This window comes from Hypanus sabinus, unplaced genomic scaffold, assembly GCF_030144855.1.
Source record: "Hypanus sabinus isolate sHypSab1 unplaced genomic scaffold, sHypSab1.hap1 scaffold_742, whole genome shotgun sequence".
Classification (NCBI taxonomy): Eukaryota; Metazoa; Chordata; class Chondrichthyes; order Myliobatiformes; family Dasyatidae; genus Hypanus; species Hypanus sabinus.
This window is the reverse complement of record NW_026781593.1, coordinates 157,837-229,925: the sequence shown is the minus strand read 5'-3', so window position 1 is coordinate 229,925 and position 72,089 is coordinate 157,837. Positions and strand designations below refer to the sequence as shown.

At 44.6% G+C, this 72,089-nt stretch overlaps 1 long non-coding RNA gene and 1 other non-coding gene across 2 annotated transcripts; one reads left to right on the top strand and one right to left on the bottom strand.

The window, feature by feature from the left end:
* Positions 1–24,908: 24,908 nt before the first annotated feature.
* Positions 24,909–48,501, top strand: LOC132390028 (uncharacterized). The gene is made up of 5 exons (XR_009510757.1): positions 24,909–25,028; positions 32,686–32,736; positions 38,841–38,876; positions 41,207–41,239; positions 47,779–48,501. It is a non-coding gene; the product is annotated as an uncharacterized LOC132390028 (long non-coding RNA).
* Positions 48,502–62,178: 13,677 nt separating this feature from the next.
* trnaa-cgc (transfer RNA alanine (anticodon CGC)) lies at positions 62,179–62,251 on the bottom strand. Its single transcript has one exon. It is a non-coding gene; the product is annotated as a tRNA-Ala (tRNA).
* Positions 62,252–72,089: the final 9,838 nt, after the last annotated feature.

The following is a 72,089-nucleotide window of genomic DNA, read 5'->3' as shown; positions in this document are numbered from 1 at the left end:
CCAGGTATGGATTAATTTCCCGTCTCAAATTGATCACCAAGGAGGGAGTGTCAAATTTATTGAAAATTGTTATCAGTGGGGCAGTGTCACCTTACTGAAAATGGACAGCCGGTATGAAATGATGTACTCACTAATATGAATTACTATCCTTTATTTCCAGAACGTTTTGATCTTTCGGACTCCTCATGGTCCTATAGTTCACTGTGTAAGACCTATCGAAGAGCAACAGCTCGACCTGTCTGATATTAAATTCTACCACTTATTCGCAGCCCACCTTTCCAGCTGGTCCAGGCCCCACTGCAATCTCTGAAAGTCCTCTTCTCTTTCCTCTACACGCTTTAAGGTCGTCTAATCCGCAAGATTGGAGATCCAGACAACCTGGTCTCGTATCCAATTCACTGTCTCACTTTAAATGCAAAGCGACTGAACTTCCTTTACCGACTTCCCATGGGACAAAATCTCATCCAGAATCTTGTGGATTGTCCACAGCCTTGCCATCAAACGTTCTGATTAACATGAAATTAAAATGAATTATGTACAGTGGATCCAAAGTGTTGCCGTAAAGACATTTATTTCACCAAACCTGACTTACTCCCTGATAGGAGATCTAGTATAACGCAGTCTCTGGATAGGACTTCTCTGCACTGACGAAGGAAATCTTATTGAACGCATTCGACTAACTGTATGCCTTTTGTGGTCTAAGAGTCGCAGTCAATATATAGAGATAAAATTACCAACTATAACCTCATGTGTCTCACAACATGCTACGATTTTACTTCAAATGCGTTCCATCTAAACCTCATGGATTTCTCTATACAGCCTCTCCCACCTATCTCATTTCTATCTCTCCTCTCTCTATCTCCAACCCCCCTGCGACCTTTTGTCTCATTCTCTCTTCTATTCTCTCTTCGCTCTGCCTCGTTGACTTAGCCTATGTCTACACCTCTCTCACTGTCCTCGATCCCTTACGCACTCTCCCTCCCTCTTCCTCTCCATACTCTTACCGTCACGCTCTCTATTCCTCACCATGAACCCTCAATGTTCAACTTCTTCTCATCCGCAGCACCCCAACGCTCTCCCTGCCCATCGCTACCCTGGACCCTGGCCATCACTATCACTTTCCAACTCGATCACACCCTGGCACTCAAACTCACATGCATCCTCCTGCGTCCGTATACCCATCATCTCTTCCCCCGTTCACACGGACTCTCAATCATATTGGCTCTTCTGCATTGCACTACAGCGCAGTCTCACCGTGTCGGCCTGCCTCCCCCTCCCAGCCACTTCCATGCCCTCAGACTCGTTTTACATTCGACTTCCACATCCCCGTGCGCCCTCTTACCCTCACTCTTCCCTTTCACTTCTCCTCGCCATCAACCTCGCTCTCCACTTTCCCTAAACCTCAACTTCAGAATTTCCCTCACCCTCATTCTCCCCATCATCCCTCCCTTATATCAACAACATTTTAAAGGTAATTGGCAATTGTATCTGGGAAATGTTGGAGCTTGAATACTATGAGCAAACTTATTTATTTTGAGAAGTGTCTTTGCTGAGAATGCAATGAGCTGGTTTATTTAGAAGAGTCAGGAGAATTCTCTTCAAAGCACCTCCAGATGTTTCGAGTCTAACTTAAATATAAATTGACCCTTGGTTATGTTCTTCATTCTAGGGACAAGTGGTCATTGCTGCAACAGAAATGGTTAAATGCTAGATTAAAGCGACTATGTTCACATCTGAACGTCAGTGTTTTCTCGAACCGATTTGACTTGACTTTTTACAGGACGGCCGCTCCCTGTTCTGTGGAATTTGCCGGGGCAGGCAGCCAGTTACACACAAACGCTGAGCTCCGACTATCACAAAAAAAAAAAAAAACAACCCGCAGCTTCGAAATCAGTCAACAATCTGGCAGCTTCACCCTTCATTTCCAGCCAATGAAAGCTATCGGGCTCCAACATCGGCTGCTCATTTTCCATGAACGAATGCAGCCTGATCAAATGAATTCTTGCAGCCTTTTGTGTATTTTCATGTTTACGAAATGTTCGAGAAGGCGCGTATGAGGCAGTGAGTGGGCAAAGAAACGACTTGACCACATCGACAATGTCAGAATATTTGTGGGGGATTGAGATGAGAATAACTCAGCTACTGATATTTATTTCATGTCTTTGTTTCAAAGCACCCAATATCAGTGTTTCGTCTCAGTGATCAATAAGTTGTCAACAAATAGGTTTCAATGGGTACATTTACTGCCAGAGATTTGTTTACAATATACTTCCTGAATTTATGTTTTTTTCTTCGCAAACATTCACCAACACCGATTACTGACTCAAAGAATGACAGTAAAATGTTAGAAACCAGCTCACCCCTCCCACGCATAAGCAGCAGCAATCCTCACGAGCAAAAAAGCATCTGCAACCTGTACCGAGCATTTTAACGTTTAGCAAATTATCAAAAAGGCTACATACTTGCAGTATCCCGAAAACTACTGGTTCGCAGAGTATTCCTATATAACACATGCTTGCTCTCCCTCCGTAATAAAGGAAAGAACGGTCTCCCTGTTTCGCAGCGGGAGGGAAGTCGTAGCAAAACAACTCGCCGATTTTTGGTGTTAAAATCTGTTGCGTCGTGAAATATGTGTGTATATATATATAAAATTTTGTGAGTATTTGCAATTTCTCACAATGGCCAACTCAAGCAAATGTTCCATTATGTTCTAGGACCATTTGCTGACTGGAGTTGGGGTGACCAGCTGTAAGGAGATAGACGTGCAGAATGCGGGATGAAAGCGCACATATTTCAAGCAAAGTTTATATCAGCTTATTGTATGTAGTAGCAGGTATGAGGGGCCGAGTGGCTTACTACGCAGTAGCATGTTCAGAAATGTCCCTGACAATTGAATTAATGTAAATCGATCCGATGAACGCTCGCGAAGGCACACGAGTATTTTTCTTTGATTGAACGTTGCAGCCTCTGGGTGCAAACATTTCCTTCAACTCCCCCATTGAACTGTTTCTCCCGCTTTAAAAATACAAATAAATTGTCCTGAATCGTGAAGCTCTTGGAAAATCTTTGAACAAAGATTTTCACATGTGCTGTGGGGGTAAATTGTGGAAAGTGTTTGTTTTGATTTCAGCAGAAAGACGGCTCCCGTAACCGGGAGAGTTGTGCAATATTTGAGGTGGGTCTCTTCCAGCGCCGGGAAGTCCCGTTCCCACACCGGGTGGAGCCTAGAACCTCCAGAACCAGATCAAATCAGCAACCTGGGATCCGCTGAGCAAGAGTCCCCGCCCTGTTGGTTCTGTTTGATCAGCAAGGAGGAAAAGTGTGATATCGACACGGAAATCCAGACAGACCGTACGCGAACTCGGGGGAAGGTGAACGCACCTTCTGATATTCCTGTCTGTGATTCCTCCATTTACTCCACTCCCCTCTCCTTCCGCTGCCGGTGAGGGTGTGTTGGAACTGAATTACCCGGGTCCGCAGTGCACTCCGACCTGGTTCAACAAGCGTGGTAAGTGTTGTCTCCGATTCTCCCTAATCAGATGACCGTTTACAGCTTATTCCACAATCGGGAGAATTCAATAGAGACGGGAGCTCTGAACTGTTCATTAACAAATTATTATTGATCAAATAGATTAAAAGAAACGTCGTCTTTGCCTTCACTCGCACTTTCCAGTTAGTTTCTACAGAGTCAGTCAAGAAAAACTTCCCTAAACGATAGTGATAATCGAAATGTCCCATGTTTTATGGTCCGGTCTCCCATTTCTCTCGCTCTGTCGATCATCTTGCCTTTTCATCTCTCTCTCTCTCCCTCTCTCTCATTCCATCTCTCTCTCTTTAATTCTCTCTCTTGTCTCAATCACTCATTCTCGCTCACAAACAGTCACATGAACTGACTACAAACTGACTACAAACTGACCACAGAATAACAGCGACTATGATATTTTACTGTTGGAACTTCACAGTTGAAAGTGCCGACGAGGGAGGGTTTTTTTTTTACTAAACCCCAATATATAGATAGAGAGATTCAGATTGCACATATCATGTTTTCTGTATGCAACAGAGATAATTAAATACAATACTAAACTAGCTTTGTTCACGGTTGAAAGTGAGTGCAGAATCCCAAACCGTTTGGATTTCCTTTCAGCAGAGAAGCTGCTCGCTGCTCTGAGGAATGTCTGCATGTCGGAATCCGCCCTGCCGACAGGCAACAGCTTGCACAGAGAAAGTGTTCTGTGAGTCTGACAAAACAGCAAAACTGCCCGCTCCCTCATTTCTATTAAATATCCCTCGCCTGTTTGTATGGAAGGAATTTAGTATAAACGCTTGAAAATATATCCACGCGTTTGTAATACATTCTTGGTGAATTAAGTTGATAATAGGTCTGGTGTTTATAGCATTTCGGGTCTATATTTCCGATAACCCCATGGTATGTGTTTCGGGTCAGTAATCAAGAAGTCATTGCTCTCCTGTTACTCACTTCTGGCGGTGCTGGCCGTTGCTTTACTGTAGTTTCCCACCTGCACGGTGAATAGTTTCCACAATGTATGTCAAGATTAAAAACAAACTTCCAACCACTGGTTACGTTTTAAAGCCATCGTGCGACAAGTTGTGCAGCCAACATGTGTTCAGTCTCCGAAACTTGTCATTGCCCAGGAATGCATGTTGTTTTCTCTTTGTGTCAGTGTTTCTTGCGGGTGTTTCGATCTGATCTCCTCAATGTCTTGTAGAATACTTGGATTCTGTTCAGGATCTCAATACATAACAAACAGCGATGGTGGGATTGACCAGTTACATAAAGTGGTAGGCGGCATTGCAGAGCGAATCCACTTTCTTGACAATATATAAACACGAAAGATTTTGACTGTAGAGCACCTATAAACCAATTTAATGAGTACGGATCAAAGCATTTGAAAATAACCTGTCGATGACAAAAAATATTGTACTAAGCAAATCGTCCTGATTGTTGATATAGGTTATAAGCAACAATGGACGTTACACGGACACCGCTCTGCTCTCCTTCTCCACCCCCATCCACACACTGCTGTCTGTATGTTCCTAATTTACGTTTTCTCTTCGTTTCCCTCACTGGCTGTTCACAAAATCGAAATACAAATTAAGATTTTTATTCTTCTTCTGAGTATCAGCTGGATGTTTTGCAGAAATTTGTCTAAGTTCTTCCAGCTCTCCATATGGAAGCTTCAATTTTCTTTCCTTTATTCCGGATGAAACATAGTTGAGTCTTCCCGAATAGCGGTTACGGAAGCGAGAATGCAAAATGACAGGATGCATGGGCACAGAAGAGGAAGAGTCCATCATGAAACGAACACTTAAGACCCACTTAGACGTTGCAGTGAAGGTCATCGATGGACGTTTTCCGTCTGTCAGAACATAAATCTGTGGGAAAGTTGCAACATCTTAAATTATATGCAAAAATATTTGAACACAAATGTATAGACAACCAAGAAAGGATTTTATTTGCACTGCTGTAGGCTGAAGCTGACCATGAAAGTTATGAAATGGGGAAGGACATAGTGGAGTTGTATCACTGGCCAGTGGCCATTGACTGAGCTCAGAGGCCCATGTCTCCGGGACATGAGCAGCGTCTCAGAGCGGGATCAGTGCAGGGTCAATTTTTGCTTGTAACCTAGATCAACAATCAGGATGATTTGCTCTTATATGCAGCAGCATCCGCAATTCAAGTGTGCTTTACGAGCAGTAGGAGCAAGTAAGTTCATAAAGCCCGAGATGTCATTTTGAACAGATCCCTAAACCGGCAGTGTCCTGAGACCGGCTATGTGCAGAGTGAAATGAAGGAGATGTCTTAGCATCACTGATGAGCGGAGCAGTGCCTCCCGGTGACATTCTTCTCCAAATCTGTCTGGGCAATGGGGATGCAGTCTTTGTCATTGGGGAAAGCAGAAGAACAAAACCATATCGTCTTTATCCCACCCAAACGACGACAGGATCAGGCTGAGTACTATGTTGGGCATCTTGATGAGGTTAAACGCTGAGACTCGGTTGACGATCACACAACAAACAGTGCGGCTAAGTTAATCTCTGGCGAGGTTGGCAGACTACGTGACACCGTAAGTCACTCTCAGTTGTGTTCAGGTCGCAGAGGGTCGTGGTAATGTGGTCACAGGTAAAACATTCGAGATTTCTGCACCCACTAACAACAAGGTGTAGCTGTGAGTGAGTGGTTGAAAATATGAAAGATGGATAACTGTAAGCATGTCTGCTTTGGTGCCGAATGCAGAATCATTACTAACTGAAGAGAGATCTGCTGACGGTGATGTCCAGATTGTGGAGCTGTGCCACAGCACCAGAGACAGAAGATCATCCTGGGGTGACAAATCACGAACTCACTGCCAAAATGATTTTTTTTTTAATTCCCATGCAGCCTGATTACTGAAGTGAGAAAGGTTCGTTCCCATTTTGCTCGGCGTTTTTTTTTTTTTTTTGCCGATACAACCGGAATTTTATATTCAGTATGTGGTGTAGTGTGTGTTTTTGTGGCAGCAGTTCAGAACAAAGGCAAAATAATCGCAATGGATAAAAAAGAGATGGGTGGGTGGATACACGAGGAAATCTGCAGATGCTGGAAATTCAAACAACACACATAAAATGCTGGTGGAACACAGCAGGCCAGGCAGCTTCTCCTTATGAATGCTGCCTGGCCTGCTGTGTTCCACTAGCATTTTGTGTGCGTTGGGTGGGTGGATAGATTGATTGATTGATAGATAGATGCATAGATGTATAGATAGATGCATACATACATAGATGAATGGTTAGATAGAAAGATGTAAAGTTCTCCAATTGCCAGGGACACAGCAGGCTGGACAAAGTGTTTCGGATCATGGTTCTGCTCTGTCATCTGGAGGTGATGTCGTCCAGCCGACTCCGGGTGAGCTATATTACCACGGACATTTCAAGCAACGCGCTTTGCTTTGTTGCAACGGTATCGTGTTAAGACAGGAACTCTGTAAATTGAAATAAATAAATATTTCGGCCAGACTCCAGATGTGGAAAGAGGAAGTGGTGACATATTCATTCCAGAAACCTTCATTGGTCCTGAGGCGAGATGAAAAAAAAATAGATTTGGCATTGTAGAATGTGGGACACCATTGTAGGAAGATACTGATTTTCTCTTTTCAGGTAAAAGTCGATTATCGCATTGTTTTATCTCATATACAGAGATTATGTGAAAAGCGTGTTATGAGGAATACACAAAGACTCTCTCCCTCCCGCAATTTTCTCCCCTTCTGATTCCACGCCCATCCTTTTCCTCTTCTTCTAGGCCTTCTCTCTCGCCGTTCTTCCTTCGCTTTCCCAACTGAACAGTTTGGATTTATTTTCCTAGAACGGAGGAGATTGAATAAGGTTTTCTGGCTGATGGAGAGAGAATGGATAACGAATCGTATCCGATGTATCAGATTTTTCAATAGAACACACTACAGATTTGAGGTGGGGAGTGAGAGTTTCAGCAGAATTGTGGAGTGTTCATCTTCAACCAGTTGTGTTGCTGGACGAAGGGCTGACGGCTGTATAACTCTGTCAATGGTCCTAAGCCACTGGCAAGTGCTAAGTAGTGACTGATCCTGTTTCCTGCAGGGTGAAGATGCTGCCTGTCTACTTGCTGATTGCCTCGCTTGTCATTGGGGCTGACTTGAGTGAAAGGTAAGGAATGAGCGAAGTTCCACTTGATCCGCAACCCTACATCCGTCACTCTCTCCCATTAACTTGCCCAGCTCCACTCCCTATCGCAGCTGTACCGAGACCCGCATCTTATCCTTGCCCTGCTTTGCTCTCCGGGACTGCATCGGTCATCAAACCAACCTCCTTGCAAACAACCTGCCCCCCCATTTACCCTGTTCACCCCACTGTATCCCTGTTACACTTGTGTTTTATTTTGTTGTTGACCGAGACCATGAGCTGCGCTGGCTCACTTCAGATGTCCACGGTACTCTGGAGTGTGAGGGATGTCTGTTCAGGTGTGGGAACGGAGTCAGCTGTTTATTTCTCTCAATGTGTTTCTGCTTTCAGTCCTTGTCTGGGGTCTGATGTCCTGTGTACCACTGCGGACTATCAGGTAATGAGATCACGAATATCACTCCTACCCCCCCCCCCAACTTCTACAGACAGAGCCACACTCTCTCCTTCAGTCGCATCAGTTCATTTATCCCATAGCCCGTTTCAGTCGTGTATCAGAACTCATCGTCTCCATTTGTGCCTCCAATTACCAGTCAGTGCCTGGCACAAATCACATTCTTCAGGAACAGCCGTGAGCAGCTTCCTTCTCGTCACACAGCATCAGGAACTAGGGTGAATAGCATCGGATCCTTTGCCACTGGGTCTGAACCCGAATAAAACTTACCCCTCATTCTGGGATTTCAGCAGCAACAGGAGGACTACAGGCAATTACCTCCAACATTAGCCTGGGAGGGAAGGTGTGAAGAGCAAAGTAAAAAGTATCGGTCGTTCGTCCAGTCTTTGGAAAGTGTACAGAGGAGCTATAGTAGGATGTTTACTGGATAACATGGGAATAGGAGGATATGCACATCGTTTAGTGAGTGGGACTTAATTCACTTAGCCAATTAATAACGAATATACCTTTTCCACCCTCTCCGCCCGGCTCCGAGCCTCACACCACCGTCCCCCTCTTCCAACTCAGAAGAATAACGACACCATCGTCTATCAACAGCTCCGGCGTTACAAAGAATCGGTCTGGGTTGGAACTCATGTGGATGTCAGCAAGGTGGACACTTCCATGCAGCTCCTAATCAGCTATACAAGAGGGGAAAACTCTGCAGGTAGGTGGGGCGCGGGGGTAGAGTGGGATCACAAGAAAGAAGCAGTGATTTTCACGGCCCTATTGTAGGGGCGCTGCCCGTTCTGCGACTTCAAAATTTCAGAGCCACTCAGTCTGTGTCTCTGCATGCGTCTTCCCCTCGCGAAGAGCCCGACCAGTCCTGTCGAAATCTTTATCAGGATGAACACAATGGTTACAGACAGTTGATCAATCAGTTGAAAACAGCGGCGGGATTACCAGAAGGAACAGAGTGTTTGCAGTCCACAGGAGTGATCCACAAACCCTGGTGAATTCAGGTTTAGTAGTTGCATCACATTCCAAGGTAGGGTTTGTGAATGTGTAAAGCATATGGGAATCAGATAATTAAACTGGATCTAAAACACAGCCGAGATTAGCTGTCAGTTTAATGAACAGCAAGTTACACTATCATCAATCTGAAAAATTACAGAAGGCTACAGACCCTCCGGCGCACGATGTTGTGCCGAAATTTTAACTACACTGAAATCAATTTAATCCTTTCCTCCGACACAGCACTTCGTTTAAGCTGTCTTCCCTGTGCCCATCCCGGAGTTTGTTCAATGTCCCTAAAGTATCCGACACTTTCTACGCCATAGGAAGCGCGTTCCACGTACTCACCACCCTCTGTATCTAACTCTGCATCCAAAGTATGTGTTCCTCCAATCTCACTCCAGTTCTGCTTCCTTGTGTTAGTCCTTTCTAAGATGGGTAAAAGTCCAAGCGTCTTTCTTCGTCATGAGCCCACTGTCCCATACTGGGACACAGGACACTGACAGGAGCACGGAGAGTTCTTTATCCTTGACTAGACATTCAGACTCTCCCGATGAGAGGGATGATTTATTATACATCCCTAACCCATTTTCCTGCTTTTACCACACTGACTATTCAAAAATCTACCAACCTCCGCTTTCAATATCCTCAATGACTCGGATTCCTAGTCCGGGAAACATCATCGTCTCGTCCACTCTATCAAGTCCTTTCACTATTTGATACAGTTTAATGAGAGAACCCCTTATTCTTCTGAACTCCAACGAGTACAGCCGTAGATCAATCAGATTCTAGTCATTTGTTAATCACTTCATACCCTGAATCTTTATTGTGAAGCTCTCCTGTACCGACTCCAAAACCAGCACACCATTCCTGACATACGGAGCTCCGAACTGCTCACAGTACCCCAGGTGAGGCCTGACCAATGTCTACTCCTGCCTGGAACACTGTTGTCTCGTCCCTTCGAAGTGAATGCTCTAGCACACTACCTATTGGAGACGTTATCCCCCTCTGAATTTTTAAATTGCACCTTTTTTTGTAAATATACTTCAGTTTTATTCTTTCTTCTAAAGTTCATGTACACGCATTCCCTTTGCAACATCCCATCTGCCACTTGTTTACTCATTTTCCCAAACTGCATCAGTCCTCCGGTCGTTCATCTTTTTCAGTAGCTTCTTGCAATAGACAATAGACAATAGACAATAGGTGCAGAAGTAAACCATTCGTCCCCTCGAGTCTGCACCGCCATTCTGAGATCATGGCTGATCATTCACTATCAGTACCCAGTCCCTGCCTTGTCCCCATATCCCTTGATTCCCCTATCCATCAGATATCTATCCAGCTCCTTCTTGAAAGCATCCAGAGAATTTTCCTCCACCGTCTTCCGAGGCAGTGCATTCCACACCTCCACAACTCTCTGGGAGAAGAAGCTCTTCCTCAACTCTGTTTTAAATAACTGACCTCTTATCCTCAATCCATGCCCTCCTAACATCTGGAACATATTTCCTGCCTCAATCCTATCAAATCCTTTAATTATCTTAAACGTTTCAATCAGATCCCCTCTCAATCTCCTCAATTCCAGCGTGTACAAGCCCAATCTCTCCAATCTCTCTGCGTAAGACAGCCCTGCCATCCCAGGAATCAACCTAGTGAATCTACGCTGCACTTCCTCAATTGCCAGAATGTCCTTCCTTAAACCTGGAGAACAAAACTGTATACAATATTCCAGGTGTGGTCTCACCAGGGCCCTGTGCAAATGCAAAAGAACATCCTTGCTCTTGTATTCAATTCCCCTTGTAACAAAGGCCAACATTCCATTTGCCCTCTTCACTGCCTGTTGCACTTGCTCATTCACCTTCATTGACTGGTGAACTAGGACTCCTAGGTCTCTTTGCATTTCTCCCTTACCTAACTCGACACCGTTCAGACAATACTCGGCCCTCTTGTTCCAGCTTCCAAAGTGGATAACTTCACATTTATTCACATTGAATGACATCTGCCAAGTATCTGTCCATTCACTCAGCCTATCCAAGTCTCCCTGTATTCTCCTAACGTCCTCTCCGCATGTCACACTTCCAAAAAGTTTAGTATCGTCAGCAAACTTGCTGATATAGTTTTCAATGCCCTCATCTAAATCATTGACATAAATCGTAATGAGCTGTGGTCCCAATACAGAGCCCTGTGGTACACCACTAGTCACCTCCAGCCAGTCTGAGAAACACCCATTCACTGCTACCCTTTGCTTTCTATCTGCCAACCAGTTTTCTATCCATGTTGAAACCCTGCCCCCAATGCCATGAGCTCTGACTTTATTCACCAATCTCCTATGTGGCACCTTATCGAATGCCTTCTGAAAATCTAGGTACACAACATCCACTGGCTTACCCTCGTCTAACATCCTTGTTACACCCTCAAAAAACAACAACAGATTAGTCAAGCATGATTTGCCCTTGGTAAATCCATGCTGGCTCGGCCTATTCCTATTTCTGCCATCTAGATGTGCCACTATTTCGTCCTTAATAATGGACTCAAGCATCTTCCCCACAACTGTACTCATTTATTTTCTCCTAAAGTCATTCTTCACCCAGAATAAAATTCAGTGATCCAAGAACCTGAAGCCTCTGCACCAGTTTCTCAGCCTTACAAGCATCTGCCAAATCTTCTTTCATCGAACCGCATTGGCGCGTGGGACAGTTTGCAATACAGGAATTACTGTCCTGCGTCCCAGCATGCTGCCCAGCTCTCTAAATTCTCTCTTCAGCACCTCTTTGCTTTGCCTTCTAACTCATTGGCATATATAAGTGCCAAGGTAATTCGCTGCTCTCCTTCCTTCTCCAAAATAACACCGAAGCGACCCCATACTTCTCTTACCCTTGTACCCGAGAGTCAACGTTCACGTCCAGCGAATCTCCTGACGGTCCCTCCGACTATTGAATCCTGATCCACAGCCTTTTCTCCCTCTTTCCCTTCTGCACACGGACACATGCTTAGTGCCAGTAACCACATCTGCACATCTGCATGTCCCTGGGAGGTAACCCCCCCATAAGGTGTGATGAGTCACTTTAACACAAAATTAATAGGGATCAGAAGAGAAATGCACCATAAATTCAATAATCTAATTCATTGGAGTATAACGCAAAAAGAAACGATCCTAACATAGTTCCAATTGGAACACCACCAGCAGGTATCGGCAGCCAACAAGAAATGGCTCCATTTATTCCCTTTCATTTCGTCTTAGCAAGCAGTCACTGTTTTATCCATGCTAGAATCATTCCTGCAATACTACGGGATCGAAGCTTGAAAACCAGCCTAGTGAGTGGCAACTTGCTAAAGAACTTCCAAAAATCCAGGTACACACGATCATCAGATTCACTTTTTTCTATCCAGGTTATTAACTTTTTAATTATTTATGCAAAGTAACATAGTGTCAAGAATAATAGATGGTTACATTCGTAGCTCAAGGAATAGAGAGGGAGAAGTGGTTTGAAATCATGGGAAATTAGCATAACAATTGAGAATGGAAGTAGCCATAGCAGTGGGAGGGGCTGAACCTGGACCGGAGTGAATCACATAACGAGGGATGTGGACAGGACCTTACATTAATTTGTAGAGAAGTGATTCGAGAAATGTGGATAAAGTACAAAGAAAAAGGACCTCCGTGACAAAACGCATTGATGAAGTTAGAGCAGTAGATGTAGTGTATACGGATTTCAGCAAGGCATTTGACAAGATACCCCATGCAAACCCTATTGAGAAAATAAGGAGGCATGGGATCCAAGGGGACATTGCCTTGTGTATCCAGAACTGGCTTGAACATAGAAAGCAAAGTGTGATTGTAGACGGGTCATATTCTACATAGAGATCGGTGACTAGTGGTGTGCCTCAGGGCTCTGTTCTGCGACCCCTACTCTTCGTTCTTTTTATAAATGAGTTGGAAGAGGAAGGGGAGGGATAGCTTAGTCAACGTGCTGATGACACAGACGTTAATGGTGTGGGATAGTGTGGACGGTTGTCAGAGGTTATAGCGGGACACTGATAGGATGCAAAACCTGGCTGAGATGTGGCAGATTGAGTTCAACCCATAGGAAATTCAAAGCTGCTACGCAGATTAATTCTGATTAATAAAGCATACGGTTCATTGGCATTCATCAATCGTGGGATTGAGTTTAGGAGCAGAGAGGTAATCTTGCACACGGGTGATAAATTAAAAGTAGGGCTGTGAAGCTTGAAAGGGTTAAATTGATCTCAGTGTCGGTAAAATGTCGGCACAAAATCTTGCGCCGGAGGGTCAGTACCGCTCTGAAATTTTCAGGTCGACGATAGTGTAACTTTCACTTCAGTAAACTTATATCGAGCCCTGTCTATAGAGGAGAACAGATGTGCGTTGCTTTCCAAGCGTTGCAGAAGGCGTTTGATAAGGTGCATCATAAAAATTATACATGTGAGAGGGATACAGATAGTTGGGTGTGATATATTAGTATGGATTGAGGATGAGTTAACTCAGAGAAAGCAGAGTCAGGAGACTTAGGTGTTAAATAGGCGAGATTCTCCTTTGTCTATCCTTCTTAATAACTTTTTAAACACTTTGGCAAATTGGCATACCGTCAAGAACATTAGAAAGTTAAATGCGTAGCTCAATTTTCAGTGTGGGAGTACTGGGGATGAATTCGTGGGAATTTGGCAACAGTTCTTGGGAAGGAGGGAGCTGTACCTGAAACGTTATCGGCCCTGAATCCTAGGGAATCACATAACTAGTGCTGTGGACATGAGTTTAAACTAAATTGTAGGAGAATGTTTTCGTTAGGTTGGATAAAGTGAAAAAGTGTGGATAAAAATAAAGACATGGAAATGATAAAAAAAGAAGAAATTTAAGAGTTGAGTGAGGAAAAGTCAAGCACAGAAGTGTAAAAGTTTGCAAGATTATAAAAGCGCAATGACTGTAAGGGCACTTCATTTGAATGTGGCTATAGGTTCATCGAACATTCTGCAGAACTCACCAGGTTCGTTCAGAATGTCTGTGGTGTGTTGGTCTTCATTGTCTGGCGTCGACGCAGAAACAACAGGATTTTTTTTCTGAAATTATTGGAAAAAACAAGAATGGCAGATAATGCGGTGGTCTCTGTGGGAGTGGATAGTTAGGTTGATCTTAAAGTAGGTCATAATGTCATCAGAGCATAGTAGGATTGAGTTCCTCCTTTGTTTTCTATTGAAACTCCTGTTTCTGTTTCCAGTGAGAAGTATAAATCTTTTCAACTTTCTACATCACCCCCAGAATTGTGGATCCAAAGCAATGGACAGTTTCTCATTTCATTCACCGGAGATGGAGAGATTACAATGTATTTGTTGGTTCCCGAAGAACTTTGGGAAAACCCTCCAACACCAACAAGCCCAGAAGTGAGTACCAGCTGGATAATGACCTGAGCGGTGAAATGCGTTCGGGAACCAGATGGGGAGGCGTGCTCAATGTGGTGATGGTTACATTTTCGTCTGCCTTTCAGCTATTGAAGCTGGAGACATGCTCCTGAGGGAGGAATGCTGGCTTCGGCCAATATGTGAGATATTTAGGACCAGAGTATATCGATGTTTTTCAGGACGCGGGAGACACTGCTCCTCGTGATGCTTTTGATGTTCGTTATTAAGGGACAGTGTTTTGATCTACTTAAATGCAAACAATAAAGTACGTCGAATTCAGCACAGTTTCCTCAAGGGGAAATTACACCCTGCAAATTAGTTGGGATTCCTTGAGGACACAACGGACAGGTTTGACAAAGGCGAGTCAGTCGCTGATATATAAATGTATCTGAATCAGAACCTGAGGCCGCACTAGGGTCAGTGGATGTGGTAAACCAGGAAGTTGGAGGCACTGGCGGATGTGCGGGATAAAAGTGAACGCAAGTTTCATTTGGGAAGTCTCGGGATCAGGAAGGGACTGCAAAGGAACATGTCACCCATCAGGAGAGTAGGGTGAGTTTAAGAAAATCCGGGAGGTCATCTCAGGTATGACCTTCCACCTGAGTGAATAGTCGGACAGGACCGATAAATGGTCGAATATCGTACTTTTCCTGTTTCAATTTCTACGTTGTTTGTATCCTGCAGGCGTTTATAACTCGCTTCCCGACGATGGACGTGCTTTCCAGGAGGATTCGTTGGAATGCCATGACCCAGGCAAATGACTTCAATCGCACGCTCACGGAGCAGAATGCCAAATTCAACAACTCCTTCTTCTTCGTGTCTTTCTGCAAAGGGTAGGTAGCACACCGAGGCGTGTAGTTGAGTCTGCTGTGCAGCCAGTGCCTAGCGGGGCATAGAAATGTCTCTCCTCGCCACTTGCCAGAAGGGAGAGTACCTGGGAGAGAACCGGAGTATGACTCCGATGGCGAATCCTTGTGGATTTGTTATGGTCATGGAGAATGGTATTCCATCCTTGTGCTTTTCAATTTTTTCCGGGAATACTTCTGAAAATAAAAGCGTGCTGACTTGAATCCTTTTTATTTGATACTTCAAAATAATTCTAAATGTCATCCTCAGAAAAAATTTTGCCAGCAACTAAGTTAGACGAAATGACTCTGAAATATTGTTCATAAAACGAAATGATGAAGGAGGTTTTGGGCCAAGTGGCCCATTGGGTCTGTCGACAGTTAATAATGTCTGATTCATTATCTCCTTCAACCCGATTCCACTGTCTTCTCCCTGTAGATTTTGATACCTTTGCTAATTGAGATCCTATCAACCTGCACTTTAAATGTCCACAAGAACTTGGAATCCACTTCCATGTGTAGCAGTGAATTCCTTGGATTCACCATCCTCTGGCTGAAGAAATGCTTCATCATCTCAATACCCATCGGAAGTCCCTCTATTCTTAATTTTGCACTCTGGTCCACTCTATGTCGGCAGTTCAACAGATCCCGGCTCATTGTTCTAACCTCCTGCGAGTACATGGACAGTCCCATCCAACGCTCCTCTAAGGATAACGCTGGCATTTCCGATAGCATTCTTGTGATTGTCCTCTTGAACATCGACAACGCCAACGCACACTATGCTATATAAGGAGTCCAGAACTGCTAGCAGTACACTGAATGTATAGTGATCAGTGTTTCATAAATCCTCAGCATTACCTCCTTGCGTTTGCATTTCAGTCCTCTCGAATTGAATGCTGACTCTGCATTTGCCATCCTTGTTGTCAACAGACGTTGCATGTTAACCATTAGGCAATCCTTGACGAAGATACCAACATCCATTTGCACATCTTATTAATGGATGTTCATACCGTTGTTTGCGCCTTTATTCATTCTTCAAAAGTGAAGTGCATGGCCATCAATTTCCTAGAACAGTGTTCCATCTGACAAATCCTTTCCTCATTTCCAAATCCATTTTGGTACTTGTGAATTTCTCCGACTTCCTCAAACTTCGGCAGCAGCAACTCCCCCCCCCCCCCCACCACCCCCAACCACCCTGTATCCCAACCTTGGTATCGTTTGCAAAGGTGGACACAAAGCCAGACATTCCGCATTCCAAGTCATTTACATATTACCCCCCCCCCCCCACCACCCTCAACCATCCTTCTCACTAACCTTGGTATCGTTTGAAGAAGGTGGACATAAAGCCAGACATTCCGTATTCCAAATCATTTACATATTACGTGAAAAGTCCCGATAACAACAGCGATTCCTAAGGAACAACACGGTAAGCTGATCAGATAAATCCACGTTTGTCCAGCTCTTTTCCACTTGTCACCGGTCTCATGCAGGAGACATTGCTAACCTGAAAATATACCTTCAAGCACGGACCAGGGCTTATGTACCTTCAGGTATGTCAGCCGCCTGATCCACCTCCAGTCTGTTCAGCTTCCCGATCTACCTTTAGACCCTTTAGCTTCCCGATGTAACTTCAGACGATTTAAACTCCCGAACTATGTTTACACCTTTGCTTCCGACTCTACCTGTCTCAGATCTTCCTGATGATTTGGTTTCACCTTTTGCCAGCAGAGCATTACCATCCCTTTTTCCTTCCTGCCTACACTTTCGAGACAATATGCATCCTTTGGACATTAAGTTACCAGCTACAGTCAATGTTCTTTTTGCCATGGTTGAGTGAAGCCTGCAAAAACATACTAGCTATTCTGGAACTGTGTTTCAAATTCATCGAACTTACAGAGTACAGCTTGTGTATTTAAAAAAAATCACCCTCAGTCCTGTAGTTACCCTTTTCAATTCCACATTGCTGCGAATACTGTTGACTGCAAATGTATTCTATTATCAGACTCTCCTTGCCAGCCGCCTCACTACACACTGGCTCTGTTTTAAAACCAACTACCACAAGTTTGGCGCTATCAAACGCTTCTCATCACCCTGCTGAATTGATTTAAACATACATGTATTCGCAAGCACTTTGGATTTCTCCGGTCTCCGGGTGTAACTGTCTCTGTTGTGCAGATCATGTCTTCCCCTGAAGATATCCCAATGATCCATAACTCTTGCCACTGCCCCCTGCACCAGATAGCCAGTCATGCATCGATCTGCAAATTCCTTCTATTTTTACCTTCATTGGTACGAGGAATAGGGAGCAATCTGGCGATTATCATCCTTGAAATCCTCGTCACATGCTTTCCACCTAATTCCCTTAACCACTCTTTCTGACCTCATCACTTCGCCTACCTATGTCATTGGTGCCAATTTGCAGCGAGACTTCTGGCTGCTAATCATTGCCCTTAGAAACATTGAAAACTTACAGCACGACACCAGCCCTTCGGCTCACAGTGCTCTGCCGAACATGTCCATATCTTAGAAATATCTAGGCTACCCCACAGCCGTCTATTTTTAGAAACTTGTACCGATCCAGAAGTCTCAGAAAAGACCCTATCGGTTTCACCTCCGCTCCCAACGTCAGCAGCCCATTCCACGCACTCACCACTCTCTGCATAGAAAACTTAACCTCGGCATCTTTCTGCATATACTCCCAAGCGCCTTAAAGCTGTGCCCTCTCGTTTTAGTAATTTCTGCCCTCGGGAAAAAAAAACTCCGGCAAAGCACATGATCAATGAAACTCGTCATCTTTTACTCCTCTGTCAGGTCACATCGCATCCTCCGTCTCTTCAAAGAGAAAGGGCCGAGTTCACTCAATCTATTCTCATAAGGCATGCACGCAAATCCAGTCAACATCCTTCAAAATCTCCTCCGCACCCTTCCACATCATTCCATTAGTGAGGTGATCAGAGCTGAGCACAGTACTCGACGTGGGGTCTGACTAGGTTCCAATATAGCTGCAACATTACCTGGTTGACTCTTGAAATCAATCCCACCGGTTACGAAGGTGAACGCACCGTGTGTCTTGTTAACCACAGAGTCAACCTGAGCAACAGCTTTGAATGTCCTGTGGACTCGGATCCCAAGATGCTGGATGGATGGGTGGGATCCTTAGTAATACAAAGCACCCTGCAAATGCATCACTCCTGATAAGTTCCCCAGATTAATGTTAGGGATTTCCGTATGAACCTCTCAGCCGTTCTCACTGTCAGTTGTAGTGACTCCAGGGCAGATTCTCCTCTGGTACTATGCCAGATGGAGAAGCAATTGTCAAGATGTTAGCAGTCGTACTCCTCTAATTTGCAGCTCAGATGGGTTTGGGAGCTTGGCTTGCCCCAGTCTATTTCGGATTGAAGTTGCAGCTGTGCTTCCCTGTTCAGGTGTTATTAAATCTCCAGGTGAGGTCATCGCTGATGTGAACTCCAAGAAACATCATTGATGGGTACTCATGTTAACAAAAAAAAAATATTCTCAATTTGAGAATTATTGGGTGAGAGGGTGCTACAAGTGGAAAGCGAAAGTGGAGTACCTCTCCCACAATTCTGTCCACTCGGCTCAGAATGCTCCGGAGCTGTATTCGGAGGATTTGCTGGAACCTCTGCGAGTGTTTCAAGCTAACATAGCAGGAAAATGGGAACCAGTATAATAGTGCTGACGACGAGTTAGCAGGTTTTGAAGTAAATGATGAGTGTAACATGAATATAAGAAAAGACATGCCAATGGTTGCGTACAAATGGAGACAAAGTAAGCAGCTAAATTGTACCTCACAGGGATAATTAAAAACGGCAAATAATGCCGGACTAGACGTGAAGTAATTAAACGGGCATAGTATTTTGAACAATGTAGACGAACTCATGGCGCAATTAGAATTAATCGGTATGACGTCGGGGGCGCCGCTGAGGCATGGCTAGCAGAAGGCCGTAGTTCAGAGATCAGCATCGAAGCATCTTTGCATCAGAATGGCAAACAGGAAGGCATAGGCGGTGGTGTGGCTCTATTGGTAAGAGATGTAATTACATCTCTAAGAAGAGAATAACGACGGAAGATTTTGAATCTTTGTGGGTGGAGTTAACGAAATACTAGCGTAAAATAGTAGTTAATTGTACTAATAATAGTAGCAATGGAGTGCGGATAAGGTTGCAAAGGAGCTGAAAAAAAGGCATACAATAATGGTACTGACTTAAGTGTAATGTGGGAATTTAATATGCAAGGGTTTGGCGAAATTAGTTGGTGTCGGATCGCCAGTGATGACATTTGTTGAATGCCTAGTAGAGAGCTTCTTATGGCAGTCTGTTCTCTAGCCAATAAGGAAAAGGCTATCTTAGATTGGAAGTTGTGTTTTAACGAACATCTTATTCGAGCGCTTAACGTATACGAATCCTTATGTGATCAAACGTGATTGAATTGGGACTGCAATTTGAAAGGGAGAAGCATAGCTCACATGTATCAGTACCGCAATGGAATAAAGCGATTTACGGAGGCATGATGCACGAGCTTTCTCAGGTGGATTGGAGGGGCATACTCGAGGTTACGACGGTAGAGCAGAGATAGCTGAAGTTTTCATGGATAAGGCGCAGGATAGTCATGTTCCACAGAGGAAGATGTTCTCAAGTGGCAGAGGAAGGCAATCTCTTATTGTCACCATATATTACAAGCTTTTCTTCCGAAGTTCATTTCTTGCCCTGTTTAATCGCACAAAGTGCATTGCTGAGATCTCACGTGATCGTCCACCGCTCGGTCTTTAATCTAGTCCATGTGCTCACCCGAGATCTGGTCCGGCTCTGAACTCCCCTCTCTGACCCCGCCCATCGCTGTTCTGCCTCGCTCAGCATCCCGCTTTGCTGGCAGCTCCTCTACTTCTTTTTAACCTTCCTATTCTTCAAACTCATCCTTTCTTCAGCTGAACTGATTTAACGTTCTGACAACGAGTCAGAACAGAGGGACGCTGTGTCAGAATTGGGAAATGGTTCAAAGGATTGAATAATGGCGGGTAGCAGATGTGTTCCAGATAACGCAGATATAATTATTTATATTTTCCCCACAGGAAGGTCAGACGCAGCATACGTACACCTGGAAAGGGGTAAGTGAGTCTGTGCGCGGGGTGATAAGTTAACCAAAAGTGTTGTTGTACGCGTTGGGTGCTCAAACTGACGAAAAGGTCGGATGTGCTCAGGGAACACCATGCGACCGTAGCTCGTTAAACTGCCTCATGTGCGGCGCCTTGTGAAAGCCTTTCTGAAAATCTAAAGAACTCAGCAACAATTGACTTTCCTTTCCTTTAGCTGGGGATGAGCCAGCGTTTTCACAAGTAGATGATGTGTGTGAAAAATGCCTCTAAGGGATCAATGATTGAGAACAAATACAGACAGAGCATAAAAGTAAATTCTGCTGCAAAATTCCAAGTGGCTAAGAGTACAATACTAAAGAAGTTGCATTTAAATGCACGCTGCATTTTGAATAAGGTGGACGAACACGTGTTGTTATGACGTCATAGGCAGGCCCAACTCTTACGTCAGAATGCTGTTCATTGTCTTTATGTCGGCATTCAATACTGTGATCCTTTCCAATCTGATCGCCAAAGTTCGACTTCTTGATATCAGCTCATCCCTCTGCATTTGCACCTTGGACTTTCTGACTAACAGACCACAATCTGTTAAGTTAGACTACCTCTCTTCCTCCATTCTCATCCTGAATACTTGCGTTCCTGTAGTCTGTGTTTTGAGCAATCTTCTGTAATCCCTATTCACGTATGACTGCGTTCCTGTACGTTGTTATGATTCTATAATCAAGTTCGCTGACGTCACCACGCTAGTTGTCCTGTTCACAGGGGATGACGAGATGACCAACACGGACGTGGTCCAACACCTGGATACGTGCTGTGCCGACAGCAACCTGGCCCTTAACACAGAGACCAAGTAGATGCTTTTGGTCTTCAGGCATGCTAAGAGCCACACTCATGTCCCCATCTACATTAACGGAGCTGTAATGGAGTGTGTATAAAATATCAAATTCCTTGCTGTCCACATTTCAGATGAACTTAACTGGTCCCTGAACTCCTCCATCCTGATAAAAAAAAGGCGCAACAGCTCCTTTATTTCCTGAGGAGCAAGAAAACGTTTACCTCTGTCTCAGGATACGGACTAACTTTTATCGCTGTACTATTGAGAGCACCAACTGCATCTCAGTGTGGTATTGGCAGTTGTCCCGTATCGGAGTGCAAAGCAGTCCAGCGTGTGGGTAAAACAGTACACCTGATTAACGGCACGAAATTGCCCACCATTGAGAACATCTACATTCAAATCTGACTGGTCAGGGCATAAAGATTTATTAAGGATGCATCTCACCATAACCATGGACTTTTTACTTTCCTCCCATCCGGTTAGGCGCTTCAGGAGCCACCACTCCCCAACCAGTAAGTTCAGGAAGAGCTTCTTCCCTGAGGCTGTGACACTGCTGAACCTCACATCACAGCGCTAAACAGTTTTGCATCCATATTGTCCTATCTCAGTACTTTTATATTGTTGTGCTGTACCACTTACTTTTTATTCACTGTTGTTATTTTTAATAACAGTAGTGTGGCTCTGTTTGCAACAGATGCGTTAACATCTTCAGAAAGAGGCGACACCAAAGGTGGAATCTTTCTTGGTTTAGTAAGGAAATTGTAAGAGGAAAAATGCACACTCTGGGAACCATATATAGGCCTCAAAATAGTAGACAGGATATGTGGTTCAGATTGCAAAGGGAGCTAGAAGAGGCATATAGGAAGGAAAATGACACAATCTTAACAGGAACTTAAATCTACAAGGCTATTGGGAAAATCTGTTTGCCAACGCATTGCACGTGAGGAATTTGATGAATCGCTGTAAGATGGCTTTTTCGAGCAGCTTGTTCTCGAGCCCATTCGTGGAAAAACATTTTAGATTGTTTTTCTGTAATAATTCGGGAAGGGTGACGTATATGAGCTCTTAGGAGTCGGAGATCATACTCTGATTCAATTAATACTGCACTTTGATCGGAAGAAGAAGTATAATTCACATCTAAGAGTATTGCAATGGAATAAAGGGAATTACAAGGGCTTGTGTGATGTGCTTGCCCAGGTGGATTGGTGAGGAATATCGGGGAGGATGATGGCAGACCAGAGATGACGGAAAATTCTGGGAATAACTCAGAAGGAACAGGATACATATGTAACACAGCAGCAGAGTTTGACAAGTGAACGGGGTAGGCAGCCGTGGCAGCTAATGGACGATAAGGACTGCATAAAAAGCATAGAAATTGATTTTCATTCAGTAAAAGTGAGTAAGAAGCTTTTCAATTCGAAAAACGGGCATCCAAAAAGGAGTAAGTTTAGAAAAGATGACATATGAGAGCAGGCTACCGAATACTATAAACCCAGGACACAAGAAGTTGTTTTATTTTAAGTTATGTAAAACGAAAAAAGGAATTGAGAGTTGATATTGAAACGTTGGAAAATGATGCTGGTGCAGTGGTATTGGGGGCAACAAATCGCCAATGTACAACAGATACGTTGCCTCTGCCTTCACTGTTGAACACACTAGCGTTGCATCAGAGGGTGGTGAACATCAGGAAGCAGATATGAGTGTCGTTACTATCAGAAAGGAACAGGTGCCAGGGAAACTTCAAAGACTTAAGGTGTATACGTCACGTTGGCCATTTCTACTACCATAAGACCATAAGACAAAGGAGCAGAAGACGGCCATTCGGCCCATCGAGTCTGCTCCGCCATTTCATCATGAGCTGATTCAATCTCCCCTTTAGCCTGGGATACACAAAGTCATTGTCTGTACACATGCAATTGAATATTCCGCCTTATCTAACGAATCCCTCTCTGTCGATTTGTTGCCGCACACCTCATCGCCCTTGAATGTTGGCCAAATTCCTTTTGTCTTCCGCAGTGATGGTCAATGCAAAAATAATGGCGCTCATCCACCATGTTCCTGAATCCTATTCAAACCGCTCCAGCATCAGGTTCAATTTCTAATTATTGCTAATGGTTGTTCAATTTATAATTGTTCCTTCTAGCCTATTGCTTATTGTTGCTCAATTTACAGTTGTTCCTTCTAGACTCTTGCATATTGTTTCCTTATCTAAAATTCTGTTCTTCTAGGATCCCTGTGTTGTCCGTCTTAATTGTACAAAGTGCCTTCATGAGGTTTCACGTCGTTATCCACGGTCAGATCTTCAACTCATTTCACGTGCTCGGCCTTTTGCCCTGTTTAATAACTCACCCGAGCTTTGTCCCAGCTCTCGGCTCCCCTCGCTGCTCACTGACCGTCTCAGTTCTGCATCGCTTAGCATTCCGCTCAGACAGATCCCTTTTCACACTAAACTGCTCGAATGACTTGACAGCGAATGAGAAATGTGGTACGCTCTGACAGGTCTGGGAAATGGACCAAAGGGTGGTTTAAGAAGCCGGGACGTGATTACGCGTTACTGAGAAAGATGTTTCTATTTTCCCCCACAGGAAACGCGGATGCAAAACATCTCCACCTCCGCTACGTTGTAACGTGACCTTAAAATCGAAGACTAGTTTTGTGCACGGGGCGATTAAAGTGTTGCCGTATCGGGTGGCTGCTACACCTGACGGACGGGTCGGGAACGCTTCGGTAACACTATGCTTTCCTAGCTTGTTAACCAGCTTCGTGCGGCACGTTGTGATCCTTAATAAGTTCCCTCACAAGCTGCAGCTCGGTGCAGCTGGTGCAGATTTGTTTATCCGAGAGGGTGGACGACGTCTGGACCTCCCGCATTGCAAAAACACCGCCGCTGTACCAATTCTCTCTAACCGAAGAGGAATGGAGAAATAAGATCGGATGATAAAGTTGCCGATAGTTTTCCACCGCCTACGCTTGAAGATCTTGGACTGGCGCACTCTAAAGCCTAACACACACAAGAGCATTGCCGCGACGCACGCGCTTGAATTGTCTGCTTTCCCATTGAATCCCTCTCTGCTGGTGGGTGTCCGCACAACAGATTTCCCTTGATATGTTGACCAGATCACTGGTGTCTTCCACAGTGAAGGTAGATTCAAATAACCTGTTGCGCTTATCCATCATTTCCCTGAGTCTCATTGAAACCTCTCCACCGTCACGTTCTATTTGTAACTGTGCCTTATAACATCGCTTATTCTCTCCATATCTACCAATGTGTTTTTCCAGGGTTCCTTTGTTGTCCAAGTTAATTGTACAAAGTGCGCTGTTCAGATCTCACGTGATCATCTATTGCCAGCTCTTCAGCCCACTTCATGTGCTCAGCCTTTAACCCTGTTTAGTAACTCAGCCGAGATGTGGTCCAGCCTTGAGCTCCCTCTCTGCATCGGGGCGTTCGCGGTTCCGCGTCGCTATACATCAAACTTTGCTGACAGGCCCAGTCTTTCGTTGTTCTCATCACATTCTTCAAACTCATCCCTTTTCGAAATGACCTGTTGGAACGTTCTGGTTAAAATTTAAAAACAGTGCACAGTGACAGCACCGGGAACATGTTCAAAGGTTGGGTTAATGAGCAGCGAAGCAGATAGGTTCCAGATTACAGAGATATAATTGTTTCTATTTTGTTCACAGTCCTGGCAAATTCAGTCCACTTTCAGGGATGGCTGTTTTTCAACTTGAGGGGTAAGTGGAAATTGAAGACTAACTGTTTTGCTGTAACTGTTTTGCTGTATTTTGTGAAAACATTTCAGAAAATCTAATAAAACAATCATTGATTTTTCTTTACGTCCGATTTACTAAAGCAGTTGGGTGTGGTTAAGATAAAATGTCAGAGATAAGAGATCCAGTATGATACAGATGTTGAACGGACAGCACGTTTATAAGTAGATGATTTGAGTAAGATGCCTGTAGAGAAGGACCAGGGCGGACAGAGCAAAGAGATCCGTTCAACGGCAGAGGTGAATTTCAAATGGCGAGGAATGCTGGACTGACCCTGCCGCATTTAGATGCGTGCAGCATTTAGAAAGGAATGGACCAACAATTAGACACTAACGCCATGGGCATCACTGGGTACCGGCTGAAAGACGGTCGAATGTGGGAGCTTAACATCTAAGGATATCCATTTTTTGTCAACAGCACATGCAGGAAGGCATATACGTTGGGATGGCTCTGTTGGTAACCGATGATATAACATCTGTAGAAAGATGTTAGGGTCAGAGAATGTGGAATCTTTGTAGGTGGATTTAGGGGAAATTCTGCGAATAAATACACATGTGAATAATATATAGAAGTCAGAATAATAGAGAACATGTGTGTATTACTTTGTAAAGGGAGCCCGGAAAGCGCATGTAGGAAGGAAATCGTGAGCTAAGGAGGACAGATTCAGGCAGAAAAGGGAGGCTGCCAAGCGGAGCAGACATCAAAGGAGCGTTCATCGACCGAAGTGATCTTAGACAGAACGGTAGGGCATTGGTTCATTCGGGATTCGTGGATAACGGGTCGAAGTGAGGTATGTAAACTCTGAGGAATAGAAACAGGATATGTGTCTGTGAGGCCGCTGTTCTGTACTGGGTGTGAGAAGTTTAGGACCACGATGTATCACCCTCACAGCGATCGTCAGCCTGAAAGGTTTAATCGGACGTTGCTAGACATGCTCGGGACCCTGGAGATCAGCAAGAAGAGAGTGTGGAGTCAACCTACTGGGCATCTGGTTCACAGTTATAATTGTACACAAAGTGATGCTACTGGGTACTCGCTGTATTATCTGATGTTTGGGCCCGAGGCGAAGTAGCCCATTGACTTTTGTTTTGAGACTGACGAGGGTGATTTACCACCGAAGAGTTATTTGAAGAATGTGTCTGCTATGAGATCTGAAAGGGGCTTATGATTTGGCTGGGGTCGCGGCCGCCATGCAAAATCGACATTGTAGCTATTAGCGAAACTTGGCTACAGGAGGGACAGAAATGGCAGCTTAACGTTCCAGAGCTCCGAAGTTTCCGACGTGATAATTAGCAGAAGAATGAAGGGTGGAAGTTGTGGCATTGCTTGTCAGGGAAAATGTTACAGCAGTGCTCAGGCAGACTGATTAGAGAGCTTGTCTACTGAGGTCATATGGGTGGTGCTGAGAAGCAAGAAAGTTATGGTCACATTAATGGAGTTCTATTATAGACCACCCGATATTCAGCAAAAATTGGAGGAGAAAATCTACAGAGAGATAGCAGACAACTGCAGGAAACATAAAGTTGTGATAGCAGGGGTTTTTAATTTTCCACATATTGATTGGGACTCCCATACTGTTAAAGAGTTAGACGGGTTAGTGTTGGTAAAATGTGTTCAGGGAAGTTTTCTAAAATAATATATAGAGGTACCAACTAGAGTGGATAGAATATTAGATCTCCTATTAGGAAATGAGTTAGGGCAGGTGATGGAAGTGTGTGTAGGGGAATACTATGGTTGCAGTGATCATAACACCATTAGTTTAACTTGATCATTGGTAAAGATAGATCTTGTCCTCGGGTTGATGTTCTAAACTAGAAAAAAGGACAAATTTGAAGAAATTAGAAAGGCTCTAACAAGCGTGGATTGTGACAGGTTATTTTCTGGCAAAGATGTCGTTGGTAAAAAGGAGGCCTTCAAAGGAGAAATTTTGAGAGTGCAGAGCTTGTATGTTCCTGAGAGGGATAAAGACAAACTGAATCAGGAACAGGAACTTTTGTTTTCTAGAGATATTAAATCTAAGATTAAGAAGAAGAGAAGTGTATGACATGTAGGGGAAACAGAAAGCAAATCAGGCGCTTGAGGAATATAAACAGTGCAGAAAAAAGAACACTTAAGAAAGAAATCAGGAGAGTTAAAAGAAGACATGAGGTAGCTTTGGTTGTCAAAGTGAAGGATAATCGAAAGAGCTTCTCCAGAATTATGAAGAACAAAAGGATAGTAAGGGATAAAATTAGTCCTCTTGAAGATGGGAGTGGTTTGCTATATGTGGAACCAAAAGAAATGGGGAAGATTTTAAATGGTCTTTTATTTGCGCGTCTGTATTTCATAAGGAAACTGACATGAAGTCAACGTAAACCAGGCAAAAAAAGTAGGGACGTCATAGAACCTATACAGATTGAAGAGGAGGAGGTGCTTGCTATCCTGAGGGAAATCAGAGTTCATAACTCCCCAGGACCTGACAGGGTTTTCCCTCGGACCCTAAAGGTGACTAGTGTTAGAATTGCAGGGGCCCTGGCAGAGAAATTTAAAATGTCGGTACTACGGGTGAGGTGTCGGTGGATTGGAGGATAGCTCATGTTGTTCTGCTGTTTATCAAATTAGACCAATAAGTTTGTCGTTGGTAGTAGGTAAATTATTGGAAGGGTTACTAAGAGATAGATGTACAAGTATTCGGATAGACAGGGACCGAATAGGGAGAGTCAACACGGCTTTGTGTGTGGTAGGTCATGCTTAACCAATTTATTGGAATTTTTCAAGGGGGTTACTAGGAAAGCTGATGAAGGGAATGAAATGGATGTTGTGTTGGTTAGTTAGGAAGATTCAGTCGATAGGTATACATGGTGAGGTAGTAAATTGGATTACATATTGACTCAATGGGAGAAGCCAGAGAGTGGTATTGGAGGATTGCTTCTCTCAGTGGAGGCCTGTGACTATTGGTGTGCCACAGGGATCAGTACTGGGTCCATTGTTATTTGTCATCCAGATCAAACTGGATCCGCAGATTTGCTGATCATACAACGATTGGAGGTGTAGTGGAAAGTGAGGAAGGTTTTCAAAGCTTGCAGGGGGATTTTTACCAGTTGGAGGAATGGGCTGACAAATGTCAGATGGAGGTTAATGCAGACTAAGTGTGAGGTATTGCACTTTGGAAAGACAAACCAAGATAGAACATACAAGGTAACTGAGGAGTGCAGTAGAACAGAGGGATCTGTGAATACAGATACATAATTCCCTAAAAGAGACGTCACAGATTGACAGGGTCGTAAAGGGAGCTTTTTTGCACATTGGCCTTAATAAATCAAAGAATTGAGTATAAGATTTGGCATGTTATGGTGAGGTTGCATAAGTCATTGGTGAGTTCGAATTTGGAGTATTTTGTGCTGTTTTGGTCACCTAATTAGAGGAAGGATATTAATAAGGTTGAAAGAGTGCAGAGAAGGTTGACACGGATGTTGCCAGGATTTGAGAAAATGAGTTAAAGAGTAAGGTTGAATAGGCTAGGTCTTTATTCCCTGGAGTGTAGAAGAATGAGAGGAGACTAAATTTATGATGGGTACAGATAGAGTGAATGCAAGCAGACTTTTTTCCACTGAGGCTAGGGAGAAAATAACAGAGGACATAAGTTAAGGGTGAAAAGGGAAGTTTAAAGGGATCATTATGGGAAGCTTCTTCACACACAGTAGTGGGGTGGAATGAGCTGCCAGTTGAAGTGGTGAATGCAGGCTCACTTTTAACATTTAAGAAAAACGTGGATAGGTACATGGATGAGAGGGGTATGGAGGAAAATGGTCTCGGTGCAGGTTATTGTGGCTAGGCAGAAAATGGTTCAGCAAAGCCACGAAGGGCCTAACGGCCTGTTTCCGTACTGTAATGTTCTATGGTTCTAAGTGTGACTGAGGGGTTAATTGGCTTTGTGCGTGGTGGGACATGTTTCACAAATCTATTTGAATTTTTCGAGGAGGTTACCAAGAAAGTGGATGAAGGGAAGGCAGTGGATGTTGTCTGCATGGACTTCATTAAGGCCTTTGACTAGGTCCCGCATAGGAGGTTAGTTTTCAATATTTCTTGTCGCTAGGTACACATGGTGAGATAATGAATTGGATTAGACATTGGCTCATTGGGAGAAGCAAGAGAGTGGTAGTGGAGTATTGCTTCTATGAGTGGAGGCCTGTGACTAGTGGTATGCCACAGGGATCAGTGCTGGGTCCATTTTTATTAGTCATCTATATCAATGATCTGGATGATAATGTGGCAAATTGGATCCTCCAATTTGCTGAGCATACAAAGTTTTGAGATGCGGTGGACAGTAAGGAAGGTTTTCAAAGCTTGCAGAGGAATTTGAACCAGCCGTAAAATGGGCTGAGAAATAGCAGATTGAGTTTAATACAGACAAGTTTGTGGTATTGCACTTTGGAATGACAAACCAAGGTAGAACATACAATGGTAGGGCAGTGAGGAGGACAGCAGGATAGAGCGATCAGGGAATACAGGTAAAAATTCCCTAAAATTGGCGTCACAGGTAGATAGGGTCGTAAAAAGAGCTTTTGGTACGTTGTCCTTTATAAAACAAAGTATTGAGTATAGGAGTTGGAATGTTATGGTGAGGTTGCATAAGGCATTGGTGAGGCCGAATTGGGAGTATCGTTTGCAATTCTGGTCACCAAATTACAGGAAGGATATCCATAAGGATAAAGCAGTGCAGTGAAGGATTACAAGGATGCTGCCGGGACTTGAGAAACTGAGTTTTCGGATAAAGTTTGACTGGATTAGGGCTTTATTCCCTGGAACGCAGAAGAAAGAGGGCAGATTTGATAGAGGTATATGAAATTATATTGGGTATAGATAGAGTGAATGCAAACAGGCTTTTTTCACATGCTAGGGGAGAAAGAAAACAGAGGAAATGGGTTAAGGATGAAGGGAGAAAATTTTAAACGTAACATGGGGGTGGGGGGCTTCTTCAAACTGAGAGTGGTGGAATTGTGGAATGAGCTGCCAGTTGAAGTGGTGAATGCAGGCTCACATTTAACATTGAAGAAAAACTTGGAGAGGTACATGGATAAGAGGTGCATGGAAGGATATGGTCCAGGTGCAGGTAGTTGGGACTAGGGAGAAAAATGGTTCGGCACAGCCAAGAATTGGCAAGTGATCTGTTTCTGTTCTGTAATGTTGTATGGTTCTATGACGTTTGTATGCTGGTTAACCAATCGGGATTTTGTTGCACTCTGTTGTGAATCTGGTAGGAGTTTATTTCGCCCTGCTTTTGCCAGCGATGCAGGGACATGAGGGGAGAAGGCACGAATGGAGATATTTGGTAGACCGCCGGACGGGGTGGACTGGGAGCAAGGGTCCAAATGGTAGCGACGATCGGAAGGAGTTAATGTTAAACGATCGGCCTGTGACTGAGCTCCAACTTTGCGCACTGACAGTCTAATAAGATTGTTTATTTTTCCTTTATTTCGTTTCTCTACTAACCAGATAGTCAAACTAACAGTTATAAAGCTCAATCGTTTAATCGCATATTGTGCACTGTTTGTTATTTCGGGCACTGTTCTGTAACAGGGCACCCATCGCACAGCATCCACCCAAACGTGATTCCTTACGTTTTACCGGGCCGGGGTTTATCACCCATTATATTACGCCGCTAGGCGAAGCGAGGGTTGCATAAAAAAGCAGCTCTTTTAATGCACTACGACATCGAATGGCCAATTCGAAGAAAACTTGCTCAAAAGTCTGCATATTGTTTTAAACTTACTTGCGTTCCTGTCTGAAAGTTATTTCTGTTTATGTATACTTGCTTATTGATCGATCGCTCCATAAATTCAGAAAATCTACCGCGAATCTCTATATTCAAGATCTCGAAAATCCTGCTCATCAGCCAGCACTTTTCACGCACCCCTGGTTCGGCTTGTCCATGTGGTACAGCAATCGAGAGGATACTGTCCTGTAGGTCCAGTTTGTCAACTTTCTATCGAGCCCCCCTAAACTCTCTCTGCAGGACTTCGTTATTGTGTCTCCTTATGCCATAGAAACATAGAACGATACAGCACTGTTCAGGTTCTTCGGACCACAATGTTGTGCCGAAATTTAAACCATGCCTCCCCTATAACCCTCCATCTTAAACTCCTCAATATACCTGTCTGGTAGTCTCTTAAATTTGACTAGTGTATCTGCCTCCACAACTCACTCAGGCTGTTCACTCCACGCACCAACCACTCTCTGAGTAATATAACTTCCTCTAATATCCCCCTTGAACTTCCCTCCCCTTACCTTGAAGCCATGTCCTATTGTATTGAGCAATGGTGCCCTGGGGAAGAGGCGCTGCCTCTCCACTCTGTCTATTCGTCTTAATAAGCCATTTGTGCTTATCTACTCTTAATACATCGTTTCTCTCTTGGACCCCAACTGAGACATCACTTACCCTCGAATGGACAGATAACTTATCATCCGGATATCGCAATAGTGCCCACAGAATCTCGTCTCTGTTCCTCTGACTGTGGAGTCTTCTATCACACTGCAGTCAGCTTCACCAATCTGCTCTTCTGAGCCACTGCAAAACCCTCAGTGCCAGAGACACGGTGACCGTGTGTCTGTCGTGTTTGGCTGTCCTCTTCTTATTATCGTGTTACAGTTCTGGTCACCGAATTACAGGAAACATATCAACAAAATAGAGAGAGTACAGAGAAGATTTTCTAGAATGTTACTGGGTTTCAGCACCTAAGTTACAGGGAAAGGTTGAAAAAGTTACGTATTTATTCTTCTGAGCGTAGAATGTTGAGAGGGGCTTGATAGAGGTATTTACAATAATGAGGGGGATAGATCGAGTTGACGTAGCTAGGCTTTTTCCATTGAGAGTAGGGGAGATACAAACAAGTGGACATAAGGTGAGAGTTAGAGGGCAAAGGTTTACGGGTAACAAGAGGGGGAATTTCTTTACTCAGAGAGTGGTAGCTGTGAGGGATGAGCTTCCAGTAGAAGTGGTAGAGGCAGGTTCGGTATTGTCATTTAAAGTAAAATTGGATCGGTTTATGGATAAGAAAGGAATGGAGGGTTATGGGCTGAGTGCGGGCCAGTAGGTCTAGGTGAGTGTAAGCGTCGGCATGGACGAGAAAGGCCGAGATGGCCTGTTTTCGTGCTGTAATTGTTATATGGTTATACTGTGGGGAAACTGTCACAGGTGAACTCTGTCCTTGCTGTGCATTCCCGTTACGTTACTTGACAATCACACAGCTACTATCTCCTGCGAACAAAGAACGCTCCTGAGGTTTTGCATGGTCATCCACAGACAGCCCTTCAACCCAGCTCATGTACTCAGCCTGCCGCCCTGCTTAATAACTTACCCGAGCTCTGGCCCCCCTCTCGGCTCCCACCTCTGCTCACAGTTGTACCTCGCTGATCATCCCGTCCGGTTGGCAGGTCCTCTAGTCCTTTGTTCACTTCGCATGCTTCAAACGGATCCCTTTTCAGGCTGACATGCTTGAAAATTTTGGCAGCGAATCAGAAATGCAGGCCGCCGTGGATAGCAGGACCGGGAAATGGCCAAAAGGGGATGGTTTAATGACAGGGGAAGCGGATTACGGATTCCAGATCACGGAGATATAATCATTTCTATGTTTCCCCACAGGCTCAGAAAACGTAGCATACGCACGTCTGCGGGAGCACTTACCAGTGGCGAGTAAGTTGAAATCGGACTCTGTGACTCTGGGCGGGGCGATCAATCAAGCCACAGTTCTGCTGTATCGGGTGGCTGCAGAAACTGACGGATAAGGTCGGGTGCGCTTCAGTAACACCAAGCGCACTTTGCTCCCTGCGCTTCTTCATGGGCGGCAACTTGTTGAAGCATTTCTGAGAATCTAGAGAAAACAATTGACTTTCTCAGATTTACCAGAGCCGTTGGAAGTTGTGTAAACTAAGATGGCAGTGGAACGGGAAACAGGATGTCTTGCTGAGGATGCGCCCACGGGTTTATATGTAGATGCTGTTTGTAGCATTAACGTGAGGAAGGAGATGTCAATGGTTGCGTACAAATGCAGACAGAACAAAGAGTTAAATTCAGGCACTGAGGCAAAGTTCGAAAGGGCGAAGAATGCAGGACGGAAGGTGCTGCATTTAAATGCGCGTAGCATTCAGAATAACTTGTATGAACTTGTGCCGAAATTTGGGATTGGTCGTGGCTGAAAGCACACCATAGCTGGGAGCTGAACATCAAAAGATATATTCGGTGTTGAAAGGACAACCAGGGAGTATTAGGCGGTGTTATGGAACTGTTTGTATCGGTTGGTAATGCATCTTCAGAAAGAGGTTGCAAAGAGTCCTGGACAGTTGAATCTTTGTAGGCGGAGTTATGAAACCGGAAGTGTATAAACAAAAGCTGTTTGGGATGCATTTACGGAAATCAAAATAGTAGCCGTGTTTTTGAGAATGCAAACTGAGCTAGAAAATGAGTATTAGAAGTGTAAATGAGGGTCTTTAATATGTAAGGTGATTGGTGGAAAAGGATGTTGTGGGATAGCAACGAAGGGTATTTGTCGATCACCTAAGAGATGGCTTTTTTAAGCAGCTGTAGGTTACTCGGGGAAAGGCAATATTAGATTAGTTGTTGTGTAATAAACCAGGCCTTATGAGGGTGATTAAGGTAGGGAAAAAAAACTTCAGGAGAGAGTGCTCATAATATAATTGAATTTATACTACAATTTGAGAGGGACCAGTGCAACTCACATGAATCAGTATCGCAATGAATTAAGGGGATATAAAGGCCCATGAGAAAGGAGCTTACCGAGGTGAATTGGAGGAAGATATTAGCTGACTTGACGGGAAATCAGAGATGATGTTTCTGGTTTTAATTTTCCAAGGCACAGGATAGATGTGGGCCGCAGAGGAAAATGTTATCAAGTCGCACGGCTAATCAACCGTGGCTGACAAATGGCGGTAAGGATTGCATTACAAAAAGGAAAGGACATACAAGGTAGCAAAAGTGAGCGGTACATTGGATGATTCCGCTGTTTTTAAAATATCCAGCAAAAGGCAACTAAAAGTGATGAAAAGGGAAGAGATGAATTTGGGTGGCATACTAGCCAAGAATATAATCCACGATACCAAAAGTTATTTTCTTCCCAGTTACGTTAAGATGTATTCACACTGACATTTGAGACGGGGAAGCTAGAGTGATATGTGTCATCATTACCATGGAGGAAATGAAATTGCAGTGGCATGAGAGAGGAGTTGGCTAAAATTAAATGGAAAACTGCACCGGCAGCTTTGAAGGCAGAGCTGCAATGGCTGGAATTTCCGAAAAAAAAAATCCGAATTTCCGACTTTCCGAAAAAAAAAAGCGCGTGCTATATACACCCTTCAGAGGGAGAAGCATTGCAAAGTAAATGAGTCACATCCATGTCTGTCAAGAGGCGTCAAAAGCAACACAAAAGTCAAAACGAGGTCTTATCGTGGAGCAAACATTAATGGGAAATTAGAAGACAGGGAAACATTTAAAAAACAGCAGAGGAGAAATAAATATTAATTGAAAAGGAAAATTTGGAACGCGAAGACGAACTACCCAATAATATTAAATACGATGTCAAAGGTTTATTCAGACGCATACTGTGTACAAGAGTGACGGGTGTGGATATCGGACTTTTGGAAACAAAGCTGCAGACTTAGTAATGGGGGACAGGGCAAAGGCGGACTAACTGAACAAGTATTTTGCATCACACGTTACTATGTAAAGCTTCGGGGGTAGAGAGTCACAGCGGGCAGAAGTGTGAGAAGTTGCCATTTCAAAGAAGAAATTTCTTGGAAAGGTGTAATGCGGATGTCAGCTGTTCGGGATGGCATACATTCTAGGTTTCTCAAGAGGAACTGAAGAGATTGTGGAGGCACTAATTGTCCTGGTTCCGAAATAAATCCTCAGACATGCTTGCGGTGGAATGGCAAATTGCAAATGACACGTAACTCCTCAAGAAGAGAGAGGCGTATATTTAAATAAATTATAGACAGGTTAACCCGACATCAGCGGTTGGTAAGGATGTAGTTCGGCGAACTTGCAGGCCCATGATAAAATAGCCCCTGATCAGCAAGATATCCTCAAGGGAACCTCCTGTTTGAAAATCTGTTGTTTTATTTTGTTTGTTTTTTTTTTGAGAAAATAAGAAGCAACATAGCCAGAGGGGGATGATAAATACATGGACTTTTAGAATGCCTTCAAAACAGGTACCGCTCGTGAGACTGCTTAACAACTGAAGTGCCGATGGTATTACAGAAAATATACTAGCATGGATAGGCAGAAGGCAAATTGTGCGAATAAAGGGAACCTTTTTTGTTTGTCTGCCAATGACTATGGTTGGTCCTCAGGGATCAATGCTTGGAGAGCTTCTTTTAAAGTTTCGTGTCATGAATTGGATAATAAACTGATACCTTTGTGGCCATGTTTGCAGATGATACGAAATATGTAGACTTTCAGACAGTTTAGAGGAGATTAATGGACTAAATAAAGACTTAGACAGATGAAACGAATGCACAAACAAGTGACAGATAGAATACTTGTCAGGAAGTTGATGGTTATGTAAATTGACAGAAGAAATAAATAGGTAGGTTACTTTCCAACAGCAGAAACAAAATCAAAGATCTGAGGTGTAAAGGATTTCGGGTGTCCTTGAGCAAGAATATAAAGTCAAGTTTCCTTGCCGAATCGCAGGTGCGGAAGGAAAGTACAATGTCAGTAACTATTTCAAGAGAAATAGCATGGAAGAAAGCAAGGACGTAATATTGAGGATTCATAAAACATTGAAGAGGACTCACTTGGAGTTTGTACTCAGTTTCGGGCCTCACTTCTCAGGATGTATGTGCTGACAATTTCGAGAATTCAAAGGAGGTTGAGGAAAATATGTCCTGGATTGGAAGGACTGTCATGTAAAAAACAAACAGGAGGAAATCTGCAGATGCTGGAAATTCAAACAACACACACAAAATGCCGGTGGAACGCAGAAGGCCCGGCAGCATCTAAAAGGAGAAGCACTGTCGACGTCTCGGGCCGAGACCCTTCGTCAGGACTAGCTGAAAGAAAGTTACAAAGAGATTTGAAAGCAGTGGGAGGAGGGAGAAATGCGAAATGAAAGGAAAAGACCGTAGGGGGTGGGGAAAATCTGAGAGCTGGAAAGGTGATTGGCGAAAGTGGTACAGAGCTGGAGAAGGAAAACGATCATGGAACGGAGGCCTCGGAAGAAAGAAAGAAAGGAGGAGGGGTGCACCAGAGGGAGATGGAGAACAAGCAAAGTGATGGACAGAGAGAGACAGAAAGAGAGAGAACAAGAAACAACTAAATATGCCAGGGATGGGGTAAGAAGGGGAGGAGGGCATTAACGGAAGTTGGAGAAGTCAATGTTCATGCCATCATGTTGGAGGTTACTCAGCCGGTATATAAGGAGTTGTTCCTCCAACCTGAGTGTGGCTTCATCTTGACAGTAGAGGAGCCCATGGATAGACATATCAGAATGAGAATGGGACGTGGAATTAAAATTTGTGGCCACTGGGAAACATCTGATTGCTCTCGGCCTCTACTCACTGGAGGTCAGAAGAGGAAGGGTGTCCGAATTCAAACCCATGGAAGGTTGAAAGCTTTTCGATAGAGATCATTTGAAGGTTTACGTCCAATTGTGCTGGAGTCTAAGACAAGAAGAAACAGCAGAATAGAGGGGTGTCCTTTAGAAAGAGTAAATCTGTGGACTTAGTTGCCACAGGCAGCTGTTGTGCCGAGTTATTAAGTATATTTCAGAAACAGCTACACTGAATGCTGATTAGTCAGGACCTGAAGGGATACGTGAGAAGACAGGAGATAGTGGCCGAAAGGGAACACAAAATGGATCAGCTGTGATAAAATGATGCAACAGACTCAATTGACCAAATGGGCGCATTCTGCGCCTGTAGCTTACGGCCCTGTGCTCTTCTAATCTTCTCGTAATGTTACAGCCAACAGACAGATAAGCGACCACTGAACGGAATGAACAACACGAGGAAAGCCAAAATGGAAAATAAGAAATCGGTATAATAACAGCTGAGTAAGCAATAAATATGGATATGGAGATTATCGGATACAGAGTCATTGGGAGTGTCCATAGATTCTGAGAACAGTTTAGCAATGGGCGAGTGAACTGAGTGAAGTCATCTCTTCTGGTTCAATAACCTAATTTTCCGGAGTGATTGTTGTTCCTGAACCAGGCTATGTGGTTTGTAAGGTGCCTGTTCCTTCTTAAATATGACAGCAGCGGGGATACAGCATGAGCAGACTTGCAGGGATCCTCGATGATGGATGCTGAATTTCTGCGTCAGCCTCCATCCAGAAGTTTTCCGCGGTTGAAGGCGGGGTAATATTCGTGATGAACTGGCTGGTGTCCACTACGTTTTCAATGATATTCCGTTCAAGGGCATCAGTCTATATACAGCAAGGTGTAATGCAGCCAGTTGAGATACTCTAAATACACACCTATAGAAGTTTGTCAAAATTTGCAGATGTCCTGCCGGGTCTTCGTGGGCACTATCCACGAACCAACCGTTGTACCATTATCAAATGTCCTAACTCACCGTTCCACCTGCTCATCTAAATCTTTTATAAATATCACATGGAGTAGATCCCTGCGGAACGCCAGTGATCACCGAACCACCCGCAGCTTTCTGTGGGCAACCAGCGCAGCGCTCTCACTTCCTCAAGTGAGACTTGAAGTACTCTCAAGCAGCTCAGCGTAGCCAAGGTCGGATAACTGCCCACGAAGCGGCTGCCGTCTTCCCCGCTCCCCTGGTCAAAAACGCAGAGTCACATTCACCATTTATAATCTTCTGATACTTTTCCTAACAATGCCTCGACGATGTATTCCGCTGTGCCTTCCTGAAGCCTGACGTGAAGTTAATCTAACCCAGGTAATTTCCTCACTTCCAGACTGTTCAATCTTCCCACCAACTGTTCTTTTGTGATGGCCGTAATACTCGCTTTGATTCCGATATCTCGTGCATTTCGAGCATATTACTGGCGTCTTATTGAATGAAAGCAGCTGCTAAGTACACATTTCACTCCATAGTAATTTTCCCTGTTCTCCATTCCAACATCTTCATCATTATTTTCAATTTACCCAATATTCCTGGGGCCTAACGTTTGTTTTCTTACGTAATGCTGTGGTCTTTTTGGATATGTTGTGGCCCCTCTGGACCGCACATATTGCACAGCTGTGGTGTCCCCTAATCATTCGAGCCAACACTTCCACTCCCTGCAGATGCAACACGGGAATTGAGCTCACACTTTTGTCCTTTTTTATGAGAATCAGAAGATCTACCCAGGATAACACTACCCTTCTCTGCCCACAACATTGATGCCTTCCTATCCAGTGCTGTTATGCTTACTAACTCTAGAAAATAATCAAATTAAATGCGGAGGTGTACGGGTAACTTGTCTACTTAGTTTTCTATTAGTGAGGCACACACATATCACGTATGCCATTTATGCACCTCCTATATATGACCCCTAATGAATTATTTAAATAAAGAATGCGTAATAGTAATATATGTACTGTTTTACGAAAATATTTACAACGCGCTCGGTCGGACAATTCCCGCATTCCCTAAGCCTCTATTTACTGCTGAGTCTCCATAAAATATGGACCTTCTGTACCGTCCCATTTAAAGGCAGCACCTCAACCCGCACCGTGCACTGAGAGAAGGCTGAGTGAACACTGCACCTTATCTCTGAGCGTTTTTCACTGAACCATTTTTGTTAACTTCTTCACGTCTTTCAAATAGGAGATCCTTCTGGGGAGCAGAAGTCTCCATTGGCGGGTAAGTGGAATGCGAAAGCTGCGTCTGTAAGGAGGAGTTAAATGAACCAAAGGCGTCGCAACATCGGGTGTGCTTTCATGCTGCTGGAAGGGTGGCAGAGATAGAACATAGAACACAGAAGAGTACAGTATTGCAACAGGCCCCTCGGCCAACAATATGGTGCCGAACTGAAGAGTAAATAAAACCTCTCCTAAACCAAATCCCTCCAACTTATACAATGTCCATAATCTTCCACGTTACTCACAATCATGAAGCTTCATATCTAAGCGTCACTTATAACCTCTGATTTATTTGCCTCTACCACCTCACCAGACCGTACAGTCCAAGGATTCACCAATCTCTGGGTTAAAAAAAGTTACCCCTCACATCACCCTCGAACCTAACCCCTCTCAACCTACAACCTCTGATATTAGATATTTCTGCCCTGGGAAAAAGATACTGTGAATTCCATCTATGCCTCTCATAATTTCTACTCAGCCCCCTCCGCTCCAAAGAAAGCGACACAAGTTGTTGTATCTCTCAAGTTAGCACATGGCCTCTGAACCAGGCAGCATCCTGGTAATCCTCTTCTGCACCCTGCCCAAAGCCTCAACATCCTTCCCATGGTAGTAAGACTAAAACTGTATGCAATACTCTAGATGCAGACGAACCGGATATTTATAAACTTGCGATATAACCTACTCGCAACTATATTAATTCCTCAACTAATAAAAGCGAACATTGCTTAAACATCCTTAATCGCTTTATCGACCTGTGTACCTGTTACCAACGAGCTCTAAACTTGGACACCAATGTCTCTCTGAACTCAACACAGTTAAGGGTCTTTGCTCTTGGAGTGTACTTTCTCCTTGCATTTTCCCTACCAAGGTGCAACATCCCACATTTATCTGGGTTGAACTGCTTCTACCATTTTTCTGACTATATCTGCAACTGATCTACGTTGCGCTGGATGCTCTGCAAGTCCTTCTACACGATCCACAACTCCATCAATTCTGGATATCATCAACAACCTGTCTACATCTACATCCCGGTTATTTATTCACACCACAAACAGAAGAGGTCCCAGTATAGATCCTTGCTGTGTTTCACTAATTAAAACTCCAGGTTCAATAAGGCCATTAAATAATTAATATCTCACTGGAATGGATCTAACCTGAGACTCACTGGTAAATAGTTTCCAGGATTTCCCTATTTTCGCTTTTCATGAAGATGTAAAACTTTAGCCATTCACCTGTCCTCTGGCATCTCGCATGTGGCTAGAGAGGATATTTTTCCAAGGATCGTGCAAACCTGTCTCTTGCTTCCGTCACAAACCTATGGAACTCCCATCATGACCTGGGGACTTATTCACCTGAAAATTCATTCCGAGTCCCGAGGTCTTTTTCCTAATTTTGCTCTAAACACCTAGCATATTTATGCACTGACAACCGATCTGCTGCTCCTCCATGTCTTTTACCTAGATAAAAACGGAAACAAAATACTCAGCGAATACATCACTCACATGTTCCGCATTAAAGCAAAACTAGCCTCGCGCACTGCCAAAAAATCACGGCCCCTAGTTATTCATTTGATACTGACATTGGCATAGAACGTTGCTTAATTAAATTCATCCTGATCCTGCCTGCCAAGGACCTCTCACGTCCCCTCTTGGTTATCCTCATTCTTTTTTTCCGTACATTACTGGCTTCGTTATACTCCTGATTTGCTCCGTTTGATCCGAATTTAAGGAACTTTACTCATGTTTGCCTTTTCAGTCGGGCACCTCCTCTCGTTGGACGGTGCACATATTCATTTAATAAATCATCCAATTAATACATTCTCCCCATCTAATCGCCTTGCATTGAGAATGTACATTTTTGTATTGGGGAATTTGAAATTTCCAATGAGATCAAAATTTAATTTCACACAGGTTATTCCGTTCATTACCTGTCTGTTCATTAATGTTCTAGCAGCTATTGGAGACCCTGTAGTTCAAACCAATCAGTGTGATCGCACGCTACTTATTCCAGACGCATCTGTCTTCAAGTTGCTCCTGCGAAACGTGAAACGATGTAACTGCTGCATCGTGTGTGTCTGTGAGAAAAGCGGTAAGCTGGGCTAGCGCCCAGAGTGAACTGCAGCAGTGTTCTCTGGTAAATTAAGGAAAGGAGTTCCGTTGAAGGGTTGAACTTGATGTTAAATCCGGAGATCCAACGTGTCCCGGTGCTGCCTCTGAGCACATCAGGAAGGGATCAGTGTTGAGTGTGAGTGAGATGTGGATTGTGGATTGTTAACTTCACGATGTCGGGCGATTAATGATTTTTTGTTATTTTTTTCACCATCTCCATCAGGGTATCGTATGACTTCAGCTCGATGCCGGCAGGGTAAGGGGCATTGGAATGTTGTGTCTGTGATTGCGCTAGTTGATGAAACAGAGACGTTAAAGTACCAGGCTTGGGCTCATGCACGGTCGGGGCGGGGGGAGGGGGGTGGGGAGCTCTACGGCGGCGGGAAAGAGAAACAAATTTCTCCTCACTCTGCTCCTTCAAGGGAACAGCTTCCTTTCGATCTTTAATGAGTCCACGAACCTGGTGTGGTCAGTGACCCCTGTCCCTACCTTGAGCTCCTGATACGTTACCCAGGCATGATCTTCCCTATTATAAACTGTGCTGACCATCCTAGTTTATCACGTACATAGATAAGAAAACATTCAACAGGACAGCTTTTTGATGGCCCTTTGGTCCTTGATGTTTTACCGACTCTAAACTTGCTCTCCTACAGAGCCGTCTATTTCTCCGTACTCCGTGTGCTAAGACAGTCTCTGAAATGACCCAAATGTGTGTGTTTAGACCACCACCATTGCTATTCCGTTTCACACACTCACCACTATGGGTAATAACGCACCGCTGGCTGCCCCTATACATAGCCCTAAATCGCTTTAAAATTTCCTCCCCTTGGCATTTTTTTCCACTCTACAGTGTAGTACAAAATTTAAAATATGGTTTAACCAGTGTTTTATAGTGCTGCAACAGTACCTCGTGTACCTCGTGTACCTCATACACATCCTTAACTACCCTATTAAATGGCGCGGAAACATTAAAGATTATATGAAGGCTAAAAGATCTTCTTCTCCTCAATATTTTCAACTAGCCTGTCATAATCCATGCATTCTGCATTCTAATCCGACCTTTCAAAGTGCAATTCTTCTCTCTTCCCCATGCTCAACTTGACTTGCCATTTCTCAACCCAGCTCTGCACCCATCAATGCCCAATTGTAACCTGCGACAACCCACCACATTATCCATTAGCATCCATATTTTGCCTGATATCTATGTCTATTCATTTCCTCATCAAAATCTTTTGTAAAATTCAGAAAGTCCAAGAGTCTCTGATCAGATCTCTACGGAACACAGTATCTCACTGAACTGCAGGTGGCATAATCTCCAACTGCTAGCACACTCTTTCTCGGGCAAGGCAGTTCCCTACCTACACAGACAAGATTCTCTGGATTCCCTCTCACATGACTTTCTGAATGGGCCAACAATGAGGAATCTTATCAAACCTCTTGATAACATACACCATCATCGTATAAACCTGCAACCTGGTTCGCAGCACCCGAACGAATTTAATCACATTCTTGAGACAGGACCTGCAATTGGCAAGACCATGCTGACTATCTTTATTCAGACTATATTACTTCAAATGCGTACATATCTACTGCAGCAGATTGGACACAATGACATAACCTTTAGAACCATAGAAAACTATAGCACAGTACAGACCCTTCAGCCCTTCATGGAGCCGAACGAAATATTCCTTTAAAAAAGTACTAAACCCCACACACTTCCCCATAACTCTTTATTTTTCTTTATTCCATGTGCCTGCCCAAAAGGCTTTAAATACCTCTAATGTTTTAGACTCCACCACCATCCCTGGCGAGTCATTGCAGGAACTCACAACGCTCTGTGTAGAAAACTTACTCCCGATGTCTCCCCGAAACAACCCTCCCTTAATTTTGTACCTATGCCCTCTAGTGTTTGCTATTGGTCCCCTGGGAAACAGGTACTGACTATCCACCCTATCTATGCCTCTCTAAACCTTGTAGACTTCTATCAAGTCCCCGGTCATTCTTCTATGCTCCAAAGTGAAAAGTCCCATCTCTTATAACGTTGCTTCATATGACCTGTTCTCCAAACCAGGTAAAATCCTGACAAATCTCCTCTGCACTCTCTCCGTAGCTTCCACATCCTTCCTATAATGAGGTGATAAGAATTGAACACAATACTCTAAGTGCGGCCTCAACAGAAATTTGAGAGTTGCAACATGACTTCTCTGCTTTTGAACAATCCCCTTGTTAATGAAGCCTAGCATCCCATAGGCCTTCAAAACTACCCTATCAACCTGTGCAGCGAACTTGAGGGATGTATGGATTTGAATCCCAAAGTCGCTTTGTAGATCCACGCTCTTGGGTAACTGACCATTAATCCTGTACTCAGTCTTCTGGTTTGTCCTTCCAAAATGCATCATCTCACAGTTATCCGGATTGAACTCCATATGCCATTTTTCTGCCCAACTCTGCAGCCTGTTTATATCCTCTTGTAACCTTCGACAACCTACAGCTCCGTCCACAACTCCTCCAATCTTCCTGTCATCCGCAAACTTACTCACCCATCCATCCGTCTCTGCATCCAGGTCGTTTATAATAATCACAAATAGCAGAAGTCCCAGGACAGATCCCTGCGGCACTCCACTAGTCACCGACCTCCAGGCAGAATACTTTCCTTCCACAACTATCTTCTGTTTTCCTCCTTAAAGCCTTTCTTAATCCAAACAGCCAAGGTTCCACGTATCCCATGCCTCATGACGTTTTGGAATAGTCTCTCATGAGTGACCTTGTCAAATGTTTTGCTAAAGTCCATGTAGACCAAATCCACTGCCTGCACTTACCAATTTATTTTGTCACCTCTTCAAAAAACTCAATCAGGCTCGTACGGTACGATCTTCCCTTCACAAAGCCATGTGAGTAGACTGTGCTTCTCCAAATGCTCGTAGATCCTAACCTTACGAATCCTTTCCAGTTGTTTGCATACAACCGACGTAAGAATCAAAGGTCAATAGTTCCCAGGATTCTCCCTATTACCTTTTTTAAACAAGTTAGCTACAATTGCCATTCTCCAGTCCTCCGGCACTTCCCCTGCTGCCATAGAGGATTCAAAGATCTTCTCTAGTGTTCCTGCGATCTCTCCTCTCAATTCCCACAACAAGCTGGGGTGAATCATATCCGGCCCTGGCGATTTATCAATATTAATGATTTTTAAGAAGATCCAGCACCTCTTTCTTAATCTCCACACTGTCCAACACACAAGCCCGCTCTACTTCGACCTCATCCTTATCAAGATCCTTTTCACTTGCGAATACTGAAACAAAGTATTCATTTAGGACCTCCCCAACATCCTCCGCCTCAAGGCACATGTTGCCCTCTTTATTCTTTAGCGGTCCCACCTTCGTTCTCGTCATCCTTCTATCCTTCAGATACGCATAGAGCGCCTTGGGTTCTCCTTAATCCGACATGCCTAGGCCTTCTCATGCCCCCTTTGAGCTCCCCTAAGTCGTTTCTTTAGCTCCATCCTGGCTACCCTATGTTTCCCATGAGCCCCTGCTACTTCCGGATTCTTATATCTAACATATGCTTCCTTTTTCCACTTGACGAGTTGCCTCACATGGTTCGTCAGCAACGGCTCCCTTTTCCTATTATTTTTTCCTTGCCTCAGTGGGAAAAATCTATCCTAACCCCAGCTCATGTTGTCCCTATACTTCTCCCACATTACTTCTGCGCTTTCCAATTCGAAAATCTACTTCCAACTTACTCTCGCTAGTTCCTGCCTCATCCCTTCAAAGTTAGCCCTTCCCCCGTTAAGCACTTTTACATTTCGTTTGATTTTATTCCTTTTCGTAGCTATGCTGAAGCTAAGGGAGTTGTGGTCACCCTCGCCAAAATGCTCCCACACCAAGAGTCTTGTCACCTGACAAGGTTCATTACCCAGAGCTAGATCCAGTATAGCCTCGCCTCTCGTCGGCCAGTCCACATACTGTGTCAGGAATCCTTCTTGAACACACCTGACAAATTCATTCCCATTTATCTCCCTTGCATTCAGGAGGTGCCAGTCAATATGAGGGAAGTTGAAATCACCCATAACTACTACCCTGCATTTCCTGCACCATTCTAAAATCTGCCTGCTAATCTGCTCCTCGGTGTCCCGAGGGCTATTTAGAGGCCGAGAGAGCACCCTTCCTATTTCTGACTTCCACCTAGTCGGACTCTGGGACAATCCTTCTGCAGTGTCCTCCCTTTCTGTAGCCGTGATACTATCCCTGACCAGAAATGACACTCCCCCCTTCTCTACCTCCCGTCCAATCTAGTTTTGTATTTTTTCACCATATTCCCGCTCTGGTCATCACCACGCCCCTTTCGGTAATGAAATCACACTTCGGTCGTGACCTACGAAGCCGTTGTTTCACGGTGACAGAGCGGAAAGGAGCACATAGAGTCACGGGGGTCGGGGTGGAATACTCACTGAGCGCCCGGAGAGCAGATCGGACCTCGTCCATTCTCGGAGTGAGTAGGCAGCGCCTACTGCGTATCTGTGTATCTATACAGTGTATCTATGTCCAGTTAGTTGGTGTCAACTTTGTGATGTGTTCACCTGCATAGCGAAATTCTCTACAACGCCCATCTTGCCTGCAGGCAGTTTATTTCGAAAGGTGCCTTGGGTGAATCTGTGAGGAAGAGGCCTTTCATTCTCATTTCATTAGATGGTTTTCATTTTTTAACGAGGTACCAAAGATTTTAAATGAACATAACACGGTCGTTAGCTTCGATAGGCACTTTTGTAAGGCTTTGGGTGAAGGACCGATGGTCAAAATGCATGGAATAAGACTACTGAGCCACAGGATAGAGGAGCGGAATTGGACTATTCGTTCCATCGAGCTTTTCCTGCTTTCTTTCTCAGGTGTTTCGTTCCTGAACCCTAATCTCTTTCCTTCGCACAAAAACCGTTAGCTCCCTCACCAATCAAGAAACTTCCCAACAGCCTGCATGCATTATGTGACGTTTAATTCGAGTCCTCTTGAACTAAACTTAAGAACATAAGAAATAGGAACAGGTGTAGGCCATCCGACACATCAAGGCTGCCCCACCATTTAATAAGATAATGGCTGATTTGTCCGTTAGCTCATCACCATCTACCTGCCATTTTTCTGCCCAACTCTGCAGCCTGTCTATATCCTCTTGTAAACTTCTACAACCTACCGTTCCAAACACAACCCTTCCAATCTTCTTGTCATCCGTAAACTTACTCACCCATCCTTCCGCCTCTATTTCCAGTTCATTTATAAAAATCACAAATAGTAGGGATCCCAGGGCTGATCGCTCAGGCACTCCACTAGTCACCGACCTCCAGGCAGAATACTTCCCTTCCACAACTACCTTCTGCTTTCATCCTTTAAGCCATTTTTTTAATCCAAGCAGCCAAGTTTCCACTTATCCCATGCCTCATAACTTTTGGAGATAGTGTTCACAATTCTATCTCCTTTACCATAGCATTGTAGAAGAACAGGAACAGACAAGTTAGGAAAACGACTAATTGAACTAAGGGGAAATACGAGGCTATCAGGCAGGGAAATGGAAGCATAATTGGAGACACATGTTCTCAGGGAAATGTACGGAAGAATTCTGAACCCCAGGCTACTGTGATAAGCGAAAGAAGAGATTGATGCGCCTCTTGGGATGAACTTCGCATTATCAATTGAGACGGGAGACGTTCCGGACGATTGGAGGTTTGCGGATGTTGTTCCTTTATTCAAGAAAGGGAGTAGAGAAAGCCCAGGAAATTATAGACAAGTGAGTCTTACCTAAGTGGTTGGTAGGTTGATGGAGAAGATCCTGACAGGCAGGATGTATGAATATTTTGAGAGGTGTAATATCATTAGGAATAGTCCGAATAGCTTTGTCAAGGGGAGGTTGTGTCTCACGAGCCTGATTGAATTTTTTGAGGATGTGACTAAATACATTGGAGCAGTGGATGTAGTGAGAAAATAAGCAGGCATGGGATCCAGGACCGGCTTCCCACAGAAGACGTAGTGTGGTTTTAGTGGGGTCATATTCTGCATGGAGGTCGGTGAACAGTGGTGTGCTTGAGGGATCTGTACTGGGACCCCTACTCTTCCTGATTTGTATAAATGACGTGGATGGGGAAGTGGAGGAATGGGTTAGTAAATTTGCTGTTGATACGAAGGTTTGGGGCGTTGTGGATAGTGTGCAGGGCTTTCAGAGTTTACAGCGGTATATTGATAGGATGCAATTCTGGGCTGAGAATTGGGAGATGGAGTTCAACCCAGATAAGTGTGAGGTTTCGCAGATAATTTAATGTTGGTAGGTCAAATATAGTGGCAGAATATAACATTAACGGTAAGACCGTGTCAGGATGAAGGATTAGAAGGATCTTAGGGTCCAAGTCCATATGTCACTCAACGCTGCTCCGCAGGTTGACTGTGATTAAGAAGACATGCAGTGCATTGGCCGTCATCAACCGCAGCGTTGAGTTTAAGAGCTGAGAGGTAATGTTGCAACTATGTAGGTGCAAGTTCAGACCCCACTTGGAGTACAGTGCTCAATTCCAGTCGCCTCACTACAGGAAGGACGTGGAAACCATAGAAAGGGCACTGAGGAGATTTACGAGGATATTCCCTTCATTGGGGGTATGGCCTATGAGGGTCGACTGAGTGAACTCGGCGTTTTCTCCTTGCAGCGAAAGAAGATGAGAGATGGCGAGTTAGGTGTGTACAGGATAATGAGATAAATTGATCAGGGACAGCGGTTGCACTGAGGAACTTTCCCCTCACCTCTCTCTGTTTCACCTTTCAGTAACGAGGTCTGGTTCGTTGCCACTGGCGAAATGGATTGCCCACTCATGTGAGGACGAGCCCTGGATCGCCCGCCTTGCTTCGTATCAATCACCGCTTTCGGCACGCTCTCCGCTAACAACGTGTTCCCATACCGCTGTTCAGTAATCACAGCACTGGCCTGTTCACCCAGCCTGGCCTCGGCACCCTGTAAACAACACGTGACGGATCATAACCCACTCTCACAATAACCGCAATGTGGCTGGATTAGGAGACCATTTCGAGGACTTCCGGCCACCATGGTCCTCCACTGACCCAGGAACATCGCACCGCGTTGATAAGGGAAGCAGTCCTGAGAAAACTGTGCCCATGTCGGGAACAGACAAATGTGTCCTGCCCTGGGGTCTTTTGCATTCGTGGTGCAAGAGTGAGATCCGGAAGACATTAAAAACATCGAGTCACGCAGGTTTACGCTTGGGGTTTTAAGGGATGTTTGGGTTTCTTCGGGGAACGCACTGGGGAAGATGGGGGCCACAGGTCACTTCTGTCTCACCGCCCGCGTGTCGGCGCTGGAGCGGTGCACACACTGGGCAGAACGGGCAGCGGGTGTTCGATGTGATCTGCCTCTGTCTCTATGTAACTACACTGATTCTCCTGTGCTCTGATTACGGGAAAGGGTTAAAATTTTCCGGTTTTCACTTTCTCTGATATCGGTACTGACTATACACTATGCCGCTGATCGCTGCCCCGCCGTAGTACAACCGTTACTCCATCCAGCTGCATGACTCAATAAAGCTGACGCTGTTTGCATTAAACTGGTCTCAGTCTCTTGACAGAAACTCGCTGTATTCGGTACCGGCGAGCATTTGGGAAGGTCTGTGAAGCTCTACCGAGCGCATAGGGTAGCCTGCTCCCAGAGCAGACAATGCAGTGGCCTGAAACAGCCCATCCCGCTTCCCACCCAATGCCTAGTCACTCTGAGGCAGCTGCCCGCTGTTGGGGAAGCCGTTTGGGGTGTGGGAGAGTGGGAATGCATAGACACACCGACGCAGAGAATGTCACCAGCGGGATTTCTCTCAAGGGCCGATGGGCTAAACAAATTCCTGCTATGATGATGTCACCTACCGTGGAATTATTCTGGTCTGAAGCAACGGCTGAGGTGGGCAGAGTTTCGCTGAATATTATTCGGTTGACAGACAGGGTCTCCCTCATTCCGGGGCAGAAGGCTTTCTCACAATTCTTCCCTTCCAGTCCCACGGATGCAAATCACCACGGGGTCACTCACCGAACCAGTCTCACTTGGAGACAGTAACACCAGGGATGGAGGACGGGGCCGGTGGGTGCGTGGGACTCAGGGACATTAATGTTAATTGTGGAGAGACGAACATTCACTGCGGGACAAGGAGAAGAAGGCTGAGAGTAAGGGCGGGAGGTGGAAATAAATGACTGCTCGGGAAGAGAAAAGGGTTGGGTCAAAATTAAGGGTGAATGCTCGGAAATGTAATTAGTAAAGGTTTGTGATGAGGGGGTGATAGTGGTGACTATGGAGTGATTGGAGGCCATGGGGGGCTTTTGAGAGAAGTTTGGCGAGCGTCCAGGGAGGAAGAGGCGTGAGGTTGTCGGTGGGATGGATGGAGGTGGGAATGGCGGTGATGGCGTTCGGAGAGACCGATCAGCCAAGGGTCAGGAGGAGAGCGGCATGGAGTTGACGATGGGTAATGGAGGGGAGTTAGAGGTGGATATTGCGGAGAGTGGCATGTGGCTGTATGTGCGGAGATCAGATTCCGAACTAGCCTTAGTATCGCAGTCCTATGTCTGGAATTTATTGTTTTCCGGCAGCAGTTCAGTAAAATAATTCCTGAAATGTTTTCCTAAAATAAGTGTTTTAAGGTAAATATGTAGTTCTTAAACAGAGGGTAAATAGTGACGTAGTGCAGAGGGGTTCATTCTCCAGTTAGAAATCTGGTGCTGGAGAGAAATAAACTGTCCCTGAATCTGGGGATGTGGTCCTTCAGACTCTGTCAACACCTCATTGACGGTGGCAATGAGAAGAGGGTATGTTCAGGATTGAACACCCTTAATGATAGATGTCCCGTTTCTAATCATCAATTTTCGAAGATGCTTTCGATGCCAGAGAGGCTGTTTCCCGTGATGCACTCGGCTGAGAAGTCTGCAGCTGTTTTTATTATTTTCTTGGAAGTGATGGAAGTTCGGCCGGGTGATCATTGAAGGTTCAGGGCGGAGTTTTTGTTTTGGGAGTTTCACCGCCCGTTCGCACAGCGAGGGGCGCGGACGTAAGACATAGACTGTGACCTTCAGTACACCGATATCCCGGTCCGGCCTGGTCTCCTAGAGCTCACAGTAGGTCTCAGTAGAGGATGTCACTCGAACCCTCCAAGCAGCCCCACCATTCTCTGTGAAGATGTGTATTCAAACCTGAGCAAAGCTCCTCGTCTGCACAGCTGACTTTGGCAATAACTTCCACAGTCTCATCATACTCTGGCAGAATAAATTCCTTTTCGTCTCCTTCCTTCTAATTTGAGGTTGTGTTCTCCCAAGAAGTGGTCCCACTGACCAGTAATCTGAATCCGTGTGCCCCGCAGAAGTTCCTCAGCCACGTATTAACATGCCAAATTATTCTCTTCTCATCCTCCGTACGGTTCAGGGAGGTTTCCGGAGGTAACAATCGTTGATGTCCTGTTCTGCCTTTTTATCACTTAGCATCCTTCAGTCTCTCTTCTGACCTCCTTACTTTGATTATTGGTGTTGACATGTATCAAGATATCTGACTACCTACACTTCCACGTCAATGCCTTGACCCTTGAACCTGCGAGGGAGGGAACACACCATTCGGGTGTTTCTAAGCACGCACGGAATCTCGACTCTGCTGCTCTGGCGTTTTAATCCCCTTTCAACACTGCCGTCCTCTTCACCACTCTTCCGAAAAATAAATGAGGTAAATGAGTGTTCAGGGAGAGAACGGGTCAATTAAGGGTGAAAGCTCGGAAGCTTGTTCAGTAACAGGAGAGGTGGCTGCTTGGAGGTTACTGTGATGGTGATTGGGGTCACCGGCGTTTGAGAAGTCCGATCTGCGGGGATCCAGGGAAGAGACGGCATGTGGTTTCCGGTGGAAGGAGACCTTGGAGCTGACGGTGGTGGTGGTTGCTGGTGGTGGGGGGTGTGCGTGTGGCTGATGTTGGGTAGGGGGTGTGATGGGGATTATGAAGGTGATTATGCGGTTTGGTGTGGTTCGTAGAGATCGGTCAGAGATGTTCAAGGGAAGGAGTGAAGTGTGGATGATGGTGGGAAAATCAGAATCAGAACCAGGTTTACTATAACCGGGTCATGTTGGACAATCTGTTGTTTTACGACAGCAACTTAGTAAAATACATAGTTAGGTCTGAATATAAAATAAGAATTTCAATTAAATATTTACTTCTTATAAAGATGATAAATAGTGAGGTAATGTATATGGGTTCATTGTCCACGCAGAAGATTCACGTTGGCGGGAAATAATCTGAGCCCGAATGTGGGTCTCCAGGCTCCGTTTACTCCTCTTTGACTGCAGCTTCCAAAGTAGGAAATCCTTCATGATGGATGCCGCCTTTCTGATCATCGCGGTTGGCAGATGCCTTCTCTGCTGGAGATGCTGGTGGCCGTTATGGAGTTGGCTGAGATTTCTGCAGTTGTTATTTCTTCCCCGAGGGAGTGATGGAAATACGGCGGTGTGATCATTCAAAGTGCAGGGAGGGTTTGCGGTTTTGGGAGATTCATTGCTCATCCTGCCCATTAATGCAGTGAGGGACGTGGAGGAGACCGGTATCTTGTGCTTGCCAGTACCCTGATACTGAGTCCCTGCACGGTTCTCCCAAAGCATGCAGAAGATCACAGCAGAGGATACCACTCGAACCCTGAACGCTGCCCTGGATAATCAAACCTGATCAACGCTCCTTGTGTATTCCGGGACCCCACTGGCATCATTTCCCCACCATTTAAATATTCAGCTGTCTCCACTTGAACTCTTCCCCATAGACCGCTCCGATTACCACCACCTCCAGTAGCTCAGGGTTTAGAAGATTCCGCAGATAAGTCCACAAGATAGAGAAGGATAACTAAACCAATTGACCCAGCGTGTCTGTTTCTCCTTTTCATCATGGCTAATTCATTTTCCCTCTCAGCCGCAGTCTCATGCCTTCCCCCGTTTCACTTCACGTCCTACAATCTATCAAAGTCAGACTTAAATATACTCAATTAACTGGCCCCCATCGTTGATTATGACAATGAATTCCACAATTTCACCAAGTTCTGGCTGAAATGAAATTCTCCTCCTGCCCATCACTCTATTCTGCGGCTGTATTCTCCCAGGAAGAGATCTCACTGCCCTGTAAATCTGAAATCCTGTCTCCTGCAGCGGTTCCTCAGCCACACATTCATCTGCCAAATTATCCTTATCTTCTGCTGTCTGCCGTGTGGCACGGGAAGGGCTCCAAAGATGACTACCGTGGATGTCCTGTTTTACCGCTTTCATACAAACACATATATAAAACATAGAACCATAGACCTACAGCACAATACAGACCCTTCGACCCACAAAGTGCTGCCGAACATGCTCCTACCTTAGAAATTACTAGGTTTAAACATAGCCCTCTATTATTCCTAAGCTCTATCTACCTATCCAAAAGTCTCTTAAAAGACCACATCGAATCTGCCTCCACCACCGTCGCCAGCAGCCCATTCCACGCACTGTCCAATCTCTGAGTAAAAAAGTTACCCCTGACATCTTCCCTGTACCTACTCCCCAGGACTTTAAATCTTTGTCCTCTTCTGGCAACCTTCAGCCCTGGGAACAAAAACAAAACAAAAAACAAACCTCTGACTGACTATCCAGACTATCTCTAGAAACCCAAATTCTTCCAGCAACCTAAAGTCTCACTTCAGTACCTCTTTATTTTTTAAATCGATGTCATTCGTACTGAGAGGTACGGAGACATCTGGCTGCCGACGCTTCCACTTCAGAACGCCATGGACCAGATCTGAGACATCTCTGACCCGGGCACCTGAGAGCATCAGACCATCCGGGAGTCTCTATCGCGCCTGCAGAATCTCCAATCTGCTCTCCGTTGTTTTAATCTCCTCTCAACCCTGTCGTCCCCTTCAAGACTCTTCGTACCTGGGCGGCAGCACTAGATTCAGTGCCAGAAACCCGGTCTCTGCGACCCACGTTCCTCCCTTATAGGCAGTCATGAACGGTATCCACAGTGTATCATCACAGAGGGGAACGGGCACAGATTACTCAGCTCTAGATCCAATTTCCTTTCATTCTACTGACAATATTGTCATTCTACTAACAAGAAGTCTGACAATAATTCAGGGAAGCTACAGCTAGTTGCTTCTGATGGTAATTTGGTTATCTGGGAGACCATATCTGACGAACGGAAAAAAGCACAGCAATCGGAGACATTCTCACCGCACTATTGTGCTTACGTGGACGAGGAATGAAGAATTATGAAGAAAAATAGAAACGCACCTGATAATTAGCTCACCTAATTGCAGAATAGAGAGCAAGAAGACAGCCGAATTATAAATCTTTATGTCATTCATTTCTGACGTTTCATGAGCTTGAACACAGGATTCCACGGGTACCTCACCGCATTCCTTAGTTCATCCCGGAATTTGCTCTGGGTCAGGACGTAAATGCACGTATTAGAATATGAGCTGAGTATCTGCAGCATTCTGGATGTCGTTTCTGTGATGTAACGTGGTTCAGTACCATAACAAGCAAAACTCTTTGAAATCGTCTGACAGATGTAAAATATAACTTGTTTTACCCACAACAATATGAAACTACCGGTTATGCTGAAGAGCAAAACGATGGATTTTCGTCGGTTCTCCATCTCCCGGTCCTTCTCATTCTCTCCACTCTTTTATCCCCGGAGCCCCCTGCGGGCTCGACTGGCCTCTAGAATTCGTCTGACAGTCATAATGTTGAACAGCAAAATCGGAAAGAATGGGACATACGGTGTAAAAATGTGATGAAATATCGCAAATGCAGCCCATGAGAGAGGGTTTTTGTATCTCGGTGTAAGAACACAATACTAAGGAACACCATTAATTATGACCTTATGCTCTGATGCAAAGCCCCAAGGGACATTCTACAAACAGGCCAGCACACTCTCTGTCCCGATGACCACAGCCGCCGTTCTCTCGGTGCAATATTTTGTTTTCAGCTTCTTACAGCAAATAGCCACAAATCGATCGACGTTGAAAGCGACAGTCAGCCAGACAGAGGTCGCAGTTCTTGCAAAAATCAACCCGAAACGGAGATTACACACAGGAGTTATGATGAGAAATGAATGGAGAAAATAATACCAAGCAGTCCAACTCAGCAGCGGATCCGAGATAACGACCAGGATATCGGCCACTGCCATTTCCATCAGGCAGCGAGTGACATATTTGGAGAGACCGCACGTTCCCCGATGCAGACTTGCAATCGTCATCAAGTTCCTTGGAACAGAGGCAGAGAAAAGCAAGAACAGAAAATACAGAGCAGAAACTAATTCAGCAGTTTGAGGGGATCCTGCAATATTTCCAGTTCATTGTCGCATTTAGTGAAATTGTCATCCAGAGACAGAAGCGGATTTTACACTGTAAAATGAAGTCAAAATGATGCCTATACTAATTCAGAAATCTGAAGTGACAGAGGAAAACTAAAGCCCGGTTTTCATCCTCCTCAGACTCATTTTTTTTTTTTTTTTACTGCTGCCTTAGCAGCGGTTGGATGAAATTAGTAAATCTGTTGGCGGGATTGGTACACTCCCATGGCGCCCCCGTCAGCGGCAGAAAAGGTGGCGTGCGGAACAATGGCGGGAAATATTCCAGCAAGAACAGAATATGTGGAAAAACATTTAAGTTGTCTCTTCTGAGAAACGCACACACACACACACACACACACACACACACACACACACACACACACACACACACACACACACCAAGCAGAGATACGAAAGAGAGAACAAGGTCGGGTGACAACGGTCAAATGACGATGCTACTGTTGCACAAACTGAAGAAAATCTACAGAAATGGGAGGTCCAAGGCAACACACAGTGAGAACATGAACATCTCTGCTGAGAATTGTGTGCGTGATGTTGCTGATGTAAAAAAAAATTGTGCGCATGTCAAAGCTGCCTGAGGGTGGACGAAAGTTGTGAAGAAAAAATTCAGGCTGCGAAGTAATGGGCAGTCTGGTGACATAATTCATCCTCAACCTGTCTGTCTCTTATACAGTGTGAGAACGTGAGGTTCATACACTTTTACAAATTTCGTCCATGAATCTGGCACTGAATCATCATTTGTGATTATCTTCATGTTTTCGTCAATTTACATTTTACACAATTACATTAATCAATGCACCCATACACACATCCCAAACATGTTATCCCCAAGTACGTGAGAAATCCATATTCATGTTTTTGTGGGTGTATCTGGGGGTTCAGGCGGATTTGGCGTGATCTTGATAGGTCTACGGAACTGGCGGTCTCCTCATGGGTTTTGAGATGCCGGGGATTTTTGCTGTCAAGGCAGCCATCTCGTGTTTGAAACTATCCTGTGCCTGGATCATCCAATGTCTGGTTTGAGGTGTACCTGCATTTTGGGGTGCGCTCTTATTTAGAGATCGGCGAAGATTTGGGGGTTCACTCGGGTTTTCGTGATCTGTGCATATTTTGTTTTGTACTGTTGAGTATAGGGGTATACAGGGGTTTGTGGTGAGTAGCAAATACAGATTGTGTCTGCCAATCTGTAAACAATTTTGGGGTATTTGTGAAGATTTTTTAATGCCGAGTCAGACATTTTCTGAACTGGTTGAAATGATTCCGGCTCTGAAATAATCCATTATGCATTTGGAAGTGTCAGCGTGTTTTAGGTGCGCACTGACTTGGGGATTGCGCAGATTTATGGGGATGTTTTCGGAATTCGGAGATCTCACAGAGTTTTGGTGTCTGCGGATTTGGAGTTGTGACTTGTCTAAATTTTGCATCATTTACACATACTTTCATAATAGGTTTAGGACGTTACCTATGTGAAGGGGGTTTCTTTTTTTTGGTTTCTTGGTTGACCACTCGGAGGGTCCTGAGTTGTTTGGAGAGTCGAGGAGTTCGGAGGGTCCTGAGCTGCGAGTCGAGGAGTTCGGAGGGGATCGAATGGTGGCCAGAAGACTTCAGTAATTGAGCTCCAACGGTTGGACACGAAGTGGTTTGGACTTTGATAAGTTTGGCGCCTTTTCTTTAATTTTCTCTTCATGTATACTGTATCGTTATTAATCACTTAGTTATAGTAACCTTTATAAATTGTACTCATTTAATCGCATATGGTGTACTGTCTGTTTTTGGGCGAGGCGGGGACATCACACAGCATCCACACCAGCTGATTGCCCAGTTTGGCGGGGCCGAAGGCTGCTCCCCCTAGACAAGAACGAGCTGAGCGAGCCTGAGGCGACCCACGGAGTTACACCTACAAATTTGCGAAGCACAATAATTTACGAAGCCATCATGTACACCAATCGAAATGATTATTTTTTTGGGATTACGAGTTTCCCAGCGGATTTGATGCAAACGTGGATATTCGGTGTGCTCTTTTTCAAGGATGTGTGCGTATTTGGGATGCACATGATTGAGATGCAAACTTAATTGGAAATTGCCCAGACTTAGGGGTATCCTCTCCGTTAAAGGGATGCAAACTGATTGGGGGTTTGTGCATCTGCACTCCATCCGCCGCACAGGCGGTATCTCCAAGTGGTCACCCATTTTAATTCCACTTCCCATTCCCATTCCGATATGTCCATTCATGAGTTCCTCCATTGTCACGATAAGGCCACACTTAGGTGCGAGGAACAACAGCCTATAATCCGTTTGGTTAGCTTCCAAACTGATGGCATGAACATTGCTTTGTCAAACCTCTCTTTCACCATTTTTCAACCCTTTGTTACACTCACTTAATATCTCCTTGCCAGCCATAGCCTCCCTATGGTCCTGCTCCCCTTATCCCATTTTTTTCTTTCCTCCATAGCCTTCTGTCTCTTTCAGCAATCAGTTTCCTAGCACATTGCTTCATCCATCCACCTCCAAGTTTCACCTGTCGTCTGGAGTTTCTCTTTCCCCTCACACCATCTTTCAAATCTAGTCCTATGTTTTTTTTTTCCCTCCAGTCCTGCTGAGGGGCTTTGGCCCAAGACGTCGACTGCGTTCTTTTCCAACGATGCTGCATGGCACCTTCTCCAGCATTTGGACTAATCCCGCCCCCCGTTTTGTTAGGTATTCAGTTATATGGGGCATTAATGTACAGCATTCAACACTGCATATACTCGTGCCTTTGATCCAGCTAATCGCATTCAGCCGACTCAAGGATTTAAGTTAATCTCCAGTTGAATTCTATGGACAGCGTAGCAAGTTAAAATATGGGTGTCTTAGGAATGCATTCCTATGAATGACCGGGACATGCTGTTACATGATCATACTCGTCCGTGTTAAGGCTACGGAGACAATAACATTATCATCATGGTCAACGATGGTCAAACTCATACTCAGCAGTAGTATGAAAGTATCTCGAAAATGCGTGTGAGTCCCAAAATCTGCGCACTTCCTCAAGTAAGGACGCACATTCGATGACCCAGACGAGGAATTATTTCAACATAAAATGGCTGCCTTGATACTAAAAGCCCCACGCATCCCAAAGGTCGTGGGTACATCATCAAAACCACCGACACACACAGATCAACCCAAATCCTTATGAACTCCCAGATACACCGACAGAAATGTGGCGACTCCATATTCACCTACAAACCACCAAATATGCTATCCCCAAATACGAGCTCATCCCCATATTCAAGAAGAAGCCCTAAAATCCGTGTGCATCCATGTGCACCCGAGACACCGTACAACCCATTTTCGCTGACACGCCTAATTTCCGCGCAATGCCGAATGCAGCGCGCACCCTAAACCCGCTGACACCCCCACATGCCCATGAGATTTTTCCGAGCAAGATACATTCGAAACAGTTGAGAAATTGGCAGACTCGACGTTAACAATCCGCACTCAAAACATTCTGGTGCAAATCCTGATCCGCCAACACACCCAAATGTGTGTGTATCTCCAAATACGTGTGCATGGCCATGTTTGAGACTAAATTTCGAGTGTCGTCTGAGTTTCTTCCTTAAATCTCACCGGCGGTTCTTTTCTCGCATTCCCTTCAAACTTGCAGCAATTTCGAAAAGCACAGCGCAGTACCTTTAAATGTACATTTAAAGTATTTTGCAGTATTGATAAAGAATTAGACCATTAGTCTGTAAAGTAGCCCAGCGCTCCCGATTATCGGAATACACTTTAGCTGAGGCTTTGCATTGATAAATCAAAACTGCCCGCCATGAATCCACAAATCCTGTGCACATCACCAAATCAGTGCGCACTCGAAACACGCCGACACACCACATGCATGATAGATAATTCCGAGGCAGAATTCATGTCCAACATTTCAGAAAATGGCTGTTTCGACATTTAAAATTCGTACACTCCCCAAAATACGATCGCAACTGTCGATCGGTCAACCAATAACTCACGGAATATACGAACATCACAACATCTAATTACACCCCCGTAATTGACTACAAAACCCAAAATTTGCAAGTATCCCCAAATCCTTTTGCATATTTGCCGCCTACCCCTAAATCTACGAACACCCGAAATCAGTGCTCACCCCCATAATTGAGGATTCAACTTCAAATCCGTGCGTATTCTCAATCCAAATTCACATCATAGCAGTGTGCACCACTTATTCTCAGACACTGCCGAATATCTGCGCGGCCCAATTCAGTGCGCGCCCCAAAACCGCTATCTTCCTGACATGCAGTTTAAAATCCTTTCAAGAATTCAGAAAATGGATGCCTCGTCATTAAAACCCGCACATAGCCCAAAATTAACGTGCAACTTCAGATCCGCCATCACGCCCAAATCTTTATATCACCCCATATCCGTGTTTACATGTACACAATCCCAAATCCAGGTACACCTCAAAAATGTGCACCACCACTGGGAGCACACCCTACAATTCATGTAAATATCACACCCGCGGAGAAACTCACTTGTACATTAGATTATCCGAGAGGAAGTATCATTTAAAATACTTCATGTCAAATTTCCAATTAAATTCATTATTCACGTGATCTAAATGAAATAACTTTGAGATTCGGCACACCTCCAAACCGCAGACGTGAGAAATCCGGATGCATCTGCAAATGCAAATACATCCCCACAACTTCAAACCGTGGACACACACACGCTAATTAGATTACCTCAAAAGAATAATTTCAGACATACACAAGAAGACAAAATCTGTGTACAACGAGCCCCACAAATGAATGTGGGGGTTTCAGCGTGTTTGGGCTGCACATGGATTTGGTGATGCGCACCAATTCGACGATGCACATGGATTTGGTGATGTTCGCTTATTTGCGTTGCCTTTTCAATCATGGGACACACATACATTCGGTGAGTGAACGGATCAAAAGTTGCGTGCCGATTATTAATGTGGAGGCTGCCATTTCCTCAATTGCTTTTATTGATTGTTACTCCGGGAAAATCTGATGTACAAGTGGCCCAGTCCGTGGGTTTCGGTTTCGCACTGAATTGGCGATTGTGCAATTTTATTTTTTGTCGTCGAATACGGGTTCTACACGGTCTTGTGGTTCATATGAATCTGGGGTTGTGCATGGATTTAGGAGCGTACTCTCGGAAAGGGTTGCAAACTGATTTAGGGGAGTGCTCCGATATAAGGGTGCGCACCTTTTTAGGGATAGGAAATTTAGGGTAGTTGGCGAATATCTGAGTCCCTACGTTTTTGTGAGTGCATATCGATTTTGTGACGTACGTAGGGACTTTGAGATACGTGGTGGTTTTTACTGTTAAGACAGCCATTTGTGTTTGCGATGATTATCCGTCTGGGTCATCTAATGCGCTCTCGTATTTGAGGATGTGCACAGATTTGGGGGTGCGGGCGGATTTTAGTGATCAGTGTCCTGTTCGGGTTGTAGTCTTGAATATGGGGCTGCCCACTGATTTGGGATGACAAGCAGATTTGGGTGTGTCGCCGATCTGAAAAACGGATTTTGGCTTTCTAACCTGGAGACAGTCGTTTTCTGAATTGATTGAAATGTTTGCTTGTCTAGGATAAATCATTATGCAACTGGCGTGTCAGCCGGTTTGGGGTGCGCAACGATTTTGGGTTTGCGCAGATTTAGGGCTACCTCGGCATATATGGGTGGCAACTGATTTGCGATGCGAACAGATTTAGTGAAAACAGCGGATTTGTGGGTACATACAGAGTTGGTCTCCTGAGGATAGTTTCGGCGAGTACGTGTGCACAGTAATGGGTGGATTTGGAACCACATAGTATCTAATGGTGCTTTCTGATTGGGAGGTTGCACAAGCTTAGGGATGTATCAACCAATATCGGTGAACGTCAAGACGTCAGTATGGATTTCGGGTGCACAAGGGTGCCTGACGATTGGGGATGAGATCAGGTTTAGGGGTGTGTCGGCGCATATGGGTGCACATGAATTTTTTGGTGTCAGTCGGTTTGGGGCTGCGGTGAACATCAAAGTCATCTCATTTATAGTGTCTTTAAGAACAGCTCCACTATGTTCTCGCGATTTCATTAAGGTGAATGCTGTCACTCTAAAGTGGCTCTTCCTTTGGGAAATTCAAATGTGTATACGTGGGTGTCAGCAGGTTTGGTGGTGTACACGATCTTTGATGCTCCCTTTGGCTTTAGGGTCCTGACAAATCTCAGGTTGTTTAATTGATAGTTTCTTTATTAATAAATAAACTTTGTAACTTTGTGAACTATTTGAAATTACTTCTCCTTTCGGCTAACCAAATCTGTAAGTGGGAGGTGTTGACAGGTTCGAAGTGCACAGCCATTTGGGTGTGCAGATGGATTTGGGAGTGCACGTGGATTTTTGGATGTCGGAGGAATTGTGTTAATGCCAAAATTCAAATAGTTTCGTTTACAGACAATTGGATAAAAATGCACTTTATCGTTGAGTTTTGTTCTTGCTACTTTTAATGTGGATTAATCTATCTTGTGAAATGTTTGAAATGTTTCTTGCTCTAAGATAAACAATACAGAATCGGTGCAGGAATAGGCCATTCGGCCCTTCTAGCCAGCACCGCCATTCACTGTGATCATGGCCGATCATGGCCGGTCATACACAATCAGTACCCCGTTCCTGCCCTCTCCCCATATCCCTTGACCCCGCTATCTATAAGAGCTCTATCTAACTCTCTCTTGAATGCATCCAGAGGATGCGAACAGATTTAGTAATTCGGAAATATTAGATATCTGAAGATTGTTTCAATCAGAGATAATTTCAGAATCAATGCATCTTAAACTTTTCACTGGTATTCTTGTAACTTTAAGCTGGAGGCAGGCATTTTGAGAACTGTTCGAAATGATTCTTGCCCTGTGATGCTGTACGGTGCATGTACGTGTGTCAGCGGGTTTGCGATGCCCATTGAATTGAAGATTACACAGAGTAAAGGGAAAATATTCAAATATGAAGTGCACACAGTTTTGGCGCTGCGCCTGGATTTGGGCATGCGTCAGATTTAGGAGTGTGCTCTGGAATATGGGGTGTACACGGATTAGTAGATGAACACAGATTCGGGTGTGTCGGCGGATTTTAGATAGCACATGAATTTTGGTGTTCGTGCGCATTGGTGATGTGACGAATATTCCGGTCCTGTCACTTGGACACTGGTGGATGTACAGATTTGGAGGGATTAGGAATCTCGAGGCTGTTACCTTATGACAGCAACCTTGTACGCTCCCTGAAATGATCCTTGCTCAACGATAATCCAATCTGTATTGGAACGTGTCAGAGAGATTGGGGAGAACGTATTTGTGATTGCATGTGGATTAAGGGGAGGACACGAATTGAACTGACTGTGGATTTCTGTTTGCTACTCATGTGGGGGTTGCTTACGGATTTGTTGCTGCGCACAGACTTGGGAGAGGAACTTGTGTTTGCTGCACATTGGTTAAGGGATGCACCATAATTTGGAGAAGCACAAATATTTAAGCATAGGTATGTCAAATAAATTTGCTCATATTTTATGTTTTTTTTTAATATTTTGGTGCAGTTGGACCGGGGATGCACATAGATTTGTGCGCCTCAGCTGGTTTAGGGGTGTACACGGATTTTGTGGCGTCGGTCTATCCTATGAGCTTACATAGGAATTATCGAACTGTAGTCTGCTGCTAGAAAGGCGAATGTTAATGACATTTACACCTGAATGCTCATGTCTGTGAACTTGAACACGAACTGAAAAGTTGAGTCTCAAGTACATCCCAAACACTGGAGCCCAAACAATGTTCCTGCCCAAGATCGAACTGGGGACCTTTCGCGTGCGAAGCGAACGTGATAACCACTACACCACAGAAACGGGGCAAAGCGTTCATTGCTCAGCGCTGTTGAACAATGACCAGAGGCACCCCCTCCCCACAGCAATAAGAACAAAACATTGCCCACCGTTCCTCTCAGCTTTCAGTAACAAGTATTAAATTTGTATGACGTATGCAGTGACATGCATTGACAACTTCCTGTGAAGGTACGACATGCAACAGGTAACTGTACTGTGTTGCATACATAAAGCAAGCAATTAAAACCTCTTCCTCTAGCTTCCATCAGTCTCCACAGATTGGCGATCCGGCCCAGCTGTTAAATTCCACAGTGCCTTTAAGATTTCTGACCCTGTCTCCTCGTCCGTTCTCTTCACCTCAGATTACGAGTTAATTGAAGCAAGTGAGTGAACCATGTGCCGATACATTTATAAAGAACAGGACGCGTTACAAGCCAGGGTTACTTGTGAGATGATGCCGGCTGTACAGTAACGAATCACGGCCAATCGTCCCACCGAGTCCGCACTGACACCAGACACACCTTCACACTGATATTCCCTTAATAATCATGTTCCAATCTGATCCATCGTGTCGCAACCAGACCAGGACATCAACGAACAATTAATTGACCTGTTGTGAAAGAAAATTATATTGGTAACAACAACCTTCAGGAACGGAGAGGGAAGTCGATCATATCTGAGGTCGCAAATGGAGGGATCGCATTCCGTCAGAAGCTTCTTAGCTTTGCAAACGGAAGCTCAGCATGTCAGTGGAATCTGGGAAGGTGCTGTCTCTTTAACAGAGGATTGCTGAGCACGTGAGATGTGAGAATTAATTTATAATTCTGTTCAGAAAGAATGTTGATTCATCTTGAGAGAGAGGAAGAGATATATACCATTTACGGCCGTTGACGCTCGATTAATATCTCTTTTGTTCGCGTTTGCTTGAAACAATTGGCTGATAAAAGTAAACCGATAAGCCGAGTTAGGGAACTGGAGCTGGAGCTGGATGAACTTCGGATCATTCGGGAGGCAGAGGCATAAATAAACAGGAGTGACAGGGAGCTAGTCAATCCTAAGTGTCAGGAGACAGGTAGCTAGTCAATCCTAAGAGTCAGGAGACAGGTAGCTGGGTAACTGTCAGGAGAGGGAAGGGGAATAGACAAAATGTGCAGAACACACCTATGGTCGTTCCCATAAATTATAAGAATGCCGTTTTGGATATCCTTGGTGGGGATGACCTACCAGGGAAAAGTTGCAGTGGCTGCGTCTCTGGCACCGAGAAAGGATCACCAGTTCAGAAGGGAAGGAGGGAAAAGAGGAGAGCAGTAGTGATAGGGATTCAATAGTTAGGGGGGCAAATACGAGGTTCTGTGGAAGAGATCGAGAATCCCAGATGGACTGGTGCCAGGGTCCGCGACATCTCAGATCGAGTTCTCAGTATTCTTAAGAGGGAAGGTTTTTAGCCAAATGCCGTGGTCCATGGATGGACCAAGGAAGTGTAGAAGAAGGAGGAGGTCCTGCAAAGATAATTTAGGGAGTTAGGTGCAAAGTTGAAGGACAGGACTACAAGAGGGTGTGTGTGTGTGTGTGTGTGTGTGTGTGTGTGTGTGTGTTCTTTCCATTGGTCGCAGCATTGGAGATAATTACTCAGGGGTGGAGATTCTTAAGCGGGGTTGGAGATTCTAAATCAGGGATGGGTATTCTTAACCAGGATGGCTTAATCAGATGCGAGTAACGGACATAGGCATGACCACAGAAGCAAATTGAGCCAGTTGAGCCAGTGTAAGAAAAAAAGACATCGCAGTTTGTTCCCAGTTGTTGCAAGTCGGTCAAGTAGATGAGGAGAAGTTGTTTGAATGTCAGAACAGAAGGCCGCAGCCAGGGGATATCGTTCGAAGGTCAGTAATATGAGCTTTCGCAGACCACGTAGGATCATTCCGGAGGCCGAGCACCCAAACTCGGTTGTTTTTTTTTGTGCTAACGTAGAAGAGACATCACAGTGAACAATGAAAGTGCCGAGTGGTAACTAAATCGCTGCGTCAAATCCCTGCATCAGAAGAAGTCAACACCTTTCGTTGAAGTACGATAATACTCCCACTTGCATTAACCTTTGACTTACTATTAGATACACCATATATGGAGAAACAGTTAACCACAACCAAACACCTCTGTTTCCAGAAGCGAATGATAGATTGCCCGCTGAAATGTTTCATGTTCGGGAACTTCCCGGTGAAACACTTCTGCATCGGTTCCTCTGTAATCACACCCAAACGTCACTTCTGCATCGGTTCCTCTGTAATCACACCCAAACGTCACTTCTGCATCGGTTCCTCTGTAATCACACCCAAACGTCACTTCTGCATCGGTTCCTCTGTAATCACACCCAAACGTCACTTCTGCATCGGTTCCTCTGTAATCACACCCAAACGTCACTTCTGCATCGGTTCCTCTGTAATCACACCTAAACGTCACGATGCTCTAAATAGAATTATATTCCCGTAAGTGAAGGCCGGTTTTCGGAATGTATAGTGCAACACACTATCCATCCTTCATTCATGTTTAAAATACAATTTCCTTGCCTTTCTCTATATGAGCACCAGAGAACCCCGTCAGGCTTTGCCAATTTCCCGACCCTACTCATCCATGGAAGGTAATAACCATGTACCTCAATATTGACCGTAATCTACCCTTCGATGTCTAATGTCAGATTGTTAAATTGCGCAGCATAACTGCAGACCCATTGGCTTATTACCACAAGGAGTATCTGGTACTTGAAAGATTCTTATTACGTATTATTCAGTTCATTCAATTGATAAATACATCAAAGTCGCACGTCACGGCAAAAACAAAGAAGAACATAGAATATACCATGTCGTTATAGATTTAGAGCGAAAACACAGTTAAAAATCTATCAAATAAGTAAATGCCACTATCTACCTCACTATCGGCAATGCGACCGATTTAGCATATCTGAAACTATCATTGTCAGTTCTCTGTCGATTTAAGCATTGGCATCAATTCAGTGGTCATGTATACACTGATTAAAATTCTTGTGCGATCTTTGAACGAAGCTGGTTTACCATGCGAGGGACTGCACTACTTTGATGTCCATACAAAATGCACGATGAACTCAGCAAGTTAGATTAAATCGATGGACATGACGAAGGGTTTCGGCCCGAAACGCTGACTGCTCCTTTCAACGGATGCTGCCCGATCTGCTGAGTTCATCCTGCTTGTCTCTACGTGTTGAGTTGACCACAGCATCTGTAGTGTACTTTATGTTTAATTTTGATGAAGTTTCGGACAGAAACGTGAACAGTTTGATCATACCTATAGGTGTTGCCTGAACTATTGATAAACGACAGCATTTTGTGTGTATTACAGTTAATTTGATTGACGTTTTGCAAACGTTCAGTATCTTCGTCAACCTTGACGCTCTGTTAGTTTAAAGCTGCTCACCATGTTAGTAGCGAGCAAGCCGCATTAAAAAAAAAATTCTATTACAAGGTCTACAACTGCCACAATTAACAGAGTGAAACAGAGCAGCCCATTGACTGTACAGCATTAGTCTATGATGACAAGTCCATGGAGCCGAGAAATGGAAAAGAAATCATTGACAATCATGAAACCAAGAGTTAAGCCTAAGGGCGTTTCGCGACACCATTCAGCAACTTCTCCAATCCTCATTCCCTGGTCTTTGAGATTTCGCAATTTAGTGCCAAGCTATTCATACCACATCACAATTGGGAATTTACTTCAATAGCATCATGTTTATTTTTATCCCAACTGCGGGAAGACACGTCAATCTTGTGTTATATTTAATATCCAATGTGCTGGAGTGAGTCGTCAGCTCAGACTTTCTCCAGCGAGATCGCGACAGCTGGAAGACAGCGTGAATCTTTCACAGCATGCTTGCAACATTCTACATTGTGAGGAAGATCTATTACGTGATTATTGCCGTTATTGGAATTCCTGGTATGAATATGGAGAGGTAGCATTTGCTACTCTTGTGTCCGCGGTCTGAAGACGTATTCAGTTACCGACAGCGTTGTGATGCCGGGGCGTCAGTTGAATACGATGCCGACATTTTGACAGAGCTCTGAATTGGTTCAACCGTTCTCTGCAGTTGAAATAATGTCCTGGGCTGAAAGTACACCTCAATTTGAAACTGATGTTGAGGGGGATATAGGGGAGATGGATTTTTATTTACATTCATGGATGGCAGTTTTGATGTTCTTCAAAATTAAACATAAAGTACACTACAGATGCTGTGGTCAATTCAACGTTAAGCCGCTGTAAAAGTAAACACTGAAACTCCAGTGTGTTCTGTATCTTTAACGGTTACTTAGTGTTTTTATGCATGGATAGGGGAACTGTTTTAAATTCAAATTTTAAGATATTGCGCTGCGTTTTAAGAAATTGATCCAAGTTTTAAGGCAATGGGGGGAGGGACACCCCGATGAGATTCAGGCGAATGTTGTAGACATCAATTGTCAGATTCCGATCCATCGGGAGTCCATTCGTGCCTGAAAACTTCAGGCAGAATCTTGAAAAACGAAAATAAGATCTTTCTGATCGGAGGCCTTGACACAGAGTGAAATAATTCGTCCAGCAGTATTTGCAAAATTTAAAAGAAGCCAGACAGCGGGACCCGTGTAGTTGGGTAACATACAGGGAGTCGATGAAGAGACTAAGACATGCGAGCGGGGTAAATACTTTCGTTTTGAAGTTCGAACATTGTAAGTGCACAGATGCGAAGGGAGCGGGTCAATGCTGTATCCTGAGAGCCCAGTACATTGACAACGGGGACGGTGCAGTCACCATTGCTGAGAAAGTTGCCTCGGTATCCGGGCTTCACATATCGTGAAAAACCTGATGGTGGGAGATTTATATTTGTCTCTCCACAGCGCTCTCTGCGATTAGTTGACAGAGCCTCCGTCCCAAACACTGTTCTTTTCCAGTCGTGAGTGTCGTACAATTTCAACCAGTATGCACACGGTTAGGGATATTGCGACTTGCGCTTTACTTGTTTAAATCTCCAGAAATTAATTTTCTGCACAGTTGTATAGTCCTCCATTTATTCCATCCTGAGACATAGGGACCGGCGAGACATTAGTTCACTAATTATTTTTGTTCTTCCCACAGTGAATTTAGTAGCAACTGTGATTCTGTCCAGGGGAAAGTGCAGCCTCTCTACCTGTACCACTCGTTACCTGGTGGCCATGGCAACGGCTGATCTACTGACCATCGTCTTTCAGGTGATACCGTGGAGGGTCAGTTATAATTACTTCCCCGGGACATTTCTGGACATCACCCCCGTATGCAGTGTGATCAGTGCCGTGGGAATCGCAGCCACGGGCTGTTCTGTCTGGTTCACGGTCACTTTTACGTTTGATCGGTTTGTCGCCATCTGTTGCCAGAAGCGGAAAGCAAAGTATTGCACCGGGAAAACTGCGGCTGTGGTTCTGACAACAACCGGCGTTCTGCTCTGTTTAAAAAATGTGCCCTACATCTTTTTATTTCATCCAGTTAAAGTGATTGACAATGTACCCTGGGACTGTATTATAAAATCTGCTTACTATACAGATCCCGGGTGGTTGGGATTTCGATGGTTTTCGGCTGTACTAACGCCATTACTGCCGTTCGTGTTAATGCTACTTTTCAATGGCCTGACTGTGAGACACGTTTTAGTGACAAGTCGCGTCCGTAAGGCGCTGAGGGGTCAGAGCGAGGCGGAGAACCGCAGTGACCCAGAGATGGAGAGCAGGAGGAGGTCTCTGATCTTGCTTCTCTCCATCTCCGGAAGCTTCATCATCTTGTGGTCGGTAATCGTTGCCGTATTCCTTTATAACAGCACTGGTGGATTGGATCGGAATAATTACAATGATTCGGAATACATAGCTGATCAAACTGGATACATGCTGATGTTATTAAGTTGCTGCACAAACGCGTTTATTTATGCGATAACTCAATCCAGGTTCAGAGAGCAGTTCATCAGCGCAGCAAAATATCCGCTCGTATTCATTATTCAAGTAGTTAATAAACAAAATAAATAAGTTTTCCTAAGAGGTGGTCGCAGTGTTATCGAGTTTTCACACTACAGACCTGGCGGTCATTGGATAACGTAGCAGCGGGGAGAATAAAATTATGTTAGAGCCTGAGAGAGTCATGGCACAGAAAGAGAGCCTTCGGCGCCCAAGAATGCAATACCGACCTCCTGTCAAGTATGAACCTAACTTTTACTCGTTTTCTCCATATTCCCGCTCTTGTCGCCAACACGACCCTTACGGTAATAAGAGAGTGGGTCCGAATCTAAGGATGTTCAAGACTAACTCGGCAGAAATGCCTCCCATTCGTTACTTCACTCTTTGCAACAGAATGAAATGAAAGAAGAAGGTCAATAGATTGCAAAAAAAAACTTACAATAGATCTTGCACTTCTAATTCACACTAGGTAAACTGTTATGCAGAAATACGTAACACTACAGAACTCATTCATTCCCTTCATAACTTTGCAAATTTCTGTGGAAGTCCCACGCCAATGCATCAAGGAAAGAATGCCACCTCTCTTCCTGTTCTCTTATTTATTCCCATCCGAACAACCTGCATGTTGAATCTCCTGCATGTACTCCAGTTGAGTCGCATGGTTATTACTATTTTAATTTCTCAGGTGAAACTGGTCAAAATTGACGCGTAGAAATAAACTCATTTCTCAATTCCGAGGAGCTTTTGGATTATTTTAGTGCTGTTTCTTTCAGTGCTTTTATGGAGATGTACAGATCTATCTCTTGACCTCACCTGCTATCCCACCAGCCTCCGCGAGTAGCACATAATACTTTGTAACTTCCGCCATCATACAACGCGATACCACCACCAAGTACATCTTCACTTCTGCATTCCCTCATATTGGATTTCCGCACGGATCGCTTCCAAAATTACTCCCTTTTCCATTCATCCCTCGCCACTGATCTCTCTCCCGACTCTTATCCTTGCAAGCTGAACAAGTGCCTCAACTATATCTACAAAACCTTCCTCACTGCCGTTGAAGTCCTCAAACTGCCCTGCCAAGTGAGGCGTTACTGCTACTGTGAGACTGTCGGGGTAATCTATTGTGCCTGTTGCTCCCCGTGTCGCCTCCTGTGTATAACTGAAACCCGACAATAATTAGGAGACTGCTACACCGAATGATTATGCTCCGCCCATTAGAAAAAAAGAGGGACATCCAGGGAGCCAGCGGCTTTAATTCCACACACCATCCCCATTCACATATCTGTCCATGATCTCCTCTACTGGTGGGTGCAGTACTTATTTGGTGGAGCATCACCTTACAATGCGCCTGGGTAAGTCCAATCTGATGGCATAAACAACGATTTCTCGAAGTTCCGATAAAGGTCCAACACTTAATAATTTCCCTCTCTAAGCTTATCTGCACACCTTCCCCTCACTTCCCGCAGGACCTCCCCCCACCTTTGCTTTCTTCGGTCCTATCCTATTAGATTCGCTTTCACCACCCCGTATCAATTTCACCAACCAGCGCATAACCTCACCCTTACCCCTAACAGAGTTTCATGTATCAACTAATACACACAAAATGCTGGTGGAACGCAGCAGGCCAGACAGCATCTATAAGGAGAAGCACCGTCGGCGTTTCAGGCCGAGATCCTTCGTCAAGACTGACTGAAAGGAACAAAACTAAGAGATTTGAAAGTAGGTATGGAAGTGGGAAATGCAAAATGATAGACCAGAGGGGGTGTGATGAAGCTAAGAGCTGGGCAGGTGATTAACTGAAGGGATACAGAGCCGGAGAAGGGAAAGGATCATGGGATGGGAGGCCTAAGGAAGAGGAAAGGGGGAGGGGAGCCCCAGAGGGAGATGGAGAACAGGCAGGGATTGGTGGAGAGAGAGAGAAAAAAAAAACATCTAAATGCGTCAGGGATGGGGTAAGAAGGGGAGGAGTGGCATTAACGGAAGTTAGAGAAGTCAAAGCTCATGCCATCAGGTTGGAGGCTACCGAGCCGCAAGGTGTTGTTCCTCCAACCTGAATGTGGATTCATCATGAATGATTCATATCAGAATGGGAATGGGACATGGAATTAATATGTGTGGACACTGGGAGATCCTGCTTTCTCTGGCGGACACAGCATAGGTGTTCAGAGAAACGGTCTCCTCGACTGCGTCGGGTCTCACCAATGTATAAAAGGCCACACCGGGAGCACCGGACGCAGTATACCACACCGGCCGACTCACCTGTGAAGTGTCGCCTCACCTGATAGGGCTGTCTGGAGCCCTGAATGATGGTGAGGGAGGAAGTGTAAGAGCAAGTGTAGCATTTGCTCCGCTTAAGGATAATTATCAGGAGGGAGATCGGTAGGAAGGGATTTGGGGGACGAATGGACAAGGCAGTCGAGTAGGGAGCGATCCCTGCGGAAAGCAGAAAGGGGGGGGGGAGGAAAAAATGTGCTTGGTAATGGGATCGCCTAGGAGGTGGCGGAAGTTACGGAGAATTATACGTCTGAAACTACACCTTCTGGTTCCTCCTCGCCATCCACCAGCTTCTAAATCTGTCTCTGCATCTTTTCCCGGCAGTAAATTACACAACATTCATACAAAGCAAGTTTTGGGGGAGGAGAGCTGTCATAAACTCACGATGTTGTCGGGACTTGAGAATGTCCTCCACAGAAATTCCGCAGACAAGGAAACCAGAGGGTTTCATTTCTGGGGCTTGTCCCGGATCGATTTACTTCTGCGCTTTGTGATTGACATGCCCATTGATCAAGTGGTTTGTGTGTTTAAGCCTGTGTTAAATATTTGACCGGTAGATTGATTAAGATATGTGCTCATGGATGCTGCAGATTCTGAGCACTGGTGCGAATCCATGGGGTTCCCGGCAAGGAAAGCGTGTGCATTTTGGTGGAGAAACACCTTACAACGTACCTGGGTAACTCCAATCTGATTGCATAAACAACGATTTCTCGAAGTTCCGGTTATGGTCCAACACTTCACCATTTCCCTCTCTAAATGCCTCTCACTTACACCTGCCTCTCACTTCCCTCAGGTCCTCTTCAGCATTTGCATTCTTCCGTCCTCTTCTAATAAATTAGCTTTCACTAACCTGTATCAATTCCTGCAATCACCTTCTCAGCTCATTATCTCATCCTTGCTCCCATCCGAGTTTCATGTATCACCTTCTTGTTCCACCTCGCCTTCCACTAACATCTAAATCTGTCTCCGCATTTTCGCAGGTAGCAAATTGCACAGCATTCAGACAAAGCGAGATTTGAGGTCGGAGAGCTGTGGCAAACTCAACAGATTTTCGGGACCGGAAAGTGTCCTCCAAAGAAATTGCGCAGACAAGGAAATCAGAGGGTTTCATTTTGGGGACTTGTCCCGGATCGATTTACTTCGACGCTTTTTGATTGACATGCCTATTGATCAAGTACTTAGTGTGTTTAAGCCTGTGTTAAACTTTTGACCGGTAAATTGATTAAGACATGTGCTTATGGATGCTGCAGATTTTGAGCACTGGTGCGAATCCATGGGGTTACCGGCGTCGAATGCATGTATACTTCGAGTGATAGGGATTCGGGTTTCCGAAGGATTGTTAAAGCGATCTTTCGGTTCCATTGAAGCAGTTAGAGCAGGTACGATGACGGAGCGGAGGTATGACAAATTGCTGGACAAAGACTTCGTTTTAAATCAGACTAGAACTGCCATAATCGCAGTTGAACTGCCTGGTATCATACTCCGGGAGAGTAGGGGAGTGATGGGCGCCGTTGGCTGCTCATACTTTCCGGGAAGAAGGGAGTGTGGCCGAGCGTACTGAATCGGAAACCGAGTTTCCCGTAGCAAAGAGTGGAGAATTCAAAGAAGGGTTCCTTTCA